We start from the raw sequence: 71,917 nt of genomic DNA, 5'->3' as shown, positions 1-71,917 counted from the left end.
GCTGTTGGTTCAGTCTCTGTGAGCCCCTGTGAGTCCAAGTTAGTTGATTCTGTGAGTTTTCTTGTGGTGTCCTTGACCCTTCTGGCTCCTACAATCCTTCCTCTCTTTCTTCTGCAGGATTCCCTGAACTCAGCCTAATATTTGGCTGTGGGTTTGGATCTGTTTCCATCAGTTACTGGATGAAGCCTCTCTGATGACAATTGGGCTAGGAACCAATCTCTGAGTATAGCAGAATATTGATAGGCATCATTACCATGACATTTTTTTCCTCCAGTTATGTTTGGTTCTATTCTAGGTCTCTGAGCTATCCAGTCTATGGATCCTGGTGCTCCAGGCAGTGTCAGGGGTGGGCTCCCTCTCATGACATGGGTTCAACTACTTTCTTAATGCAAAGTCCCAAAGTCTATATTCTACCCACAAGCAGCATGGTTAGGCCTGACATAGCAATGACCCATTTTCCAGGACCAACTTGTGTTTTAGTCATTGTTCTACTCCTGTGCAGTAATACCATGACCAAGGGAACTCATATAAAAGAAAACATTTAATTGAGGCTTTCTTACAGTTTCAGAGGCTTAGTCCATTATCACCATGGCAGGGAACATGGTGGTAGGCAGGAGTGGTGCTGGGGAAGTAGCTGAGAGCTACATAATGATCTGTAAGCAAAGAGAGGCAGAGACTGGACATGGCATGGGCTTTTGAAACTTCAAAGCCTATCCCCAGTAACACTGCTGCTCCAACAAGGCCATACCTCATAGTCCTTCTAATCCTTTAGATCAGTTCCACTTCCTGGTAACTAAGCATTCAAATATATGAGCCTATGGGAGCCATTCTTATTCAAACCTCCATAGTGAAAAAACATGTAAAATTTTTGTGAGCAGACAGTGAATGTTCAGTTTATTCTGAAACCCCTTCTTTCTACTTTTCATTTTGTTGTCTTTAACAGAACAACGGATACATTTGTTTCTTAAATGCTGTTTGATTCATGGAATGCGGGAATCTCTCCTAGACTTTCCTGGAGGACTTCTTTTCATTGAGCCAGAGTTGGCACAACTAGGGTGGAAGTTTGTCAATCTGATGCATTACAACCAGCATGTATTTAGTCCATACTATGCTGAGATCCTAAAAAATATCTTCTCTCCACCAAATGCGGAAAAAAATGAAGAAAAACCTATCTGATAATGCTGGTCCCGAATCCTGGCATGAGGAATCTGAAGAGAGGACTCTTCATACTCCCAGAATAATATCATCTCTGACTAACAATCACAAGCAGACCTCTTCCTCACTAACAGCCAGGGTGCAACTGCAGGGGCTAACCATAATAACACCCAATGGCCCAACCCCCTCATTAATAAATTCCTGAGCTGCAAGAAAACCTCAGTGTCTTTTATGTTGCAACTAAAGTCATGTCTCTTGCCCTTTTCTCCTATCAGAAAAACCACTGGGATCTCAGGTTCCCTGCAATGACTAAGAAGGTCAGTTATTAGTATGGTAGCTTGGACAGGCAGCAGGGAATGGCATTAATATTATTTTCTTCAGTTGAAAAATGTTTCCTTGATTGGTACAAGAAATCTAAAAATTATCTAGAATTAAGAAATCAGAAACCTATTGAATTATAAAATGAAAAAGAATACAAAGCAACAATTGTGCTATCGAAGTTTCCTATAAACTTAAAGAACATAGTGATAATACTACCACAACCTATTTTGGGATGTATATTGAAGCATCATGAAGCATCATGGAAATGAGAACAAGATGAAAGTTGCTGTTGTCTGCTTATATTCAAATGAGACCAAGATTGATGAAAATTAAACATTTAAACATTAATTAGTTAAGAGAGAACATCTCCCATACAATGAATTACTAATATCTTTGGAAATTCAAATAGCATTGACTTAGTATTTTATGTCCTGACCTCAGTTGTTCTCACTAGAACCTGGGCTTGTTTTAAATCTTCCATTCTCCCATGAAGGGACCATTGACAAGGAGTTATTCCCACTCTGAGGGAAAAACAGTAACAACAAAATTTTAACCAAAGTTAAGCAAACACAACAAAATTCTGCAGACAGGCAGACTGCAGCCAGAGAGAAAGAGAGAGTGCGCTTTGATTTTTAACAATTCTCATTTTTTATATTGGAAAGAGTCTTTTTATTTTCTCTGTATCTGCTGGGATACAGAGAAGCCCCTTTTCCCCATAGGGCTTTTTAATTTCTAGATTTTGATTCAATATTTTCCCTTGTTAGTGGGAAAACCCTTTTTTTATTCATCACTTTTCCTTTTTTTGAGAGATTTCCTTTCCTTCTCTATAGGGAAGATTTTCTTTTTTCTTTATTGGAAAGTCTTCTGTTTTTCATTCTTTGTCTCAGGAGCTCTTATCGTTTTAAATGTGCAGGTAATCGCTCAGCCTTTCTAATTTCTAAATCGGTTTTATCTGATGAAGAAGGAGGACATTCATCTCCAGTGTCCTGTCTTTTTTCACTTTATTGTCCTCCCTGTTCTCAAGAAAAGAGATCATACAGGGAGGCTTTTCAGGAAAACAAATGATTACAACTACAGCTGGATAGTTAGTGATGGAAGAAGAAAAAGGAGGCATTGGGGCAAGAGAAAAATTTCAAATACCCACTCAACCAAGCCCTAAAGTAGATAATTGGGATGCATTAATGTGTGGTAGGCACAGATTCCTACCTGCCTGAAATTTTAAACTTTTGTTTCATGAACGATGGGCAATGAAATACCCAGTAGGATGTGAATAAAGGGTACTGTGTTCGACTGGATGGTACGAAGAAAAAGAAAAAAAATACAATCAGCATTGTGGGATAAAAGTTGAACAATAAACGATTAGCACTTTATCCACTAAGTCTGACACTGGTTATAGATTTATATATTTATTTGCTGGTAACTAACACTTTCCATAACCTAACACTAGCCCTAACCTTAGCTCTAACCATAACCCTACCCTTAGCTGTACTCTAATCCCGAATCCCCAATCCCTAAGGCAGGTGAGTGAGCACATAATCTAAACCTGCTGGTACTGCAGCCTGGTCATTGGTCTCGAGGTGCAGTGGAAGTTAGGAGCCTCGAGGTAGAGCCTGGTGGAAGGGTTCGAGACAAGTCAGCTGACCCTGCATAGCCAATCAGAATAGTGCAGCGGCTGCTTTAAATAGGGGAAGGAACCGTTGAGGGGCGGCCGCCACCAAAGACTATGGCGTGTCCACCACCGGGAACTCCTCTCCAGAAATGAGCGGCTGCCACTGCTGAGGGAGTGGATAAGTCAAGAAAACTTCACGGATCCGCCAAGGTAAGTAAACTATAATAGTCTCTTTTAATTAATTAAACTTGTTTGGGGCTAAATGGCAAGGGTAGAGTGATCACAAGTCTGTGATCTGGACGGATCCCTCAATGGTCCCAGCCCGTGTGAGGGGTCAGTTTCGTCAAGTATGTAACTAATCATCTCCTACTTTCTCTTTAAAGTTCTCCATACATCCTTTCACCCCCTCTTCCAAGATTTATATTCCTGAGCCAGGCGTGGTGGCATTTCCGGAGCCGTAAGAGGATTTTGAAGTCTGCTTCAACTGGGATAGTGAACGTGGTAAGACCTTAAAAGAATCATATTCCGTAGTTACATCTTAGTTTCCTAGGTCATTAGTTTGTATGTGTTGGTCTTTTCCAACAGCAAGGACTGGATTGTATAGGTATTTCTTTCCATTTCTATTGTATTCAATACTGTAAAATCTATGCCCGCCTACCTACTGTAAATAAGTGTGATTTCATTTCCTGTAATGGAGTCTTTAGGACAGATGGTTGCTCCCAGTGTCACTGGGTATCTACTCATTGGCTTTCTGTTTCTTCATACTGGGATTACAGATGTATGCTTCCAGACCTACCATTTTAATCCTGATTTCATGAAATGATTTTAGACTTGTAAGAGAGTGCTCACAAAGATTTGCATAATCTAAATATCTCATAAAAGTGTAAGATTAACCAGCCTAGGATATTAACATGGCTCTTGTGCTGAGAAGTTAACTACAGATTTCATTTGCTTTTAGTGAGTTACTTCAGTAATGTTTTCTTTTTTATTCCAGATACTGCATTGAATTTGACCAGAATTTCTCCATAGTCTCATCTAGATCGGCAGGTCTTCAATCTTCTCTGGATTCACAACTCTGACACATTTGAAGAATACTGGTCAGTCACTTTTTTCTCAAAATTCTGACAGTTTTATTTCACCTCAACTTTTCTTACATAATGTACACAGTGAAAGGTTTTCATATGACATTTACACAAAACACTACACACACATATACTTGTATATATACATAAAGTATATAGATATATGTATATATTATATATGTATTATACACATACATATGGGTATTCTATGTGTATATACTTATATATTATATATATCATATTATACATTAAATATTGCATATTATATTATAATTATGTACCATATATTATGTATTGCATATTACATGTTATATGTATTATATTTATATGTGTTACATATTATATTATATGTATTACATTTTATATTGTATACATGCAAATGTAAAAAGAAGAATGTTTGAGTGGAGCAAGGGGACTTGTAGAAAAGGGCACTGTAATATTAGTCTTCTTAAAACCTCTAATAGTGTGTGTGATTGTTCTTTCTTCCCACGTTCTACCCAGCATTTGGTATTTGTTTTCCTGATGGGAACCATTGTGACTGGGGAAGGTACAGTTTCAGTATGCTTTATCCAAGCATTTATCTGATGGTTATGGGGAGTTACCATTTCTAAATGCATTTATTAGCCATATTCCTTGGAGAACTCTCCACTTCATTCGTTATTTTTTGGTTCCTTTATTTATTAATATTTGTGTTTCTTTATAGATTGTAGTTATTATTCTTGTTAGGTCCATAGCTGGAAAGGATTGTTTCTGTTCTGAGATTTGTCTCTTCACTGTTACTTGTTTCCTCTACAGAAGCTTTTTTTCAAAGAGCTGTCTATTATCTGTGAAGATGAGTATTTTGCCTTTACGTATGTATGTGCACCGTGTGTGTTCTTGAGTCTGTACAGAGCAGAAAAGGGTGTCAGGTCTCCTAGCACTGGAGCTATCGACTGTCGTTAGCTGCCACCAGGGTGCCAGTAGTTAAACCTGGGACCTCTGCAAGAACAGCAAGTATTGTTAACCACCTAGCCATCTCTCCAGCCCTTTCTACAGAATATTTTAAATTTATCACTTTTGATTGTTGTTTCCTAAGATGTTTTCAGAGTCCTCTTTAAAAAGTCTTTGCAGCCAGGCAGTGATGGCGCACGCCTTTAATCCCAGCACTTGGGAGGCAGAGGCAGGCGGATCTCTGTGAGTTCGAGGCCAGCTTGATCTACAAGAGCTAGTTCCAGGACAGACACCAAAGCTACAGAGAAACCCTGTCTTGAAAACCCAAAATAAATAAATAAATAAATAAAAATAAAAAGTCTTTGCTGTGCCTATATATTAAGGCACTCTCCTCATGGTTTGTTAGAGATTTCAGCATGTCCCATCATTCATTAGGATCTTTCTTTATTCTATTTTGAGTTAGTTTTGGAGGAGTGAGGGATCATCCATTAAGATCTAGTTAGCCAACTTTACCAGATTCATTTATTGAAGGAGTTTTCCTCATTTTTTTTTGGTTTCTTGAAAAATATATAAGTGGCTGTGGCTGTATAGTTGCATTTCTGAGTCTTCTGTTCTATTCCAGGGGTCTACATATCTCTTCTTGCAGCAGAATTCGTTTTGTTGTTGTTGTTTTGCTGGCTCCATAGTGTAATCTGAGAGCAGATGTTGTACCACCTCCAGCTTTGCTGTGACTACTTTTGTTTTCATCTCTATATTTTGGGACTATGTTTTCCTTTGAGATAAATAGAATTGGGATTTTGCAAGGCGTTGCATTGCATCTGTATATAACGTTCAGTAACATAGTCATTTTGTTCATCTATGTCAGTGGGAAGCTTTTTACTCTTCTAGCGCCCGCCTCTTTAAATTTCTTCCGTGTTTTAATGTTTTCATTGTTCAAGTACTTCACTCATCAGTTAGGTTTATTCATAGGTAGTTAAAATTTTTGAAACCAATTACTGTGCATGTGTTTCTGTTTTATTTCTCAGTATCAGGGGTTTGGGTCACTATGAAATGGACATTTTTTTATGTTGTTGTGTACCCTGCTTCCATGGTGAAAGGGTTCAGCACATACTAGTGTTTATGTTTGAGTGTTTGTACTCTTTTAATCACATGAACATGTCACTTGTACATAGAGATTATTTAATTTCCTTTTCACTTGCTTTATTTCTCTTTATTGATTCTTTGTGGGTTTCTCATCAGGCATTCCGATCCCACTTATCTCCTTTTCCCCTTGCATCTGCCCTCTGCCCTTGCAACCCACCAATCAAAACTAAATTTAGAAGACAAACCAAGCAGAGCAAAGAAACAAAACAAAACAAAATATAAATAAATAAAAGAGAGAAGACTGTTGTTGTGGAAGCTGTAGTGTGGCCCATTGAGTCACACAGTTTACTCTTTACTTCATTCATCTTTTAAGTGTTCACTGCTATGACTCATTGGTCTGGTTCAAGGTGTCTGGCCTCTGCTAGACCACTGATAATGGGCTCTCATTGGGGCTCCTCTTGAATATCCTGAAGTTGTCCTGGGTTGTGGAGATCCTGCTGTTCTGGATCTGTAGGTTAGTCACTTTTACATGTGTAGTAATATGGAGCGGCCGTGGGGCTGCGTCCCCAAACCCCCAGCCACCTGCCCGGCTAGCTTATGCCCCGAAATAATTACACAGACACTGTATTCATTTAAACACTGCTTTGGCCCATTTCTACCTAGCATCTTCTAGGCTAACTCTCCCACCTGGACTAGCCCATTTCTTATCATCTGTGTAGCACCGGTCTTACCGGGTAGATTCTAGCCTAAGTCCATACTGGGTCGGAGCTTCAGAGCTTCATCGCGTGTGTCTGCCCAGGAGCCGGGAGCATGGCGGACGTCTGCTCCCGAGAGGAGAGCTGTGGAGTCTGACTTCACTTCCTCTTCCTCCCAGCGTTTTGTTCTGTTTACTCCTCTCACCTATCTCCTAACCAATGAGAGCCAAGCAGTATCTTTTTATTTAACCAATGACCTTCCTTCATCACACATGCTCCAGATGTTCATAGATAAGGTGGATGAGTTCCTAAATGAGGTGGGCTAACTCATAGTCCTGGTGCTGGGCCTGGGGGTGGGAAGGGACTGGTATCTGGATTGGTCAGCCCCTCTTCTTTCTCTCATCAACACTATCAGGTGAGCTCTCCAACACTGCCTTGCTTAGCTCAACAGGTGCAGCCTGCAGCAAGGATAGGGGCCACTTTTTCTGCTCTCAGGTCCTCAGATCCGGTCTCCCACACTCACACCACCAAGGCCAGCTCTACTGTTTTGCCCAGGCAAGGTGCAGTGCCCTCTTTCCCATTGCTGTAGGGGGCATACAAGGCCAGACAGGGTCATCTATCCTGCTCTCAGGCCTTCAGGGTTAGCTCACCTTTGCCCCAGACCACGGGGTCAGCTCTAGTGTGCTGCCCAGACAGGGGGCAGAGCCTGCTCTTCCTTGCACTGCGGCTGCTGTGGGTTAGGGCTAGCTCTCCCACTCTTGTGAGCCAGGGCCAGTTCTCTCACCTGCCCCAGGTGGTAATGGGTGAGGGGAGAGGAAACTTTTCTCTCACCCATGCCACCATGTGACAGATGAGAGGAGGCAGGGTCAGGTCTGCTCTCATGCCCTCAGGGTCAGCAAACCTGCAGGTGGTAATGAGTGAGGGGGAGGGCATCTTTCTCTCTCTCACCCATGCCACCATGTGACAGATGAGAGGAGGCAGGGTCAAATCTCCTGCTCTCATGCCCTCAGGGTCAGCTGTAGTGTGTTGCTCAGGTGAGGTGCACACCTGTGGCAGTGGGCGGCATTTTACCTGTATTGGGGTGAGCTCTCCCTGTAGTGGTAGGGGCCAACTCCCCTGCTATAGTATCCAATGAGGGGCAGGGACAGCTATCCCAGGGCCAGTGAAGGGTGGGCCTGGCTCAGCAACAGCATGGTTCCAAAGATCCCTTCTGCTAACATGGGCCATAGGCATCTTCACAAACCTTAGCTGCAGCAAGACCATGGACCCAGACATGGCCCTGGGCAGTGGCCAGTGCTAGACATCTCCATGGCTTCAGGTGGCAGCACCAGCCATCCAGATCAGTAAGGCCCTTACAGCAACGTGTTCCTTAGGCACCAACATTGAATGAGGTAACTGACCAGTGCCCTGGTCATCTACTTGGCCCTCGGTGGTAACAGGAATCCCAGACATCAACCCAGACCCTGGTTGCTATAGGGACAATGACTCAGACATGGCACTTGGAAGCAACCCTGGCCTGGACAATACCATGGCTCTGAGTGCCAGTGCAGCCACTTAGATCAGGATGTCCCTGGTAGCAGAATGGCTCTCAGACACCCTGATGGCCATAAGTTGCAGCCCAGACCCTGGCTGTGATAGGAGCACAGATCCCAACAAGTTCCTAGGCAGCAGCCTGGACCCAGATGTCAGCATCATCTCAGGTGGCAGTACAGGCTACTTGGACCACCATGGCTCCCGTGGCAGCATGGCTCTTGGATACCAGCGTGGCCCCAGGTGGTGGCCCAGACCACATGCCCCTCCCCTGCACAGCCCCCAGCCCCGACAGGAGCCGCAGATTTCAACTCAACCTCCCTTGGCTGCTCCAGGACCCCAGAGCAAGACTTGGCCCTTGGTCATAGCCCAGGCCTGGACATCTCTCTGGACTCAGGTGGCCAACTCACCATTCATGTCAGCTCTCTCTTCAGCACCCTCACCTCTCCAGATCGGCCTTTCTCCCCAGCTCATGAGCCAGTCCATCTCCCTCTCTCCCACCTCCCTACCCTGCACTCTCTCACTACAATAGTGTCTGATCACTCAGGGTTGGGAGTCTTGCTTGGGTCACAGGGGGCACAGGTAGTACTTCCTGCCCTCAGCCAAAAGGCATGGCACGGAGCTGTTGCCTTTACTCTCTCTCGTGCCTAGGCCTAGAAAACTCAGGCAGTGCACCTGATTGATATCCTGGTTGGGTTGATTCTGACCTCCCCAGACCAAAAACTCTGGGGGGGGTACCATCTGTTTCCTCTGCCAATCCAGGCCTGAAATTAGCTTCTTGTTTTATCCTATTTATTTTCTTTTGCATTATTGTTGTGAGCAAACCCTTCAAGCAGCATATTGAGAAGGGTTTTACAGAGCAGATCCTATTGTTTTATTCCTTGGCTTTAGATAAAATGGTTTCTGGTCTTCACAGTTTAGTATAATGTTAGCTATAGGTTTGTTATATAGAACCATTTTATGTTGAGGTGTGTTCTTAGAATCTTCAGGACTTTTGTCATGAACAGGTCTTTGGCTTTTTCAATGTCTTTTCTGCATGTTTTTCCAGTTTTAGCATGTGCCCTGCTTAAGCAAGCACATTTTCCTGCATGTGTTAGACTGCCCTGTGGTCTCAGTTCTGAATGTATTTATGTGCTGTATTGCCTTTATTGATTTTTGTAACTTCAACCACCCCTGACCCTGATAGAAACCAACTTAATTGTGCTTTTTTGGAGGGGGGGGTTGAGACAGGGTTTCTCTGTGGCTTTGGAGCCTGTCCTGGAACTAGCTCTGTAAACCAGGCTGGCCTCGAACTCACAGACATCTGCTTGTCTCTTCCTTCCGAGTGCTGGGATTAAAGGTCCGCGCCACCACTGCCTGGCAATCATGAGGTTTTACTGTGAGCTGGTGAGCATACTGTACGACCCTAGGTGAGCTAGGGCTTCTCAGAGTTCACCTTCGTTATTTATTTATTTTTGTTATTGATGTTTAAATGTAGAATTTGCTTGATTCTTTTGTCCAGTCCTAATGGTCTTTAACTTAGCTGATACTGATACAGTTTGCTGGTGAGCCTTTCTACACGGCTTTTCCTTTGATTGTTTTATTTGTACTTTTAATGTTTCTATTTTTTTGTTTGCTTTCAGTCTCTCAATTTCTTGCTGAAGTTCTCATGTAGTTTTTGGTTTGCATCTCCATGTCCTTAGTTGGATTCCTTCACACGTTACTTGGTATCTTCTTTGAAATCACTGAAACTTTTTCACCCGTAGTTTGCATACTTAGCCCGGACTTTCAACCACTTCATTGCCTTTAGTTTCATCGTTTGAGCGGTTATGATTATTTTCCCTGCTTTTCCTATTACTTGTGCTATGATTTCTACATCAGTTCCTGTTGGTTTCTCTTCAAGTTTCATTGGGTGAGGCGAGCGAGCAGCCTACTGTTCGGAGAGGACAGAAATAACTACTATAACAGCTGTAACACCAATATAGACCGTGACTATAAAGAGACATGAAATTAATTAAATCCCACTACCCACAGCCCAAACAAGAATAGAACAGGATCAAAAGCAGAGAAGTACGGAATGTGGTTCCAGGGGGATATATAGTCAATGAAGTAAATGAACTGAGCAGGATGAGAGGGAGCCTTAAGAAGCAATGTTGAATGACAGAAAGGAAAATGGAGACGGAAAGAAGGGAAGCATGTTAGGAAGAGGAGGGGAAAGAGGAAGAGATAATGATAGGCGTGCCTAGTTACAAACGTGGGAACGAAACAAAGGCAGTGTACCGAAAGGAATAACAGCTACGAGGTTTGAAAATGCTGTAAGGTGTAAGTGATACAGAAGCCTAGCAGAAAAAAAAGAGGAAACACAATGGGCAAGACCAAAACTTTTTTTTAAGTGTCCAAGTCTTAGAGATGCTTATTTCCAGGTCCACTAATATTGGAGCCTGTCAGTTGGACTTGGTGGGGAACTAAAACTGGATTATCTTTCTGGAAATTGTTTATTTTTAATGTGTGTGTGTGTGCCCTTGCATGAGAAATACATGTGCGCCGGGGCCCGTGGAGTTTGGAAGTGGAGTGAGTTCCTACGGTTGCGAGCTGGCAAGTAGGCTTTGTGAACCAAATCTGACCAGTGCTTTTTTTTTTTTGTGAGACGAGTCAATTTTTAAAGGGCTGAGCCCTCTCTTCAGCTCAGAATTTGGATGGTTTTACCCTTGGTAACTGTTAGGCTGGTGCTGAAGCCCCTACCAATCAAACTTCAGTTGTCTAATGTAGCTGTCTTTCTTTTTGAAGTATCCCTTCTTTGTGTCCTAGGGACCTCTGGGCCACACATTGTTTTGATGTCTCTGAGAAGAGTGGGTTCTCCCTCTCTCCAGAGACTCTCTGGTTTATAAATTCTGAGTGTGCTAATGTCCATGTCAGGGTGTCTGTCACAAGTGGCCTTTAAGACTAAGGAAAGGAAATAGAGCCCTGAGGTGTGTGTTGGGATTTTTGTCTTAGCGCACTCACTTCTCACCCAACAGTAGATCATCTGTGAGAGGGAAGAGGCTGCTACAACCTAAGGCCTTCTTGGACTGAAAAATCAGGATTCTCAGTTTCACCAGCTCTGAACCAGAAGGTAAGTGACTTCAGATGTAGGACTGTTCCCCAACCTCACGCATGGGATCATCAGTATCCTCACAAGGTGGCAGAGATTTCTCATTAACATGCAAGTGGTGTGAGCTCAGAGTGGTGGGGCCTTCAGTTCCCGAGGAGCTGCTGCCTGTCTTTTTCAGTGCGTCCTTGCCTGTCATTCACCCAACCCTTCACTGCCTTCTACAGGTGTCTCCCCATAAATCTGGTGTGGGAGCCTCTCTCTAGTTCTTATTCACCAGAGTAGCTTTGTCTTAAATAGTCGGCTGCTCTTGAGATTGCACCTGGAAGGACAGAACTTTGGAACACTAGGAGTAAAAAAAAAATCAGACTTTTTTCTTCATGACCATTTGTCACACATATAGAACCAGTGTCATGCCAGATTTCCCAGCTCAATTTAAACATTGTGAAAATGGTAGGCATGTCCTGTTCATAGAACCCCCAGTCTCAGGGATGAAATACTGGCTCAATGGTTAAAATATGCTCTTCCAGAGGACCTGAGTTCAAATCCAGTACCCACTTGGTGACTTACAACTCCCAGTTCCAGGGGATCCGGTGCCTTCTTCTGGCTACCTCAGGTATTCAGAGACAAGTGCGGTTAGCAATCATATATGCAGGCAAAACATCCACACACAAGACAAAATTAGAATAAAATAAAATAGAAATCTCAGTCTCTTTACCTGGGTTCTCCTCTTTTCCACTAGGATGAGTCTTTTCCTTTACTAGTCGTGACAGGAGGGTGATGTTGAAGTTTTAAGGAGCTACCTGCTTTGGGCTGCCCAGCCTGTTTGTCCAAATTGTTCAGCTGACCTATAACATCTTTGCTGATTTCTGCTGCTTCTTATCATGACTCTTTCTTTTTATGTGTATTTCCTTATTTGTTTAGATACAGGGTCTGATGTAGCGTAGCCCAACTCCAACTCCCTGTGTGGCCAACAATGACCTTGAACTCCTGACCCTCCCATCTCCACCTTCCAGATGCTGGGATCATAAGTGTAGGTCACCATGGCTAGCTTTTATAGTAGCTCTTCAATTCAGGATTTGACACAAAGGCAGTGCTTCACCCTGACTTTCATGACTTGTAATGGTTTGATTGAAACTATTCATTTTTGGCAAAAATTCCCTGTTTTTCTGTCCTCTCATTCATCCTACTTATGCAAGAGGGATTCCTTCCTTTGGGTTGGTAAGTGTATGATACCTGACACGGAACAGATAAATTACACCGATGTTTACTCGTATCATATACAGCCTAAGACTGGTGGATATCACACGGTAAGAAAACCCACAAAGTGGAAGAAAGTAAGCAAGCGATCACCGTGTGGACACTCTTAGTACTAACGAGGCAACAGAATAACCTGGCTAATACAAAGATGATTTGCCCGCTTGAACAATACCGTGGATTCGTGGGGAACTGAAATCTGCTACTCAGGCATAAACAGACAGTGTGTTGTGGTGTACATTATAAGGAAAGAGGCTATCTTAGCTTGGGATCATCTTTCCATGGCGAACGGTGCGGAGGACAACTCATTCTGCAGAAATCCACTTTGTTTTTCCTTCTGATGGCAAACCAGGCATATTTTTGGTATTTCATTTTAAATCTCGTATCACATTGCCACAAAAATGATTCCGTTCCTTGTCTTGCTTCCAAAATCTGGGCAGTAACATTGCATACATATGTTGCATTACTGATAAAGTTTACTTTATCCCCATCATTAAATGTAACATTTATGTTGCGTCAGTGTGATGCTACTATTATCTTTTTTTAAAAAAAATAATAACCTGGCAAAGGAAACAGTTTCAGATATAAAATACCCTTTGTCTTCTCAGACTCTGACTCACTGCATTTAGATGTTTTTAGGGACCTAACCTGAAACAAATGTCACCTGACGGTGGTCTTCAGCTTTTCTCATTCTTACCAGATATGTTGATTGGAATTCCTTTAAAGAAGGACCTATCTTTTCTTCACCCACTTCATTTAGTTGTTCAATTTATTTCTATTGATATATGGTTATGAGTAATTAATATACCTTACATTATAATCATATTAAAATATATTTTTGTTTCTTAAACTGTTCTAGCTTTGGCCATTGGGATTGCCTTTTAGTTAGTTTTATACCCACATCTCTTTCTTTTTTTTTGTCTCTTAAGAATGATTCTTTTTTAAATTTATTTATTTATTAAAAATTTCTGTCTCTTCCCCGCCACCGCCTCCCATTTCCCTCCCTCTCCCCCAAATAAGTCCCCCCCAGCCCGAAAAGCAATCAGGGTTCCCTGTCCTGTGGGAAGTCCAAGGAACCCCCACCTCCATCCAGGTCTAGTAAGTTGAGCATCCAAACTGCCTAGGCTCCCACGCACAGGAGACCACTTCTTACTTATAACCCCAGCAGCACAGACATTAAGGACCTCATTGAATAAATGGGACCTCCTGAGACTGAGAAGCTTCTGTAAAGCAAAGGACACTGTCGCTAAGACACAAAGGCAACCCACTAACTGGGAGAAGATCTTCACCAACCCCGCAACTGACAAAGGTCTGATCTCCAAAATATATAAAGAACTCAAGAAACTAGACCCACATCTCTTTCTTACACTCATTTTCTGTCACTATAAAGATTTCAAGGCCATCTTGAAATTTTTCCCACCATGATCTTAGATTAAGTCTATTTTCTGAAGGAGTCTTTTTCCCCCTCTAAGAATGATAAAAACTAATGTCTTTGTGTGTGCTCATTTTAAATTGGGTTTCACTTGTGCTAGGTCCTGTCCATAGAGAGAGGTGGGATGCATATTGTGTTTACCTACCCATGTTTATATTAACACATGCTTATGTATTTCTGCATTTAGCTGTATGTGTTGATACTAAAACTTAGGACTCAAATACATGAGATACCAATCTATTCTAGCCTTATCTGTAAGTTACTTTTTCTGATCTGTTTTGGATCATCTGTGACATATTTCTTAATTTTTTTCATTCCTAGTCTGTATATACAGGGTAGTTTCATAATTACTAGCCAACACCCCTGTTAGAAATGACTTATTGATAGATGTTTTTGTACACTTCTTTCAGTCTTTATCCTTTTAAAAATATACACACAATAGAATGTTATCCAACTATAGGAAGGAATGAAGTATTGATACATGCTATCGCTTGGCTAAATCTCTGAAACGTTATTAAGCAAAAGCAAGTCAAATACAAAGACAAGACATTTTATGCTACCACTCAGATAAAATATCCAGAAGAGATAAGCCCATAGAAACAGAGAACAGGGCATGAGGAAGGGATAAATAAAGAGAAACCGCTTATACCATGTTCATCACTTCCAAGAGGAGCTCAGTCTTTATCTTGAAGAATAAAGTTAACTCAGTGCTTTCCAAAGTTTCTTCCCAAACCATTGTCTTAGTCATTCCTCTATTGTGTTTATATTCATTAACTATCTGGTTAGTTTAAGGACACAAGCACGAGGGGTCCTAAGTTTATCTCTAGCACTAATGTAAAATTTAGGCATAGCTGAAAACATCCATAATCCCCTATGCTGGGGGAAATGATGGAAAGACAGAGCCAAGTGCTCATTGGTCAGTCATCCTGGTTAAATCAATGAGCTCCAGTCTCAGTGAGAAACCTTATAGCCAAACATAAGGAGGAATGAGACAGAGGAAGACAACTGATGTCAATGTGTGTCTGCCACATGCATGCATGCACCCCCAAACTATAGTTAAATTCGTTAATGCTTCAGTTACCCCATATTCTGTTCTCTAAAATTGTTTTACCTGTTCCTTGCTATCAACAGTGTACTGGTTCCAGAAATCTGTCAGTGAGTTTTCACTGAAATTCTGTAGAGGCTCGTGATCTTTGTATCATATGGTATAGTATTGGCATATAAGGTACTGTGTTCTTCATTGTACATTAATTCATCTATAAATTACTTATAGTTTCCAATTCAATGTAAATGCTATGTGAATTATTGTGCTCTATTACTTAGGGAATAGAGGCAAGAAGACATCCTGTCCATATCCACTGCAGACAGGTTTTTCAGAATATTTTCTATCAGTGGTGACTTGGATCTGTTAATAGAGTAGTAAAGGTGCAAGAGGGCAATTGTGTTTGTGTTTTGGCTATGTGAAGATTACTATTATTCCTAAATCTCTGTTACAGAAGTCTGTATACTGGGGGAAGTGCCACTCCTCTCTTCTACCCTCTTCTTATTTCCCGTTTCCTTCCTGTCCTCCCCCTGTAGGGATAGCTAGTGCATTCAGTCTGGACTTTTTCCTGTACTCTGCAAAAAGGAGAAAATACATGTTATGTTATATTGCCTTCTTAATTAAAGGTAACGTAAAATACATCATCCTTCTAGTTTGCATCTAACCGCATTTGTAGAAATGATGCCCTGCCACTTCATAGAAATTTCCGTTATTCTTTTTCACATTTGTTTATGGTATGTGTGTATGACCATACTGTATTTTTATTTAAATATTCACCTATTATGTTTTGAATTGTGTTTAACAGTTTGAAATTATAAATAACACTCCTATGAATATCTTTAGGCATGTGTATTTTTGTATTTAGGAAAACAGATCTTCATAGGCCCAGGAGTAGGGTTATTGGGTCAAATTTAATATCATATGTAGTTTTGTTAGGCAGTTTGAATTTTTTTTCTGGAAGACTTTTCTTAGTTTTCACTTCCACTAGCAATGTGTGAGAATCACTGTTTTCTCACAGCCCCATGAACAGAATTATGCTGCTTTACTTTAAACATTTGTTCCGGTAGGTGACCTGACACTAACTGATAATCCTATAATTGTTTTTATATATGCATGCCTAATTGTCATTAAAATTAAGCTTTTTATCACTTGTGAACTGAATTTTTACATTATCGTGTGATTATTATTTCATACCTTTTCCTCATTTTTATACCAAATTTCTGGTCCATTGTCTTTCAGTTTTAAATATGTGTTGATAATTAGCATATCTTTCAGTTGTCTGATATGTCTACTGATATCTGAAATTTTTTAATTGCCTTTTGATTTAATTGTGACTATTATTCTTTGAAATACTTTCATTTTTATGTGACCAAATTGCTTCTTTCTTTGCCTCCAGAATTTGTGTGCTATTTAGAAAGCCCTTTCCTATAGTGAGGTTAAAGAAGAGCTACCATATTTTCTTCAAGAAGGTGTGTGGTTTAACTTCTTTTAAAATTATTTTTATTTTATGTTTATGAGTGTTTTGCCTGTATGTATGCATGTACATTATGTGTTGGCCTGGTGCCATTGGCATCCAGAAGAGTATGTTGGAATCCGTGGAACTGGTGTTATACAGGCAGTTGTGAGCTTCTATGTGGGTGTCAGGAGCTGAACTCAGTCCTCTGAATGAGCAGCCCGTACTCTTAACCACTGTTGAACCATCTCTAGCTCTTGGTTTAACTTTTTGCTTACTTCTTTAATCTATGTTAATATTATGGATGTAAATGGCAATTTTAGATCTGTTTTAAATTTTGTTCTAATTGTCTCATGCTCCCCACTGCTCCAGTGGTTTTGCATACCACCATATTTATGCACTAATTTCCATTTGTGTTGACTTTATTTCTAGGCTGTTTAGGCTATTCCATTGGACTGTCTATACTTTTAGTTTTTTTTTTAATTTCACTGTATGTGACTGGGTATTTTGCCTGCATGCATGTCTGTGCACTTGTACATATCTTTTCCCACAGACGTCATAAAGGGTAATGTATCCCCTAAAATTAAAGTCACATATGGTTGTGAGCTATCATGTGGATTCTGGGAATCAAACCTGAGTTTGATTCAAACTTTCAAACTCTCTTACTTAAATGCTGAGCCATCTCTTCAGCTCTTATTTTTCTGTTCATATAGAAGTAATGTGATGTTATCAATACAGTTTTCTAGAAAGATTTTGTTGCTGTTTTTGTTTGTTTAGTCAAAGTCCTTTCTCGTCTTCCTTCTCACTTATTACCTCTCCTCATGTATTCTTTCATGTATGAGTTTTACCATCAAGTTGCTTAATTCCAAAAAATATCTGAGGATATTTTTGCAATGGAATTAAATGTATATATCAGCTCAGGGAGAACAGACATATTTTTGATACTGAGCTTGTCAGGGAAAATAAAATCACACCAGTAGCATTGCTCTGGCACCCTAAAAATGGGATCCAGAACCCCTGTTTAACCAGACTTCAGGCACGTCTGCAATTAATATTTTGAACTACACTGTCTGAGTACTGACATATTCACCCACAAACAGGCTGACCTTGGGTACTAGCATGCACTTCAACTTTTGAAACAAATTTCACTAGTGTTTGTAACAGTTTGTAACATTATCACCCTTGCTTTGTGAGTCTGCCCAGTTCCTTTCTTCCAAGCAGGTTTGACTTTTACTTTAGACAAAAGAATTACAGTTCTTGACAAAGGGGATCGATTAAACTCTCTTGCCCCTCATGCTGTAAAAGAAGCCCATTTTTCAGAACCTCAGAACATAGTTTTCAGGATTACTTGAATGTTGTCTCCTGAGATTGCAGTCCTAAAAAGTCTCAAGTTGATGTAATTCTTCTTTGCCTTTGACCAGGGTGAATTTTATCTCAGTTGGCAAGTTATACTTTCCAAGGACTGTGCTTGAGTGTGTACGGGCTCATAGGAAAGTGCCCTAGACTAGGTATGTGACAAGAAACAGAATTTTGTTTTCTCATTTTTTAATGTTTTTGCTTCGAATTTTACTCGTTTGTATGATGTTGCATTGTTTTAGATATCTATTTTTATCATCCTGTGTTCTGGCGCTTAGCACCATCTAGTACATTTTGCCTTTTTTTGTGGTAGAAAATGTCTGACTACTCTGATTTTGCTTCTTATGTATTACAAGAGTCTTACTGCCTGCTTTTGTTTCTTTTCTCATTGTTACTAAAGTTCCTGGCAATGCCTCTCTCATCTCTGTGTTTCCGTTCTTCCCCATAAGCTCTGTGCTTCAAACACTGAGGCTTCAAATGATTCATATCCCTTATTAATGCCATTCATTTAGTTGTTAACACATATGAGTTAACAACTCATATACATCTGAGTGGGAGTCACTGTGGTATTTGCACAACTGTTTCTAACTTACTTTCATCATATACAAATATACTTTCTCACCGTCAGTCCACAACTTGGCACTCTTTCCAGACCCAAGGAATCACCATTCTATTTTCAGTTTGACTGCTTTTTGGTTTTGAAATACAAGAAAAAAAACATTAAGGATTTAAATTGGACTCTTAAATGGAGTCCAATCTCAAAATGGTAGCTGTTTCCTTTAGCACTGGAAAATAGTTTTTATATTTTAGGGTTATTTGAGACCTACTTTTTCTCTGAGGTTTTCTGGCGAGTTGATGCCCCTAATTAGATTTCTTCATTTCTGTCTCTTGCAGTTTTTGTTTGTCTGCTTCATCCCACATGTTGTATGGTGATGGAGTAGGACCGGCTGCAATTGCAGTCTTTTTCTCTCCGATAATTGTCATTTTGATGTTTGGTTATTTCCAAGATAATGATGATTATGTCAATATTATGTGTATTTACAATTTCTTTCATAATGCTTTGTATCTTTTGAGAGGAAATACACAGTGCCAGGTGGATAGGTAACTCACATTGGCTTCTATTAACTGATTATTTCTAATGCTAGCCTTTCATGTACACACATACACATTTGTACACACACATACGCATGCACACACACACATTTACACACACACACATGTACACTCGGAACAATCAGTTTTTAATCTAAGCCCATAGTAGACATCTCTAGAAATAGTTATACATTTCATAAAAAACTTATTCTGCATGCAACTAATATATTTTCTACATTGCTCTTATTTGTTTTAAAGAAGAGTCTGAGGGTGTCCTCTCAGGACTTCTTAGTATCTCTCATCCTGATGCAGGAATATGATGATGGAAGAAAAGGACCCGTCCTCACTATTGGATCTTGCTATACAGAGTTTACTGAGCAATGAACTGGTTGCAATTCATTCCCTGGAGGAGATCCCAAGGGAGCTTTTTATTCCACTGTTCTCTGCTGCCTTCATGGGAGGATATAGGAAGACACTGACAGCCATGGTGAAAATTTGGCCTTTTGCCTGTCTCCACATTGGAACACTGAGTGTGCAGGAACCCCAGCGTGAACTCCTGAAAGCCATGGTAGAAAGTTTTCAGTTCCTACCTGTCCAGAATTCAGCTTCTAGGTAAGAGCCTGGATAATAGAGACATGGTGAGACCCAGGAGGTTCCACCACAGCCTACTGCTCTTTCAAAGGTAGTAAACAGTGAATGCTGAAGATTTATGTGTGAGGCTGTTGGCACAATACTTGGTAAAACACTAAAGGCTGATAATATAGTCAATGTTCATTATGAAATTCATGTTATTGAGGGTACTATTGATGGATTTACATAGCAGGTGTTCTACATAGGAGAATAACACCAACTTTAAGATCGGAGAGGATTTAAGGATAATAAACGATGGGGAAACTAATTAAAGGGTGTTGAATTTTCATGATATCGAACTTGTTGGCATTTGGCATCAAGAATGCAGACTAAGTCCCTACATGTCATTGTCGACCCTGTAGGTTTACATTAAAATTTGCATGCCTCTTAGATGTTCTATCTCCTCTTTTCCCTACAGGAGCCCTAAACTGAGGATCCTAGATGTAAGGCAGGGTATTGACTGCAGGACAACATGCCCCGAATTTGGTATCAGATCGCCTACTTGCTTTCATGGCTGTACTCACTCTGTACACTCTATTCTGAAGTTAGAAAGCCAGTGCACCATTGTAGATTCAAGCCCTGAGAGTCAGCCCTCAAGGCAGCCTATGGAATTACTAGTGGACCTATCCCTTGATGGCACCTCGAGAGAAAGGGAATTTTTTGCTTTGCTTCTGAATAAAGTTGAGCAGAGCTCAGGGTCCTTGCACCTCTGCTGTCGAGATTTGCAGATTGATAAATTTTCATATGCCAGAAACACTGTGAAGTTTCTAGATCTGGCATGCATTCACAACCTGGCAGTTGATCAGGCTTCACTGAGTGAAGTCACTACCCTTTTGTCTCACATGATCTATCTGGACAGCCTTAGTCTGTCTAAAATCACTTCTAGGTCTTTGCACGGGAAAGTCTTCAGAGTGTTTCTCAGCTATCTTGGGCGCATGACCTGCCTGAAAGAGCTCAACTTGTCGTCCTTCAGCCTCACAGATCATCTGGCCAGCCTACTCAGGTGAGGACGTGGGGTATGCACCTAGGTCTCCTGAACCTCCTGTCTCTTAACACAGGGGAGAAAGGATTCCTGGGAAGACCCGAGATTCTTAAAACTCTTTATGCCTTTTGTCTCTGGCCTCCTGTGAATTTGAAAGTAGTTGTGCTGAAAAGTCTCTTTCATAGTCTGAGGGGTGCTGTTCCAGAAACGTCAAGGTGAAAAAAAGAATGCAGCCCTCCTCTGGCCATCAAGAGATGAAGAGGGGGAACTGAGAGAAAGATTTTATGTTGTGGTAAAGGTGCACATATTCATATAACTATAGACAGTAATGTCCGATCATTAGGGAATTCTCCAAGCTTCAGACCATGATTGGAGAGGCTGTCATTTATGGTCTAGCCAAAGGGAGCTTCCACTAGGTTGCTCCTTCTGTCCTACCTCTTTCTGAGCAGGTGAACTAGCCCCCCCTTTGATTATATTGTAATTACTAAGTAGATAATATTTTCCACTAAATCTTTGGCACAAATTTCTTTATTAACATGCTGTAAAAATTTTCAAGGATACACGTTTCATGTGAGAATAGAAAAGTGACTTTTCAGGGTCACAAATCTGTTGACTGAATTCAAGCTCGTATTGTTAGCTGCTGCTACGTATTGTGTGCAAAACAGTTTATTCTAGATTCCTCAGACCATTTCCCATCAGACATCTGAGAGCCGTTCTATCTTTGTTTTCTCTCCACAGAGCCTTGCCACCTAACTTGGATTTCTTGTATCTGCCGTTCTGTGATATTTCTTACCGAGATCTCAAATTTCTGTCCCAGAGCCCCCAGGCCACCCACCTAAAACTGTTGAATCTTAGTAACAACGCAATGTATTGGGATGACTGTGGGCCCCTTCAGATTCTTTTGCAGAAGCTCTCAGATACCTTGCAGCACTTGGCTATAAATCATTGCCATTTAACAGATGCTGCGCTCGCGGCTATCCTTCCAGCACTAACTAAATGTTTCCATCTCCGTGTGATTAGCTTTGTCTCTAATCCCATTTCGATGCCGATGCTTATGAAAGTCCTTCATTACTTAACACCCTTGATGGAGCTGAAGTATGTGATTTATCCTATCCCTTTACATTGCTATGAACAATGGCACGTTCATGGCAGCTTAGATCGACAGAAGCTTGCCGATGTCCAAGCACAACTGAAGGCGATGCTACAAGCAGCAAAGCGGAGTGACATGAACTGGATTACTTATTCTCAGTGAATCTCCAAGTTCACCCCAGTTTCAACCCTAATATGTGACCTGTTAAACATTCAGTGTTCTTTTCTGGAGCTCCCAGAATCATATGTGAGATTCCTACGTTATAGAAACCTATAGTTAAGAAATAAGGGCATGTAACTAATAGTTATAATGCATTAATGCTAAGAAGAAAATGGAGAACTTTGAGAGTCCCTGTGTGTGTCTTTTTTTTTGTTCTTGATCTTACTTCATCTTACTACTTAAGTATTGGGTATACAATATGCCATGGCTACATCATGGTATGCTGTCTAATTTCATTCACTTGTAGATATCTAACACAGTGTAATACCATTGCAACTTTTCCTGAATTTGTTTGTATACTGGGAGGTGTCCTTGAAGACAAAGCCTTTGCCCTCTCAACAAGTTACTTTTGATTTCTCATATGTAAGATTCTCCTGGGATCTTCTATATGTTAATATCCAGTTATGCTAGCACATTTGTTAAATATGTTTTTTCCATTTTATATGTTCTACTTCTTTGTCAGAAATCAGGTGTTCGAAGGTGTGTGGATTAATAACATCCGGGTCTTCAATTCGGTTCCATTGGTCCTCCTGTCTGTTTTTATGACAATACTGGGCTGTTTTCAGTACTGTAGCTCTGTAGTAGAATTTGAAGTCAGGGATTGTGATGCCTCCAGAAGTTCTTTTGCTGTACAGGATTTTTTGGCTATCCTGGGTTTTTTGCTTTTCCATATGAAGTTGAGCATTGTTCTTTAAAGGTCTGTGAAGAATTCTGCTGGGATTTTGATGGACATTGCATTGAATCTGTAGTTTGCTTTTGGTAAGATTGCTCTTTTTACTATGTTAATTCTACCAACCCAAGAGCATGGGAGATCTTTCCACTTTCTGGTGTCTTCTTCAATTTCTTTGTTCAAAGATTTAAAGTTCATGTCATACAAGTTTTCCCCTTGTTTGGTTAGAGTTACTCAGAGATATTTTCTACTATTTGTGGCTATTGTAAAAGATGATGTTTCTCTGATTTCTTTCTGTGTAAAGGAGGGCTACTGAATTTTTAGGGAAAATCTTGTATCCTGTTACATTATTGAAAGTGTTTATGAGTTGTAGAAGTTCCTTGGCAGAATTTTTGGTGTCACTTGTGTAAACTATCATATCATCGGCTAATAGTGAGAGTTTGACTTCTTCTTTTCTGATTTGTATCCCCTTGATCTCCTTTTGTTGTCTTATTGCTCTACCTAGGCCCTCAAGACCTATATTGAATAGATATGGAGAGAGTGGACAACCTTGTTTTGTTCCTGATTTCAGTGGGATTACTATGAGTTTCTCCCCATTTAGTTTGGTGTTGGCTGTTGGCTTGGTGTCTGTTTCCTTTATTGCATTTATTATGTTCTTTGTATCCCTGCTCTCTCCAAGACCTTTATCACAAAGGGATGTTGTATTTTGTTGAAGGATTTTTCAGCATCTAATGAGATGATCATGTGGTTTTTATTTTTCAGTTTGTTTATATGGTGGATTATGTTGACAGATTTTCATATGTTGAACCATCCCTGCATCTCTGAGATGAAGCTGGCTTGATCATGGTGGATGATGGTTCTGATGTGTTTTTGGATTAGATTTGCTAGTATTTGATTAAGTATTTTTGCACCAATGTTCATGAGTGAGATTGGTCTGTAATTCTCTTTCTTAGTAATGTCTTTCTGTGGTTTGGGTATCAGGATGATTGTAGCTTCATATAAAGAGTTTGGCACTGTTCCTTCTGTTTCTATTGTGTGGAACAATTTGAGAATTATTGGTATTAGTTTTTCTTTGAAAATCTTGTAGAATTCTGTGCTGAAACCATCTGTTCCTGGGCTTTTTTTTGGTTGCGAGACTTTTGATGACTGTTTCTACTTTTTTAGCAGTTACAGGTCTATTTAATTTGCTTATATTGTCTTGATTTAATTTTGGTAAATGGTATTTATCCAGAAAGTTGTCCATTTCCTTTAAGTTTTCCAATTTTTTTGGAGTACAGGTTTTCAAACTATGACCTAATAATTCTCTAGATTTCCTCCATGTCTGTTCTTATGTCCCCATTTTCATTTCTGATTTTGTTAATTTGGATATTCTCTTTCTGCCTTTGGGTTATTTTAGATAAAGATTTGTCTATTTTGTTGATTTTCTCAAAGAACAAACTTTTTCTCATTGTTTGTATTGTTTTCTTAGTTTCTATTTTGTTGATTTCGGCTCTCAATTTGATTATTTCCTGCCTTCTAGTTCTCCTGGGTGAGTTTGCTTCTTTTTGGTCTAGAGCTTTCAAATGTTCTGTTAATTCACTAGTGTGGGATTTTTCAGCTTCTTTATGTGGGCATTTAGTGTTATGAACTTTCCTCTTAGCACTGTTTTTATTATGTCCCATAAGTTTGGGTATGTTGTGTGGTCATTTTCATTGAATTCTCGGAAGTCTTTGATTTCTTCCTTGACCCATTTATGATACAGGTGAGCACTGTTTAATTTCCATGTGTTTGTGGCCTTCTGGAATTAGTGTTGCTGTTGAATTCTAATGTAAAGCCATGGTCGTCTGATAAGGTACATAGGGTTATTCCAATTTTTTGTATTTGTTGAGATTTTTTTTTCTTAGTATGTGATCAGTTTTTGAGAAGGTTCCATGAGGTGCTGAGAAGAAGGTATATTCTTTATGTTTGGATGGAATGTTCTATAGATGTCTGTTAAGTCAATTTGAGTCATAACATCTGTTAGTTCCCTTATTTCTCTGTTAATTTTTTTGTCTGACTGACCTGTCCAGTGGTGAGAGTGGAGTGTTGAAGTCTCCCACTATTAGTGTGTGGGGTTCAATGTATGGTTCAAGCTTTAGAGGTTTTTTTTTTTAACATATGAGGCTGTAATTGTATTCTTTATATTTGGGGCTTAGATGCTCAGTATTGAGATTTCCTCTTGATGGATTTTTCCTGTGACTAATATGAAATGTCCTTCTTTGTCTCTCTCAATTGATTTTAGTTTGAAGTCTATTTTTGTTAGATATTAGGATTGCTACACCAGTTTGATTCTTAGGTCCATTTGATTGGAAAAAATTTTCCCAACCCTTTACTCTGAGGTGATGTCTGTCTTTGAGGTTGAGGTGTGTAATATCTTATATGCAGCAGAAGGATGGATTCTGTTTTCATATCCAATCTGTTAGCCTGTGTCTTTTTGTAGGTGAGTTGATTCCTTTCATATTAAGGAGTATTAATGACAAGTGATTGCTAATTCCTGTTATGTTAGGGTTTTGTTTGTTTTGTTGGTGATGTTAATTTGTGTGTTTTTCCATTCTTTGGGATTTGCTGCTGTAAGATTATCTATTATTTGTGTTTTTGTGGATGTAGCCGACTTCCTTGGGTTGGAGTTTTCTTTCTAGTACTTTGTGTAGGGCTGGGTTTGTGGTTAGGTATTGGTTAAATCTGGTTCTGTCATGGAATATTTTGTTTTGTCCTTCTATGGTGATTGAAAGTTTTGCTGGGTATAGTAGTCCTGGCTAGCAATTGTGGTCTCTTAATGTCTGCAGTTCTTAATAGTCTTTCTTTATTCTGTATGTTTAGTGTTTTGATTATTATGTGGTGAGGGGACTTTTTTTATCCATTCTATTTGGTGTCTGTAAGCTTCTTGTATCTTCATAGACATATCTTTCTTTAGGTTGGGAAAGTTTTCTTCCATGATTTTGTTAAATATATTTTCTGTGCTTTTGAGTTGAACTTCTTCTATACCTATTATTTTTAGGTTTGGTCTTTTCATGGTGTCCCATATTTCCTGGATATTTTGTATTAAGCTTTTGTTAGATTTAATGTTTTCTGTGGCCCATAAATCTATTTCCTCTATTGTATCTTCATCACTTGAGATTCTCTCTTCCATCTCTTGTATTCTGTTGTTTATTCTTGCATTTCTTGTTTCTGATCATTTTCTCATTATTTCTGTTTTTATAATTCTCTTGGTTTGTGTTTTCTTTATTGTATTTAATTCAGATTTCAAGTCTTGAATAGTTTCTTTCATTTGTTTGATTGATTTTTCTTGGTTTTCTTTAAGAGAATTGTTGATATCTTCCAATTTTTTGTTTGCCTTTTCCTCCATTTCTTTGAGGGATTTTTTTTTATTTCCTCTTTACAAGCCTCAAACATTCTCCTAAAGTTATATTTTAGGTCATTTTCTTCTCCTTCATCTATATTTGGTTGTTCAAGATTTGCTGTTGTAGGGCCACTAGTGTTTATTGTTGTTGTGTTGCTCTTTGTGGTGTTGCATGTGTTCTTACCTTGTCTACCCATCTTTTCCTCTGATTGGTGTAACTGTGGCTGTCTGTGACTCTGGTGATCAGTCTTCCAGGTGCCAGTTGATCCAAGGCTCAGAGGGTTGCTCTTTGTGGTGCAATAAGGACCACGGTTCCAGACACCGCATTGGTCACTTTGTGTTCCTGGAGGTGGCTTGGTGTTCCCAGGGTTCACTCTGGGCTCCTGGGGTACACTCTGCAATACCAGGGGTCATTCGGGCCTGCTCCCACAGAGATTGCTCACTTAGGGCTCTTTCTGCTGAGGTTGCTGCATTGTTGCATTGGGCCTGCTCTGGCAGAGGTCCTGGCTCAGGCCTACTCTGTCAGAGTTTCCAGATCTGTGCCCATACCTGCAGAGGTCTCTGGTTCCTGCCTACTCCCTTGGAGGTCCCAGACTCATGCCTGGATCTGCAGAGGTCTCTGGTTGCATCCTACTCCTTCAGTGTTTGCTCCCTTGTACCTGCTTCTGTGGAGTTTGCTGTCTCAGGCCTGCTTCACTGATATAATATTTCAAATATTTAAAAAATAAATGAAAAGTTAGTGAATTATTCATGATTTTCATATTGATTGTATTATGATACTATGATGCACACAATTTTTAAAAGCTACAAAAATGTTCATATAATGAACAATTGCTTTATATTGCTTGTGATAGTAACATCTTTTGTTTTTTATCATTTGGTCCCCCCTGTTTCTTAACACTTATTTTGGTTTATACTTTTTCTGATATTGCTCTTACTAGCCTGTCTACATACACTCCCATTCTGATCAATGTAACAGTAGGATGATACTAGTGAGTGAGCAATTGGAGCAAGATTTGAGTCTTTTCTTTTATGTTATAGTTCTGACTCTGTCACCACATTGTGAGATGAAAATGAGAACACACAATGAACAGATAATTAGGAATACCATTCTTATACTGACAATGTGAATTATTTATTCCTTTTGCAAGAAGGTGGCTTTCAATTATTTGCTTCTAACCAATTTGAAAAATTACCTAAGTGATTTTTTTTAGATAAGGAATGGTTAAAAGCAATTGTTAAGGATACCATATCCCAAGACTTGACTGATAATCTATAAAAAAAAAACCCTCTATTACTATTTGTTGGGGCAAAAAACACAAATTGACAGAGACTATGGGAGGTAATGAAGAACTGCTGCAGGAAAAACTCCAGCAAGTTCTGATCCCCCATGTGCATAGTTTTCAGAAAAGGATAAAAAAAAGGATCTTTTTTGTTCAAAGTCATGTGTAAGAATACATAGGATGGAAAAGTTAGAAGATAAAAGACACCACAATAAAGAAAGGAATAAGATGGAGCCATACCTTTAGCAGTAGCATTAAGGATTTACACTACTGCAGACATAGAGACCCAAAATTCACGTACAATTACAAATAAAGGCCTAGTTTGGATGCCTCATATAAGTGAGGGAAGTGAGCTAAGATCACTCACTCCTCAGAAACACACACACTCATGCACACACATGGAAACAGAATGGAGAAATGTTCTGCTCACCAATAACAGGCCAGTACAAATGCTCTAAAATTTAGAAGTTTGCTAATGGTAGAGATGTGGATGTGCAATAACAGACACTGTCTGTTGTAGAGATACGCAGGGATGGCTCAAATGGGAGGATATAGCAGGAACATTCAATGGAGAAAGCTTTTAGGCTGGGCATGATGTCAAACACCTGTTATCCTGGGACTATGTAGGTCGAGACAAGAGGATCAAGAGTTGTAAGTCATTTTACCATGTTCCTAGTATTGCAAATTTTTGCTACATGAAACCTCACAGGGAGTCTGCAAAGTAAACAATGCTGAATGATGCAACATTTTTTAATCTAATGAACTTTTATTATATCTTGTTTTTTAATGTGTGCTATAGTTTATTTTTGTCTCTTTAAAAAGTTTTAACATTTTAGTTTTTATTTATTCTTTTAAAATTTCGCACATGTGTATACTGTATTTTGAACATAGCCACACCTAATTTCCCTCTCCCTTCTAACTTTGGTCCTCTTATAATTATGTATTTTTTTTTATTCACCGAGTTCAATTAATTCTGCATATACATATACATGGCTATGGGGGTCATCTACTAGGGCATGAGGAACCTACTAGTTCTGAAGAACATTGCCTTTTGCTTCTTTAACAGTCATCGACTGCAGATAGTTCACGAAGCCCACCTCCTCTCTGTTGAAATTTTTAAGTGGCTCAGTCCTGTGGAGGTCTTGCACAGGACTCCTGTGGGAGCATGAGCAGAGCACATTTCACACTCGGCCCCATCTTTCAGCTCTTACATTTGTCTTTCTAGCTCTAGTCCATGTTGTTCCTTGAGCCACTGGAGTGCAGTTTGGTATGGATAGCCCAACAATAGCTGACCATTTACAGTCAATTATTACCATGACTGAGATTTTTTAAAGTAACCCATGTCTTCTGGGAGCAGCACTATTCACTAATGTGGTGTACTTCTGCTCAAATGCCCTAAAAACTACATTGTTAAATTAGCTTACAAATTAGTTAGGCAAGGGTTCTATATCTATCCTTTGTTTTGGTTAACCCACAATTCACCCCTCATTTTTCTCCATTCCTATCTCCATCTCCCTCTTGAACTTTTTAGCTCCCTACATCATCCTCCTGTTCTGTCATTTCTATGTATATTTGTTTTTGTTTTACTTCGTGCCCAAGTTTGTTTTCTATTGCTGTGATAAAACACCATGACCAAAAGCAGCTTGGGGAGGAAAGGGTTATTTGGCTCACAAGTTTCAATCACAGTCCATCACTCAGGGTAGTCAGGGCAGGACCTCAAAGCAGGAAACTGGAAACAGGAATTGGAGTAGAGGCCATGGAGGAATGATGCCTATCGGTTTGCTCATTATGGCTTGCTCAGTTTCTTTCCTTATACAACTCAGGACCATGTGTACAGGTGTGGAGTGGTTCCTCCAACATTAATCATGAATCAAGGAAATGTCCCACAGGCTTGCCTATTGACCAATCTGATGGGACTCTTTCTCAGATGAGCTTTCCTCTTTCCAGACGACCTTAGCAATGTCAAGTTGACAAAACTTAACCAGCACAATTGACTCTTGGTTAACTTGGCACAAGAATACCTCACTGTTAAACCATAACTTCCCATTTTATACCCAAAATTTTATGTTAATTTCACAATTTATAGCAGTATAGTTTTTAAAATCCCATAGTGTTTAAAAAACTTAAACCCAGCTGGGTGGCTATAATGGTATATTATTTGTGTTTTAATAAATAAAACTTACCTGAAGATCAGAGGGCAAAGCAGCCATACTAGTCAGCTATACTGGCCAGGGAGTGGTGGCACACACCTTTAATTCAAGGACTCGGGAGAGACAGAGGCAGTGTGAATTCAAGGCCACCCTGGGCTATACAAGATTGAATCTGTCTAAAAGAGAAACAGATCTTACACAAAGGTGATCCAAACACTTGGGATCACATGCATTTAATTCCAGCACTAGGGACATTGGAGACAGGAGCAACATGGGTGGGCAGAGAGAGGAATATAAAAGGGGAGAGACAGGAACTCAGTGGAGTGTGGAGTCTGAGAATTCCTGGAGACAGGATTTCACCCTTCAGTCTGATGATTTGGTAGAGATAAAAGGTCTTTCTAGTGCTTGACTGCTTTCTTCTTCAGATCTTCAGGTTGAACCCCAATACCTGTCTCTAGGTTTTTATTTTTTATGGTATAGGCGGCAGTAGTGTTTGCGTTTAATCCCAGCACATGGGAGCAGAGGCAAATGGTGGGTCCCTGTGAGTTCAAGGCCAGACTGGTTCATACATAGTGGGTCCCATGACAGCCAAGGCTACACAGAAAAATCCTGTATTTTAGTTAGGGTTTCTATTGCTGTGATGAAACAATATGATCAAAAAGTAAACTGGGAAGAAAGGGGATTATTTGGCTTACACATTGCCTTGCTGTTCATCACTGAAGGTGTTGTGCCTGAGTTCAAGGACCCCCAAGAAGATCACCACGGAGCCACACAGAATGCAAAAGCAAGGTTTTGTTTATTAATTTCGGGTGGTCCTCTGCCTTACAGTCTGACACAGAAGATGGAGGGAGAAGGACCCTGTCTATTTTTTTAAGGGGTTTATAAAGACAAAAACCACAAAATAACAGTCACAAGGTTACAGTTTCAAAATACAAGATTACTGATCCTATATCACAATTGGCTAAAGGTGGGGTAAATCTCAGCTGTTAGTTCCTGATAGGCTATGAGTATCTAAGGGGGATAGCAAAAGCCCCCTGGTTATGTCCTCTAGACATCTGCTGACCCTGTGCTAACCACAGGGGCAAAACAGTTGGTTAATCAAGTACCTACAAGGACGTTTGAAAGAAAGCAGATGTGAACAGATGTTGTTTGAGTACCTGGTGGGTCACTTTGACCAGGGCAGACACAGTTTCTTGGGAACGTTTATGACTTTGCTGGACTGCATTCAGCCCCCTCGTTTGGTTCTGTCTGAAATGGAGTTCTTTTTCAAAATGGAGTTTGTTTTGCTCCTTCAAAGGAAGTCAGCATAGAAACTCAAATGGGGCAGGATCCTGGAAGCAGGAGCTGATGCAGAGGACATGGCGGGGGGCTGGTTACTGGCTTACTATCTATGGTTGCTCAGCCCACCTTCTTATAGAACCCAGGACCAACAGCCCAAGGCTGGCACCTCCCACCATGGGTTGGGCCCTCCTCCCCCCATTGAGGGCTGAGAAAATGCTTTACAGCTGAATCTCATGGAGGCAGTTCCTCAACCTAGGCTCCTTCCTTTTGGATGACTCTAATGTGATTAAGTTGACACACAAAACCATACACCCTGTCTTGAAACAAACAAAACCAAAAAATCCAGACTAAAAGTTCATTCTCTTTCAAATAGCTATCAACACATTTTCAAAAGTATAGAAGTTTCTCAACTGTAAAACCCTATTAAAAATAAGTTGCAGGCTTTATTCTAAAAGAGAAGAATATAGGCATAGTTACATCAAATTAAAGCAAATTTAAATTCCAACCATGTAAACATTTCAATGTCCTGTGTCTGTGATTCCCTCACAAACTTTGGGTTTCTAAAGCTCTAGGAAGCTTCATTTCTCTGCTATCCACAGCACACACAGCATGTCTAATGGGCTCAGGTTGGCTCCACCGCACGACTACTGCTGTCCCTGGTGAGCTTCCCACAGTCCTGGCATTTCCAGTGTCCTCTGCAGCTGAGCCTATATTTTCCCAAATATCCTCTCCTGGTCTCTCCTCAGTGACTGGAATCTCACCACAGGGTGCCGAGTCTTAGCTTCTAAAACCTGACCCCTTCAATATTGGGGCATCCATTGCAACTGAGGCTGCAATGTTGCAGGAATTTAGCAAAGTCCCTGTATCTGGGGTAAACTTTTGAATGAATAGTTGTTTTCTAGAAAAACTTTGACCTTGAAAAATTGTTGTGATAAACAGTAAGGAATCTGTGGGAAACAATGATTGTTTTCCTTGGTTTGTAGAATCATTTTACTGAAGGGACATTGCAGCCTTCACATGACTTTGGTCACCAAAGTCATGGAACACCTGAGGCTCTTGGATTATTGTGTATTCCAGATGATACACAGCAAAGGACTAAAGTCCTGAGGGCATGTGATGCTTTCCTTTAGAGAGACATAGAGATTGAATTAGGGACCTTGATATGAGGAAATATTTTACCCCTAAAACCAACTTTGTGTAACAAACAAACAAGAAATAATTTGTATGGCTGTTCAGGGTTCAGGCCATTGGAGAGGCTGGACCTTCCTGCTGCCACATCTTGGAGTGCCTTCTTTCTTCAACTGACCCACACTACATAGAACACCCCCCCACTGCACCTTCATCAATTGCCTCTACTGACCTCTCAATATGCTAAGCTCTTCATGACCCCTTCAATCTTGTAACTTTTATGTTACCAAAAAAAAAATACTACATGGGAGACTGTTACACATTATCAAGTCTGGCTTCCAGCTTGGGATGCAGCTTAGGAGCCCCACTGGGTCACAGCTTCTATGGGCTAACACTGACAAAATAGTCTCAGAATAGTTCACTCCAATAATGCTGCTCTCTGATTTTTCATCTCCAGATAACTAGGATCTATTGTCCCAGTAAAGCAAAATATTCATTGCAGTGATGCTGGTCTCTGGTTAATAACAGCTGAGTCTGAGTCTTTGTCCCAAGCTGACCAGAGAAACTACAGAATATTAATACAAAGTGTCACAGGATTAAAGACTTTGAGAGACTCTCAAGTGTCCCTCTGAAATGCCTCAACTCAGGACTACATTGACTGCATTGTTGTCAGGATTCTTCTATTTCAAGCTTCCAAACATGACATTAATCTCTGAGCACTAATGAATCTTCTAGCTCAAATTAGAACCCCTTCTGTAATTCTGCCCGAAACACCATGGGCAGGTTTGTCCCAGAAATAATGCAGTCTCTGGCACAAATTTAGGTATTCATTTGCTTTCGATTTGTGTGATTATAACATTATGACCAAAAGAAACTTGAGGAGAAAAGAGTTATTTGTCTTACAAATTCCAGTCACAATTCATCAAGAAGGAAATTCAGGACAGGAAGTCAAAGCAGGAACCTGAAGATTGAAGACTGGAGACAGAAACTGAAGCAGAGGCTACAGATAAACACTGCTTAGTGGTTTACTCTCCATTTCTTGTCCAGTTTGCTTTCTTATATACTACAGAACTGCTTGCCCACAAGTGGCACTGACCACAGTGGGGTTGTCCCTTTCATTTCAATATTTTTTTTTAATTTAAAAGATACTTAACTTTAATAGACATTAAGTAAATGCAGACTAAAACTACAGCAAGATATTTACCATTTCAAGCACTACATTCAACAAAGAACTGTGTTGGGGATGGTATTATTTCAATCTTTAATCCAGAAAATGTTCCACAATTTTCCCTAAGTCTAATCTGATGGAGGTTACTCTTTCAACTTGATTCTATCTGTGTTAAATTAATAAAAACATAGCCACATGATATGGGAAGTCCTGTCTATGTGTTGCTTTTGTTGGTTAATGAATAAAGAAACTGCCTTGGCCTGTTGATAGGGCAGAATTTATGTAGGCAGGGAAGATGGAACAGAATTCTGGGAGGAAGAAGGCAGAGGGGGAGAAGCCATGGAGCAGCAAGTGACAGATGTTGGGAATTTTACTCGGTAAGCCACAGCCTTGTGGTGATACACAGATTAATAGAAATGGGTTAAACTAATCTCTAAGAGTTACCCAATAAGAAGCTAGAGCTAATGGGCCAAGTGGTGATTTACTGAATACAGTTTCTGTGTGATTGTTTTGGATCTAAGTTAGCCGGGAGGCCAGGAAGAACAAGCAGCCTGCTCCAACAGCCACACATTTGGTTTGTATCTTCCCTTGGTCCTATATTTACCTATTACCATCATCCCACGATCCACTCAAACCTTTCTGTTCCCAGTATTCATGTTCTGTACTTTAACTTCACCTATATTTGATTATCTGTATCATTAACAACATCACTCTTGCCAATGACCCATTTCCATTTTGTTAGTTTCCACATGTATACTCACTAACTTGAAGATAAGTCCCATAAATGAGAAAGAATATGAGCTCTTTGTTATTTGTGGCTTAAGTAACCATGCTTAGTATAGTTTTTCCAGTTACATTCATTTAAGTACAAATTTTAGTTCACTTACCTTTAGAGCTTAGACATTTTCATTATATATTCATCAGTTGATAGATATCCATGTTTATTCCATTTCCTAACTATTGGGACTAGAGCAGCAAGGAATGTGGATTTGCAAGTGTCTCTATAGTACGATATAAAGGTCTTTGTGCATATACCTAAGAGTGGGTACATCCAGTTCATATGATAGATCGATTCCAAGGTTGTTGAAGACCTTCAAACAGATTTCCATAGAGAATTCAGTAGTACGTACTCCCAGAAACAGTATGTGATGGTGTGAATAAGAACATCCCCACCCCCCATAGTCCCATATATTTGAATGCTTAGTCATCAGAGAGAAGTACTATTTGAAAAGAAGTAAGAGGTATGAATTCTTTAGAGGAAGTGTGGCACTGGGGGTGAACTTTTAGGTTTCAAATCTCACACGAGGCCCAGTGTTGTTCTCTGCCCATGAACCAATATGTAACTCTCAGCTACTGCTCCAGTGTCTGTTTGCATGCTGCCATGCTTGCTTTTTGACATGATGATAATGGATGAAGCTTCTACAGCTGTAAGCAAGACCTCAATGAAATGTTTTCTTTTATAAGGTTTGCCTTGTTCATGGTGCTTTTCCTCACAATAGGACAGCAACAAGACAGAAGTGGAACCAGGGACTAGGGCATTGCTGTGGCAGGTCTGATCATGGTAATTCTTGGAGGAATATGAAAGACTTTGAGACTTTGGACTAGAAAAACAGTTGAACACTTAAAACAGGGCTTACAGGGCCATCTTAGTAGGAGCATAGGAGAGTACTGAAGGTGACTGTGGGGGCTCAGTTCAAGATGTTAGTAAGTAGCCTCGGTACCATTCTTGTGAGAGTTTTGACAAAGAATGGCTGTCTTTGTCTTAAAACTTGCCTTAAAACTCTGCCTGAGGCTAAATCGTAGACTTTTGAATTAATGGTCTCGGCAGAGAAGATTTCAGGACAGCCTTGTATTGACTTTGTTCTGTGGTTATTACTGGCCTATAGGTATACAGATCTGTATGAACAGGAGTGAGCTTAGCAAAGGAAACAGAAGAAAAGGAAGTTTAACAGAGCTAAGTCCAGAGGTCAAGAAGATAAAAGAAAGTGTTTAAAGAAAAGCCTGATGCTCAATGGAATAAAGGGAGTGGTAACCTCAGGTCAAGACCCAACCCAGCTAAGCTTCCAATCTGTGTAAAGGATTGAAGAAAAGCTGAGCTGAACAGTAAAGGAAAACAGAAAACTGACATGGATGAATTAACTTAGGGGGCCAAGTTCCAGACCCAGCAATCAGCAGAACTCAGTAGATTTAGCCACTTGGTTCTGGATTTAGAGTCAAAGATACAAGAAAGAGGCTGTGGTATCTCCATCCAAGGCTAAGGAAAGCCACTGAGGCCAGGTGTGTGCCAAGGGTGTTCCATCATGGAGGCCCAGAGAGGTCATTTTGTAAAAACGGAAGATACAGCGCGGATTTCATTTGAGATCCCAAGATGTTGCAGATGCCAGAGTTGTGGGATACCTGCCAAAGAAAGCTGTAGACCTGGGTGTGAAAGCAGCAAAAGAGAGAGAATTTTGTTAAAATCAACAAAGCTGAAAGGAGTTCGAGATCAAAGGAGTGTTTTGACACCAGACATGGAGATGCCAAGTTTGGAGTTTTCCCAGCTGGTTTTAGATCTCTCATTGGTCCAGTATTTTCTCTCTATGCTAGTTTCCCCAACTTTGAATTGTAATGTATATTCTGTGCCAGTATATGATAGAAGTCTGTGATTTGCTTTCTAATTTTGATTCAGACAGGGTTTAAGAGATTGCCTCAAATCACAGAAGAGACTGTGAACTTTGGATTTTTAAACAGTGTTAAGACTATGAAAGACTATGTACTTTTGAAGTAGGACTAAATGCATTTTGCATTATGATATAGCTATACGCATGTGGGGACCAAGTACTGGATAAGGTAAGATTTGAAAAAGAAAGGCCCCCATGGGCCCACATATTTGAATGCTTAGTCATCAAAGAGCAGCACTATTTGAGAAGGATGAGGAAGTGTGTCCTTGTGGGAGGAAGTGTGTCACTGTTGCGAGGCCCAGTGTTGTTCTCTGACTATCGACCAAGATAAAGCTGTCAGCTACTGCTCCAGTGACCTGCCCGCATGCTGCCCTGCTCACCACCATGCTAATGACCAAACTGAATTGTAAACAAGTCCACAATGAAATGCTTTGTTTCAGAAGAGTTGCTGTGATCATAGTGTCTCTTCACAGCAATAGATTCTGACTAAAGCACTTAGTAACCATGCCCAAGGGGCAGCACCATCTCCACAAGCTGATCCTCTAAGTGTAAACCTTGGGGAGCCCCAAGCAGTTAAATGGAGAGTTGTTTATGGTTTCAGAGGCTGAGTCAAGGGCCATCATGGTGGGAGCATGGCATCAAGCAGACAGCTATGGGGCTAGAGCAGAAGCTGAGGGCTTCCTTCTTTTCCATAAGCAGCAGGCAGAGAGGGAAGCTGGGAAAGGCATTGGCTTTTGAAATCTCAAAGTTCTCGCCCAGTGACACACTTCCTTAAACAAGGTCGCGCCTCCTAATCCTTTGTAGGAGACAGTCCATCCACTAGGGACCAAGCATTCAAATATATGAGCCTATGGGAACATTCTCATTCAAACCACCACAGGACAGCTACTCAGATATCTTCTTCAGGTAACTAAGGTAGAATAAGACCATGGGAGCTTTGTCAAGTAGGGAACCAAACCCAGGCTGAGATGCCATGGAGCCAGTTCTGGCAATCTGTCTGTACACACAACTATCACCAACACTGGTTTTTGTTATAATGCATTTCCAATCTACCAGTGTGGATTTGTCTCTGGGAATCAAGTGTAAAACTCAGAGCTCTCCCAACCACTGTCCCTGGAGGTAATTATTAGACATTTATCAGGCCATCACTGGCAGGGACTAAGACAGAAACAAAGCAAGAAGTCCTAGACATGAAGTGTGGTGGGGAAAAACACAAACAGATACGTGCAGATGCTCAGACATATAGCCAAACACTCTCATAATAGCATTCAGACAGGCAAGCAAAGGAACTTCCCCACACAGTTCAGACATAGAGACACCCCAAAGTTCATAAACCAGCTTTTATTCCAACACATCCATGTACAGACACAGTCTTAAACGTGCACAAACTCTCTCTCTCTCTCTCTCTCTCTCTCTCTCTCTCTCTCTCTCTCTCTCTCTCTCTCTTTCGTATAACTACGTGTGTGAACATGAACAGGTGAGTTTATCCCACTCTGTTTTTCTTCTTTCTGCTGTCTGTCTCTAGCAGGGTGTGCTCTGACAGTCAGCCATTGAACCCTGGCTACATAAACTGGTTCCTGTTCATTGTCCACACTGTTATGATGGAGAAATGGATGTTTGCCCCAGTTTAGTCCACTGATGGACTCTTTATTAAGCATCTCCTTACACATGAAACACTTATCTTTGATGCCCCAGACATCCTGCCCTCCCACACACTCACAGCTTCCTTAAACATCTTCCCACTTACCCATTCATCAAACTATCCACACAGCTACCCACACCTACTTCCAGTCATCCATCCAGTACCTTTCCATGCACACATTAATCCATCTCTCTACCTCTTTACCACTCATCCACGTCTAAACGTGTATTTATTTTTCCATCATTCTTTTTTTTTATTGTTCGAGACAGGGTCCTCCATCATTCTTACTCTTCCGCCAGACCATCTGTCCCCGTCCTACAAACTCCCCAGGGAAAATACTGTGTAGTGTCTGGAGAAAGCCTGTACTCTGCTTGCTTGTCTGTAAGAGCTCCCAAGTGAGTGTAGGCAGCAGCTCGTATCTGCAGCCTTCTCGGGTGAAGCATCTTCTGGAGGTCTGTGCATCACCACTGTCTCCACACCAAGAGCTCTGCCTACATATGTGTGTTCTGAGGTGGATGGAATTTGGTTTGTGCCCATCGTCTGTATCTGTGTTGTGCTTGTCATATTTGTGTATGAAGTGCATTGTGTGTGTGGACACATATATTATCAATCATGCTGTGTGTTGTGAGAATGCTATTTGTTGAGCAATGTATACAATATGTGTGGATACGATGATGTCTGCTGTGTTCAATGGTATATTGTGGTTTCAATCTGAAGGGTATGTGGGTTGTAATACAGATGCTGAGTGTTGTATACTGTATGTGTGTTGAATCTACAGGCTTTGAGTGACGGGAAAATGCAGACTCTTATCCCTGTTACCTGGTATCTAGGCATAAAAGTCACTCCCTTGGACTACCTGGCATTCAGGTTGCCATGGAAACCACGTGGAATGTGGGTAGACAAGCACATAGGCAAGTCCTAGGCATTAGCAGGAGGGTTTCTTCTGCCCCCATGAGGCTTTTCTGCCACCTCTGTACAGAGATTTGTGACTCACCAGCCCGTGCTCCAGCAAAGAAAGCCGTGGAGCTGCCTCAGGTTCCCCCTCCAATAGCACCAGGTCTCCCCACCGTGTCAGCCCTGGACAGTCCCCACGGGGATGGCTCTGCTTGAGAGGCAGTGTACACCGTTTGTTTGTACAGCAGGGATGCCCATATAGGCTCGCACCCCACAGCTCTCTAGGCCTCGGCTCTTCAGGCTGTCTGTCCTTCCCAGCCAGGGCAGACTGCCTCTTACCCAGGTGTCTGCCCAAAGCACTGGTCCTGCAGGGGTCTAGACTGAATGGCTCCTGGCTCTCTACCTCACTGCCCCTGCCAGGGGCTGTGTGGCCAGAACTCCCACTGTGTGGAGGCAGGAAGGGAGCCTGCACAGCTGCAGTTGGCCAGATGTTGCCAGAGGCCTGGAAGGGTCTGGGCTCTGGGTAAAAGGTTTACTCTCCTCTCACCTGACCCCATCTTAGGAACTGACTGCAAGAGTCGATAGAAAAGCCTGAGTTTTGCTGGAACCGGCAAACTGCAGCTGTGGCCAGAAGCTCTCAAAAGTCTGTGAACCTAACACCAAGCTTACTGGCTACATCTCCTTTGGGTGTAAGGCTCCTGCTAGTGTTTCCTCCCTCCTCCAGGAATAGGCCCACAGGCTGGGAAGGTGGTTCAGAGGATAAGAAAGAACACTTGCTGCTATAACATGAGAACCTGAATTTGAGCCACTAGAAGCCATGATAAAAGCCAGGAGTGGCTGCATCCACCCTTCTAATTCTAGCTCTGGCCATGCCAGAGGTTAGATACAGGAGGATGTGTTGGATTTTCTGGATCCCAGCGAGGCTTTATTTCAGTGAGAGGACCCTACCTCAAGAGAGTAAGCTGTAGAGTGATTGAGCATGACACCCACTGACGTCCTCTGAGCCCCGCATATGGGCATCCTCTGAAGAAATGGTGGTGTAGACCTAGGTCCCTGGCTGTAATGTCCTAAGTGCCATTTTCCTAGGCATGAGGGAAGAAGTAGAGAATTCTGTCAAGGATGCTATATAGCCTTCCCAGACATCTGAATACTATGGGATGCTATGGCTGTAGCTCACAGGGATGCTGCCATCGGGGAGAAAATAAACTTCTGTGGCCGACCTAGACCTATGGTCTCTGTTGAGAACACGAGTGCCTTTGCTAAGTTCTTCTTTTATCTATTTTTTTCAATGTATGTTCTGTGGGTAGAATTTGGGGTCTTTTGCTTCTGCCCTTCCTGCTGAGACCTCCGAACCAGGACTGAGCATGGCCAACACCCACGCCAAGCCTCCTCACTGGGTTCTGGTCGTCAAGTGGCCCTTCAGTCCTGGTCCCTCTGACTCATATCCGACACAGGCGAAAAAGAATCCAGGACACAATGTGCAAAGTAACTCTTTATTATAGAAATAAACAGGCATATTTGGGGTTAATACACAGAGCAATTGACTCCTGGGGTGGCTATATTATCTGGCCTACATGTTAATTTTGGCCTTGTGGACAGCCACGTTTATAGCTGGAGTCATGGCTAAGGCTTTAGAAACACACAAAGAAAGGAGATGTGTATATAAGAGGAAGATGACATCCGGGGGCTCCTTTTATGCCATCTATTTGAAGAATTCCTTTGGGATCTTGTTTTCAGCCTGGAGCAATTGAGATAGGATGTCAGAAGAGCCCAATGCCCTGAGTTCCATTCCCTGGTCACCTAGACTCCGTCTTGATGAAGGCATCAGAGACAACCATATTGCTACCCAGACCTCACCTGGAGCACAGTGAAGACCTCCGCAGCTCTGTTGTAGTCCCACTCGTTGTCCTCAAGGCACCTGAGGCAGGAGAAGGACAGAGGACTTCCATCTGTGACTATCACAGGACAGATCCCCTGGCCACGAATGCTACCACTTAACTTATGTTACTCATTTGTTGGGACAAATAGTAATAGTGGAGAAGAACCCGGCAGAACTCACAATGTCTGTTACCATTCACGCTCAGCAGAATTGAAAGCAGAAACACACGGTTATCCCGAAGAACAGTACAGCTCAATACCAATACCCCACACCCTACACCCCATCTAAAAGAGAAACTCAAAAAAAGGAAGTGGAAATTCAAAAACAATTTATCTTTAATTTTTAAAGGAAGATGTATGTATGGCACATCTCAGGGTGCTTACCATTTCAAGTGCACATTGTTCAGTCATTTTCTAGCACACTCACAAGACTCTAGCAATCCCAACTAATTCCAAAACAGCCCTCTTGCTGTACACGAAAACTCCTGAACTACTGGAGCTCAGACCCTACTCTCCCATGTGTCCCAGAACTTGGCAAGCTCTATTGTGCTTTCAATCTCTACCAATTTCCCCATCCTAAATCGTTTAAATAAATGTTCCGTAAAGAATAAAATGCAGTGTAAAAAAATCCTATTGTAATATATACCACATCACATAATTACATATAAATATCCATCCATGAGCAAGAAGACAATGGAGTTGCTCTGCCCACTATAAATAATATAACATTGTTATCAGCATACAAGTTTTGGATGAAACATGGTTTTGATGATTGTAGTTTGTACTTTGTAGTGGATTATTGGGCCATGTGGCAACTCGATGTTTAACATTTTGAGGAATGGTGTGACAGATCCTATACCCTGCACCCACGCCCCTCTCCCTCTCTGTTTATGTCTCTCTGTCTCTCCTTCCTTCCCAGTGTGGTTTAGTAATCTCCTAGGCACTTCTCCATCCAACATGAAGACACTGAAGACAAACCATGACAGTTTAAGTTACATTTCTCCAATAACTAAGAGTAATGAGAAAAAAAAAATGTATGTGCTTGTAGGCCATCTGCACATCTGTTTTGTTCCAATCCTTTCCCCAATCTCAGCTGTGCTGTTTGCCTTTTTACTGTGGTCTACTAAGGGTATTCTTTCTGTATTCTTATTAGATATGTGGTCTGCCTGTCTTTCTCTCATTCTGTCTGGTGCCTTTGCACTTCCCCGCTGACAACTGCTGTTGCACTGATTTGTGATGGAGTCCAATTTGCCATCATCTCTTTGGCTGCTTTGGCTTTTGGTGTCACAGCCAATACTTGGCAACCTAATTCAAGGCCATGAAGATTTATGTCTATGTTTTGTTCCTTGGGTACTGTAGTTGGAGTCACACTTAATCTTGGATCCTCTCTATGCATGGCTGCTCTTTGCACAGGGTGTGCAGGTATTGTTGAGGGTGTGTGTCGAAGTTCACTATTTCTTGAAGTGAACACCCAGTTCTCTCAGTGTCATGTGTTGAAAAGATACCATTACCTTAGTCTGCAGTAATGACAATGTGATAGTCTTGGTTATATACTATCTACCGACCATCAGAGTGGGAGGTTTTTCTGTACATGCCAAACCAATGCCACTCATGCAAGCACCATTATAGCCTCATTCGATGTAGCTTTGCAGCTGGCTTTTCATCTGGGAGCTGTGCCTCTTTTAACTTTGTTCTTTTTACTCCAAGCTGTCTGGGGGTAGTTCAGGCCCACTGCATTTCCTCAAGAACATCGGGATCACCATGTCAATTTGAAAATGTCTAAAGTTGATGTTGTTTTATGTGTCTGGGTGTTTTGCCGGCGTGTATATCTGTGCACCACCAGCCTACAAGGGCCCACTGAAGCCATAAAATGGTGTTGGATTCCCTGGAACTGGAGGGACAGATAGTTACAAGCAGCCATGTAGGTGGTGGGAACTGAACCTGGGTCCTCAGGAAAAGTAGCCAGCACTCTTAAGTGCTAGGCTAACTCAACAGCCCCTCTATGCCAATTTTTGCAAAGAAACCATTTGGTACTTAGAGGGAGATTTCAAGGAAACGGAAGAATCCTCTGGATGGTACTGGCATTGCCATGTCCTCACAAATATGGATATTCTTTTTCTGTTATTTGGGGCATCTTTCCTTTTTTAGTTTTAGACATATTTTTCAGACATCAGAGTATGAGCTGTGTCCATCTGTGTACGTGCTTTCGAGTGTGTGTGTGTAGGGAGAGATGAGCACACATAGACAGGTGTTCCGCTGAGTGTAGTGTATAAGCACAATGGTGCATGTGTGGAGGTCACAGGACCATGTGGGGTGTGGTCCTGACACTTGCACAAAAAGCCATTTTACCCACCAACACTTCTCCCATGCCCTCTTTTGTTATGTTAGTGCCTAAGCATTTTATTCTTTTGGATGCTGTTCTAAATGGATTTGCTTCCCTTTGGGTATTTATTGCAAGTATACAGAAATACAATTGATTTCTTAAATCTTTACACCCTGGTGTTTAATGTAATGAATTCCTTTGGATTTTCCAAGTGGAATGGGAGGACATTTAAAAAATGGACTATCCTTAATTTTTTTTTCACACACCCTACTCGAAAATGATGCCACTTTTTCAGGGTGCTCCTATTTTAATTTTTGTTTGAGAGGCATTTGCAAAATATAGGCAGTTTCTTTTTTCATATGCTGCCTGAGATTCTACTACTCACTCTTATGCATTTCCATCCTCTGCCCCAGACCCATCCTGCCCACATTTATAGCAAGTACTCACTTCTGAGACCACTCGAGTTTCATCCCCGACTGGACGGAGAAAGCCTGTGCCATTCTTTGCTGCTCTTGAGAGGGGGCGAGCTTGAAGCTGGCGCATGATGTAGGCAAGAGTATTTCAGAGGCACCCTGGGCCTCATCAGGGCTTGGATTCCTCACAAGAAGTTGGTCATTCACAATGCACAGGCTGGAGGAGAGTCAGTCCCTGAGACGCCTGGACTGGTGGACAATCTCTCCACTGCCCCAGCCAGGACCCTCTTTAACCACTGCAACTCAGCAACTGCATTCCTCACCCCCATGTGCCTGTTTGATTTGCCTAGTCAAATTCTTAGCTGCTTCCCAGAGAACACCGCCACCGACCCCTGTGAAAGATTGTCCGCTAGTGCCATTGAATTTGGAGAGATTTAACCACCATGCAGTTACCCTACACAACAGGAAAAGAACCTGGTTCCCCTCATTTCCATTTTCAGAGGAAGAATCAAAGCCTCCTGGATAGTTCAGTTAATGGTGTCAAGGTGACTGTTACTGACTGTTAGGATCAGAAAGAAAACTGGTATTCCAACACTGGTGCCCAAGCTCTTAATTGCTAGGCTATGCTGATCCTTTGATCGATCTACCTCTTGACCTTCCAATACTGTGAGATTACCCCCAGAGAATGGTACCACTGAACTGTCTTGCTTCTGGCCCCAAGCTGGGGTGGGAGTTCCACCCACAACACTGCACTTACTTTGAATTCCTCCTGTCAAAGGTAGCAATGAAGGTACGCATGAAGGCATGAATGCATCCCTGAGAGCTCTCCTCCACTTCGAGGACAAGAAACAATAAAACATCTTTAGAGTTATGCATGTTTTGCACCCTCACAGGACAGTCCCCAATCAGGATCTTATGCTAAAAGGGCTCAGGACTGGTCAACTATTGGCTTGGAGTCAGGGCTCCGTGCTGAGAATGGGGAGGGGGTGGGTAACATGGGGAATGATCCACTCCCATTGATGAGTCCCCTACCCCATGCTGGACCCTGTAAACATCACTTTCGGTGTTCACTTGGTCTCCTTACGGGGCTGGGAGGGCAGTTTAATAGGCGCCATTTGCCCAAAGTCAAAGTAAGGATCTGGAATGAGAGCCACCAACCCCACACCTCCCTCACCCAGGAGCTGTGGGGTAGACAGGCACAGCCCTCGGTCAGACCAGGATGGTCTATGGGCAGGGTGCTGTGGGCAGAAGAGCACAAGGGACGTCAGGAAGGAAAGGCACACAATGAGGGCACCTGGGGGAGTCAGGGATCCATATCCAGGACAGGGAGTGGGATAGGGTCTGGAGAGGGGATTCTGCAGACACTCACCCTCCTTGAATAACCCTTTGACAGAAAAACAGAGCATCGTCTCCTGAAAGGGAAGAAGGCTTGGGCTCAGGATGTTGCTAAACTATCTAACCACATAGGGATCTGCACCAAGGCAGAAGCTGGTGCTTACCGTCTGGAAGCACATGTCCACCTGGAAAGCACTGAAAGCATGCAGGGTTTGGGGTAACGCCCTGAGAAAGTCCACAATGTCTTGTTTTCTGTACTTCAGCACCTGCCTCTGATGGTCTATAGAGGTGTGAAGAAGCAAAGGTCAGGGATTTGTCTATTATACCCTGGTCCATGGCCTCTATAATTACCTCCTTTACATGCCCAGTTTCTCCACTCTACCGGGTCTCCTCATCACACACTTACGGAACTCCTTGGGATTCTTCATGTCCACTTCATTCTTCAAGTATTTACACATGCCACTCCTAGGAGGAAAGAGGAACAAGAGGTGGGGGGTCCAGCCAGTGCAGACACTTCCTGGGGGTCAGTTGTGTCTACTTGGTGTGGGAGTGGGAGGTGGAGTCACACTGTTCCAGAACAGAGCATGCACTGTGATACTCACAGAATGGTCAGGGAGAAACAGGCCTGTTCATCGTAAACGTTGAGGAGATTCTGGCGGTTTCCATAGTCATAGATCAAGTAATACCTGTGGTGTGTGGAGATGGGTGGAACGGGCTATATCTTTGGCCAGGTCAAAGGTGACCCGAAAAGATCTCCAAGCAGCCCTGTGCTAAGATGCCTCAGCTTAGCCAACTCCTTGCCTTCCATCTTTCAGGTTCCACCTGTACTTACTCCCGCAGGAATTGCTGTACTTGATTCTTTATGGCCTCAGAACCATTAAAGCTCTCCTAAAATACAAAGCCATTTCAGATGCAGAGTCTACCAAGAGCATTGCTGGCAATATCATAAATCTCTCTTCATCCTTCTTCCTCACCTTGCAGGGCCTTATTAACTGAGGTTCTTCAGTGTCCATTACACTTGAAAGTGGTAACTTCTTGCCATCCTGAGAAGAGAAGGAGGAGGCTGGGAATGCATGCCAGAGAGGTAGCACTGAATGTCAATGGAACGAAGAGACCCAAGGGGAACCTTGACTCAGAGACTAGGTATAAAGTGGTCAGGAAATCCTTGGGTTGTGAGACCATAGCAGGTACTGTAAGTCCCTATCATATGTGCTTTGTAGGAGTGTTTGGTGACTGGGGATGCTTTGTTTGTGTGTATAATTATAAAACAGAATTCAGATTATTTTTTTGGAATCTATGCCATTGAAAATGTATGACTGTCTTAGGCAAACACATTATGTAGGCAAGACGCAAAGGGGCTGGGATTAAAAGTGGAGGTCGATTACATGAGGAAGAGGAGGCAATGGTGAAGGTAGGAACATACCAGGCGAGACAACTGTGGGAAACAGTCCAGGACAGCACTGTTCAAAAAGAAAAGGCCACAGAAGTGACTGACAGTTCTGGCTTAGGCAGAATTTCTCCCCTGCCCCCACCTTACCATCCATTTTCTGATTCTTCATCCAGTTCTCCTCTTTACCTTTCCCTGCTGCCAACCATTGGTTGGCTCCCACCCATATGGCACTGGCCCCCTTTTCTAGGGTCACAAGGAGCCATACTGGAAGTCCAGTATTCAGGGATCCTTTCTTCTCCCTGCTTTCTTTCCCAGTCTCAGGAAGGTCCCCAGAAGACCATTAAAGGAACAGGATCTCAGGCCCTACCACTTTGAATGGTGTCCAGCATTCTCTGGGATGCTGAGGGATGAAGGTGTTTGAGGCAGGGCTCAGAATACACAAAAAAGACAGTGGGTAGGGGGTGGTAGATAGAGACAGAAAGGGAATCAGGGGAGCAAGGAATATATGGTAGAGATATGGGAGAAGAGAGGCAACGAAGCCAGAGGAAACAATGCAAAGGTGATAACAAAAGATGCCTGGTGTAGTGGGCCCGCGGAACAGAGGAAAAGGGGGCTCCCCCTGTTGCTGCCATTTCTTTCCCTTTTGCTTGGCTAGCCCAGGGATCCCAAGCAGGACTGGAAACATGCACCGTACTATTTCCTCAGTGAGCTGAGGACTAAAAGCCTCCTTGGAGGCAGAAACCATTTTCCAAAAGAGGAAGAAGTGATATGTGAGTCCTTACCTCAGCATGGGATGGAGGGGCTACAGTCTTATCTAAGGAATCAAGTTGCTTGTCTCAGGCTACCCAAGGCTACTCTTATAGACTAGGAAGAATGATGAGCCAGGAAGGTTGGTCCATAGGTATAGACAGGGAAGGAAGGGGGGAGGAAGGCATCAAGGAGGCCAGTCATTCTGCCTCCTAAACCTCTGCTGCATTCTGCCTTTTCTTCCTGACCCAGGAAGTCTTCAGCTCCCCAGTCATGGCCCACTCCTGGATCCCTTATCCATAGAGCCCAGGTTTCCCCCCAAGGAAGACAGAGATGCCAGAAGTAGTCCAGAGAAAGCAAGGACCATGTCAGCATCACCCAGGACCTCAGCCCTCAGCCTGGAACAGGGCAACCTCCAGGGCAGCCTGGGACAAATGAGGGAACATTCAGGAACAAGATCTGGTGCCTCCTCTTAGGAGCAGGAAAGAGATCTGCTGTTGAGATGAGGCATGGCAGGGCCTGCTGGAAGACGCTGAAAACTCACTCAAGGGAAACACTGCCCACACTAGGTGAGGTGGATCAGGCAGGGCAGAAGCAAAGGAGGCCTGTGGGCATTTCCAAGTACAGAGAAGGGAGAGGGGGGGCATGATGCCTTCCCTGAGGGCCAGGCCTGACTCCTCCCATAAAGAGTTTCTCAGGCCATCAGGAGGCAATGGTATCCCTGAAGCGGAAGTTGAAGCTGGCATGACGTACCTGACATAGGCAGAATGGTCTGGAAAGGTGCTGCACAAGGGGTTCCCTTCCAGCCACAGCTCTTCCAGCTTCAGCCCCTTCACCTTCTCCAGCTCCCACACTGTCTTTAGCTGAGAAAGAATGGGAGCTGGTAAAGGTGTCCCAGGCAAAGGCAGCCATCATCTGCCGTTCAGGACCCATGTCTGTCTGCTTCCACTCACGGGCCACTTTGTCTGCCTCGTCCTCAACCCCAGTGGACTCTGCTCACCTTGTTTTCGGAGAGGTTCAGGGTCTTGACTTGAGGTGCCTTCTCTCCCACATCAAACAGGCTGTCTAACCGAAACAGTCTGTTGCAGCTCAAGTTCAAGGAGAGCAGCTTTGGGAAACAAGAGTTACCGAGAGAGCGTTACTGTCAAGAGCCTCAGAGACACTTCTGCCCTCCACCACATCATTTCTGGCCCTCCACCCAAACATCAACACCTCAGGGAAATCCTCTTGGATGATCTGAAGGGCAGCAGTCATGCAGCTTCTTCGGCTCAGAACCATATCTATTTTCTGATCCAACAAGTCTGCAGGAGAAGGAGAAGGAGGAATCAGAAAGCAGAGAGGGGTCTGTCTGAATCAGCCCCAGAATAGACCCCATCACAAACTACCACATGTATGCCTTCTTCCTAGGCAGACCTGGAACATACAGTGATTGCTGCCAGCAATACCTGGGTCAAAGTAGAGATTTTGGAGGTCCAGAGCATGCTGGGAAACATCATATCTTTTCTTTAGGGCCAGCTGCAGAGACACAGATGGAAAGGGCGGCTCTGTGGTATTGTGGGTCATGATGTTGGGAACTTCGGGGACTGAGGGGAAGGAGAGCTGGGTCTGGGAAGTGAATACATACACTGCCTTCAGACTGATTTACCTTTAGCTGCTCCATTTGTACTTGCGTGAGCCTATTTTGCACAGAGTAGGGCACTTCTGAGGGATTGACAAAAATAGGTATCTGTGGGGAGGAGAGAAAGAGTGAGCACCGGGAACTCTAATCCCAAAGATGGCACTCCCAGCACTGGGCCTGTGCCAGGGCCAGTTACAGAGAATGCCTCCAGCACACACCTTGTAACTGTCCTCATCACATATCTTGTAGCTGACATCCTTCAAGGCACAGGCAGTGCTAGCATCCTGGACAAAGAACCGGATCTGGTGTCTCTCACACTGGAACTTGCGAGGGGAGAAAGAAGGGAAAGTGGTCCTGAAGAGGCCCTTGCTCCCTGCTGAGCCTGGCCTGTTCCACCTCCCAAGCCATTCTAGCTAGCTTCCCCATCTTCTCTTACATCCACCGCGGTGAAGGGCACGCTGCAGAGGCTGTGGACGGATTTCATTAGCTGTGTCTTGTCAGCCTTTCTGCCACATGGAATCTAAATTTACAAACAAGGAACAAGACAGAAGAGAGACAGCATTGACTCCCGGAGGAGAGCAAACATACTGCTGACTTCTTTCCTGACCTAGCTAGCTACAAAGAACGGCCACGGGGCCTCTGGCACTGCGCTTTGTTTCGGTGCCCAACACAGATCTAGACCCACACTCTGTCCACGCAGTCACTCTCCTCCCTCCAGGCAACTGATTTGTCTTGTTTATTGTGAGTTTCCTTCTGTTGGGTTTCAGAATAGTCTAATGCAGTGGGCACCAAGCCACTCACCGTGACCTTGAACCAGCTCCCCAGTGTTCCATCTTCTTGGTGCTGCCCCACTTCTCTCTTTTGAGATTTGCCATCTTTCCACACTGTGATCTGGATTTGGTTCTCCCTATGCTGGTCCTCTCTATTCTTAGGTCGCACAGCATAAGGTGTGCTACGGAAGAGTTAGGGAGTGCCGATAAACGCTAAGAAATTCTTGCATGCACCCTCACTTCCCTCATGGATAGCAAGCGCACAATTAGGATTGCTCAGCCACCATCCCTCATCTATGGAGCACTGGATCTCCAGTTTCCCAGGGAGAGAAGACCACAGAGAAAGAGCAGATAAAAGAGCTGCACAGTCCAAGGGGCTGCTACCCACTAACCAGGCTGCCTGGTCACTTACTATCTTACTGAGGGGTCCCAGAGAACATCTCTTATCTCCACATTTCTACCATCACCTCAGGATTTTGAAGGCTGGAGCACGTACCCCATGTGTTCATAATGACCTTTCCTTTTGTCAGTATGACCCAGTGAAGATATGTAGTCTCTCTTTCTTCCCAGAAGAACACGGTTTTTACCACGGTAGGATTCTGAAATGGGAAAGGATGAAAGTTAGAAAACACATCAGTGGTCCAGTTATCACATGCTGCACTGTGGGAACGGCACCATGGGAGGGCAAGGAATGTGCCAATTGTCCCCAAAGGACAAATCAAAAACACCCAGTGGACAAACTCCTAGAACAGTCACAGCAGTCAGGCTGCAAGAGGAAGGGGCCTGTTGGACAATTTTTAAACAGTAGGGCAGAGTTTGTGATGAACACAAGTGGAGTGTACTTGACCCATGGTGTGGATCAGACACAAATCACATATCAGGAAGCTAAGCTAACCTGGCCCCATCCAGGGATTCTCTAATGTAACAGCCACACAAAGTCCAGGGAACCTTCCCTTCTCACCACAGCAATCCAGTCACTCACTTAACTGGCCCTGCCACACTCACCAAGCTGTACACTCCCTTGATATCAGTGGAGGCTGAGGCAGTAGCCTCTTATACTGTCACCAGCTAACCTGTGTGCCCTCCCAGAGTCTCAGCTTGAGCTATCCATAAGTTTGTTGAAAGTTGATGCTGGATATCGGACAGGCATATTGGGAAATTCAATGGAAAACTCAAAAGTGCCTCACAAAACATGTTTATATACACTTTACAGCATTCTAAAGCATTTAGTAGAAAAATAGTCACTGCAATAAATCACGCTGGAACTATAATTCTAATTGTTACAAATGCCCTATGAAAACGTGCAGCCCGATTCTTCTGTTCAAGCTTTCTAAAGCTTGTTTTGGCTTTTCTTTTACTCTACTTTCCCTTATTTGTAAACAACATGAAATAAAAATAACACTTGTGATCCACATCAGTGTAATTAGCACGGATGTAAATTCAAAATAGAATCAGACAAACGTTCTAGGAGAAGAAGGACAGGAGGAGTATAGAGAACTTCTCTCTATTCCATAGACTACATCTAACTGCTAAGAAAATTCTCCTGGCTCCACCTTGAAAACACTGCCGGAGACTACCTCCTTTCATCTTTGCCATGGGTGTTACCCTGACCAGGTCTCTCAAGCTGTTCCCTGGGTTATTCCAAGGCTGCCTTTGCATTTTCCCATGCTGTCTCAGTCTCTGTCTTCCATGCAGCAGTAAGAGTGCTTGATTTTGTTGTGAGGCAAGCATCAAATCTTGCCTGTCCCTTCTTCAAAGTTCTGCAACTGGGTTTTGAACTTTGAAGCCCATTGTGTTAAAGATCTTTGAGTCTATGATGTGTGTGTGTGTGTGTGTGTGTGTGTGTATAAAACAGTTGACTACAAACAACTTGATTGGTGGCATTAGGTGAATGTTAGCCAATTAGATCCTTTTCATGGAAGTTCAATTGGCAAAGAAACATGAAACATTTATGTTGGAAGTGGGGCTAGGACAAGAGGTGGGCTCAGTAGAGACAAAAGCCATGCTCTCCTATTGATGAGAACCTGAAGTTACACATCTCACCTGCGGCTCCAGAATGTTAAAAACTGGTGGACTGAAGGAAATAGCAGACTGTGAGAACCCGGAGAAAAGTCCAGATGTTCTGGATGCATTGTGCCCCACATAATGAGTAGGGTGATTCCCAACCATTGTGTGGGACCCAAGACTGCTTCAAAAACACTTCTACTGAGGAGCATGGTTAAAGTTGATCTTTCCAAAGGCCACAGTTCCAGATACCATCCTCAGCAAGGGCCTCTACTGTGAATCACCGAACACAGAGAATATAAAGCTAGCAGTCATAGAGGAATTCTATGGGGAGGGACACTGTAGACAAAAACACATTAGTGCCCGTCCACTTCCTGAATGCTCTGGTTATATTGCTATACCTGGATAGTGGTGGTGATGCCAGAATCAAAGTGATAGACAGCAAGAATATAAAAGAAAAACCATTTAGGTGCCAGAGAGAGAGTTCAGTGGTTAGGACCACTTGCTTTTCTTGCAGAGAATGGGTTCAGTTCCTAGCAGCCATATCAGGCAGCTCGGAGCCATCTGGAAGCTCCAGCTCCAGAGAGACTGGCCCCCTCTTCTGGCTTCCAATGCCACCTGCAGGCACAAGGGGCACACACACAGGCAGACACACACCCAGGCACGCAACAAAAAGTAAATTAAAAAATTAAAAATATTTGACACACCAGCTAGTCCACCTGCACCCTGACAACTATAGTTTGCCATGAGCATACTACATAAGCACAAAGAGCATTGAGGACTTGTCTTTACCTGTGTATCTGTAGGTCCTCTGCTTCCTTTCAATGGAGTCCATCTCTCTTGTCTCTTGGCCTTTGTGGTCTGAAGAAGCTTAGGAAGGAGAAGTGGTAGGAAAAATGGGTTACTTCAGCTCTATGTCATACAAACTAGGGCAACATTCTTCAGGCACCTGGAAATCATGTTTTTCACCCTCATGCACAAAGGCACCATGTTGCTGCCTACTCAGCTGGACTCGTCTGCTACGCCCTTCACAATGGACCCAAGGCATCCCTTAGATTTCATCCGTATGTCTCTTCACACTACCACTTTCTGTCTGGAGGATGAAACGGGACCTCTTCTGAGACCAGGGTCAGAGGAAGGCTCCACACGCCCCTTGTTCTGGGTCAGGCTTGTAAACATTTTAAACATCAGAAAGTCCTCCCACCAGCACTACAGAAAGCCCTCTCTTAGGACTGTGTAGCATCTACTTTAAGCCCTCCCCAGAGTAAATCCCAGAGAACAGCTGGTGGGCCTCCTACCATGAAAGAGGGCTTAGACAGTCAGGCTGAAGTACCTTAATGTGTCGTGGACACATAGGGAGTTTAAGCTACAGCCTGACCAAGCCTTTTCCTTAGCAAGGGCAACGGCAAGGCAAGAGCTCTGAAGGTTTTCCGTGGCTGGAGGTACGAATCCACCGCAAACACAGAAAGGGCCTAGCTGAATTCTTGACGCAAAAAGGAGGGGGCGTAGTCACATGACCACCTGAACCCAGTGAGCAGGCTTGGCGTGGGTGTTGGACATGCTCAGTCCGGGTTCGGAGGTCTCCGGCTCTTTGGGGGAGAAATTGCACCTGCGCCCACTGGCGGCGTGCCACGTGACCACGTGAAGAGCCGCAGCAGGGTAGCTGAGGTAGTCCTGTGATTGCAAGGCGTTTGCCGCGTGTAGTAATTTCAACCACTCCTAATCTTTTGACCTATGATGCTGATATGGTACCTAGCAGGGAGGGCAGAAGCAAAAGGCCCCAAATTCTACCCACAGAACATACATTGAAAAAAATAGATAAAAGAAGAACTTAGCAAAGGTACTCGTGTTCTCAACAGAGACCATAGGTCTGGGTCGGCCACAGAAGTTTATTTTCTCCCCGATGGCAGCATCCCTGTGAGCTACAGCCATAGCATCCCATAGTATTCAGATGTCTGGGAAGGCTATATAGCATCCTTGACAGAATTCTCTACTTCTTCCCTCATGCCTAGGAAAATGGCACTTAGGAAATTACAGCCAGGGACCTAGGTCTACACCACCATTTCTGCAGAGGATGCCCATATGCGGGGCTCAGAGGACGTCAGTGGGCGTTGCGCTCAATCACTCTACAGCTTACTCTCTTGAGGTAGGGTCCTCTCACTGAAATAAAGCCTCGCTGGGATCCAGAAAATCCAACACATCCTCCTGTATCTAACCTCTGGCATGGCCAGAGCTAGAATTAGAAGGGTGGATGCAGCCACTCCTGGCTTTTATCATGGCTTCTAGTGGCTCAAATCCAGGTTCTCATGTTATAGCAGCAAGTGTTCTTTCTTATCCTCTGAACCACCTTCCCAGCCTGTGGGCCTATTCCTGGAGGAGGGAGGAAACACTAGCAGGAGCCTTACACCCAAAGGAGATGTAGCCAGTAAGCTTGGTGTTAGGTTCACAGCCTTTTGAGAGCTTCTGGCCACAGCTGCAGTTTGCCGGTTCCAGCAAAACTCAGGCTTTTCTATCGACTCTTGCAGTCAGTTCCTAAGATGGGGTCAGGTAGAGGAGAGTAAACCTTTTACCCAGAGCCCAGACCCTTCCAGGCCTCTGGCAACATCTGGACAACTGCAGCTGTGCAGGCTCCCTTCCTGCCTCCACACAGTGGGAGTTCTGGCCACACAGCCCCTGGCAGGGGCAGTGAGGTAGAGAGCCAGGAGCCATTCAGTCTAGACCCCTGCAGGACCAGTGCTTTGGGCAGACACCTGGGTAAGAGGCAGTCTGCCCTGGCTGGGAAGGACAGACAGCCTGAAGAGCCGAGGCCTAGAGAGCTGTGGGGTGCGAGCCTATATGGGCATCCCTGCTGTACAAACAAACGGTGTACACTGCCTCTCAAGCAGAGCCATCCCCGTGGGGACTGTCCAGGGCTGACACGGTGGGGAGACCTGGTGCTATTGCAGGGGGAACCTGAGGCAGCTCCACGGCTTTCTTTGCTGGAGCACGGGCTGGTGAGTCACAAATCTCTGTACAGAGGTGGCAGAAAAGCCTCATGGGGGCAGAAGAAACCCTCCTGCTAATGCCTAGGACTTGCCTATGTGCTTGTCTACCCACATTCCACGTGGTTTCCATGGCAACCTGAATGCCAGGTAGTCCAAGGGAGTGACTTTTATGCCTAGATACCAGGTGACAGGGATAGGAGTCTGCATTTTCCCGTCACTCAGAGCCTGTAGATTCAACACACATACAGTATACAACACTCAGCATCTGTATTACAACCCACTTATCCTTCAGAAAACATTGAAACCACAATATACCATTGAACACAGCAGACATCATCGTATCCACATATATTGTATACATTGGTCAACAAATAGCCTTCTCACAACACACATTGATAATATATGTGTCCACACACACAATGCACTTCATACACAAATATGACAAGCACAACACAGATACAGGCGATGGGCACAAACCAAATTCCATTCACCACAGAACACACATATGTAGGCAGAGCTCTTGGTGTGGAGACAGTGGTGATGCACAGACCTCCAGAGGATGCTTCACCCGAGAAGGCTGCAGATACGAGCTGCTGCCTACACTCACTTGGGAGCTCTTACAGACAAGCAAGCAGAGTACAGGCTTTCTCCAGACACTACACAGTATTTTCCCTGGGGAGTTTGTAGGACGGGGACAGATGGTCTGGCGGAAGAGTAAGAATGATGGAGGACCCTGTCTCGAACAGTAAAAAAAAGAATGATGGAAAAATAAATACACATTTAGACGTGGATGAGTGGTAAAGAGGTAGAGAGATGGATTAATGTGTGCATGGAAAGGTACTGGATGGATGACTGGAAGTAGGTGTGGGTAGCTGTGTGGATAGTTTGATGAATGGGTAAGTGGGAAGATGTTTAAGGAAGCTGTGAGTGTGTGGGAGGGCAGAATGTCTGGGGCATCAAAGATAAGTGTTTCACGTGTAAGGAGATGCTTAATAAAGAGTCCATCAGTGGACTAAACTGGGGAAGACATCCATTTCTCCATCCTAACAGTGTGGACAATGAACAGGAACCAGTTTATGTAGCCAGGGTTTAATGGCTGACTGTCAGAGCACACCCTGCTAGAGACAGACAGCAGAAAGAAGAAAACAGAGTGGGCTAAACTCACCTTTCATGTTCACACACGTAGTTATACGAGAGAGAGAGAGGGGGGGGGGTTGTGCATGTTTAAGACTGTGTCTGTACATGGATGTGTTGGAATAAAAGCTGGTTTATGAACTTTGGGGTGTCTCTATGTCTGAACTGTGTGGGGAAGTTCCCTTGCTTGCCTGTCTGGATGCTATTATGAGAGTGTTTGGCTATATGTCTGAGCATCTGCACGTATCTGTTTGTGTTTTTCCCCACCACACTTCATGTCTAGGACTTCTTGCTTTGTTTCTGTCTTAGTCCCTGCCAGTGATGGCCTGCTAAACGTCTAATAATTACCTCCAGGGACAGTGGTTGGGAGAGCTCTGAGTTATACACTTGATTCCCAGAGGACAAATCCACACTGGTAGATTGGAAATGCATTATAACTAAAACCAGTGTTGGTGATAGTTGTGTGTACAGACAGATTGCCAGAACTGGCTCCATGGCACCTCAGCCTGGGTTTGGTTCCCTACTTGACAAAGCTCCCATGGTCTTATTCTACCTTAGTTACCTGAAGGAGCTATCTGAGTGACCTGTGGGTAGCTGTCCTGTGGTGGTTTGAACGAGAATGTTCCCATAGGCTCATATATTTGAATGCTTGGTCCCTAGTGGATGGACTGTCTCCTACAAAGGATTAGGAGGCGCGACCTTGTTTAAGGAAGTGTGTCACTGGGTGAGAACTTTGAGATTTCAAAAGCCAATGCCTTTTCCAGCTTCCCTCTCTGCCTGCTGCTTATGGAAAAGAAGGAAGCCCTCAGCTTCTGCTCTAGCCCCATAGCTGTCTGCTTGATGCCATGCTCCCACCATGATGGCCCTTGACTCAGCCTCTGAAACCATAAACAACTCTCCAATTAACTGCTTCCTTTTATAAATTGCCTTGCTCATGGTGTCTCTTCACAGCAATAGAAAAGTAACTAAGGTCCTTGCCCCTGCCTGTGTAGTAAAGACTGGCCTAGAGATTCCTTCCTAGCCCTTCTGACTAAGTGATCTGCAAAATTCTGAGGTGGAGATCACAGAGCAAGGCAAGACTCAGCATGAAGCTAAATGACCTGGGGCTTCCCAAGGTCTAAGGTTACAGATCCAAGTCCTGGAGGGGACCCTGCCCCTTGGGCATGGTGACCAGGTGTCTTCGTTTCTCTTCCTGTACTGTGATAATACACCCTGACAAAGCAGTTAGTGCAGGAAGGGTTTCTTTTGGCTCAGCACTCCAGGCTACAGTTCATCACAGTGGGGCAGCAGAGCTGCAGGAACCTGAGGGAGTGGCTCACACATCAAGTCCTTCATCAGGAGCAGGGAGCAAGGAGCACAGCTACTGCTTAGTTCCTTTTTCACATATACAACCCGGATCCCTTGTCTAAAGAATGGTACTACCTCCAATTAAGATGATTCTTCGCCTATCAATTAATATAATGAAGATAATACTTCACAGACATTTTCAGAGGCCCATTTTTCAAGTGATTCAAGGTGACAATTAGCACTACGCAGAACATCAAGCCATATGCCACCTTCAGGAAGCACTCTCGACTGAACTGGCCCCTCACAGAGAGTATCACAATTGCTGTGGAGATTCCCACTCATTCCAGAAAATATGGACTCAGCAATGGAGACAGAATTGATTCATCCATTCTAAAAACCGAATCTCTTCTTCCCCTCTGTGTCCATGTATTGTGCTAGAAGCTGAGAACCCAGAGTATAACTTTGCTTTTCTGGACATTTCCTCAATGCACCTCCACCTCTACAAACTGTGCTTCCCTCTGCTTGGCCCTGTTAGTAGATATCGTCACATAGGTGCATGTTAGAACACCCCTCCCAGAAAGAGCTGAGCTCTCTGCCACCACAGCCCAAATCAACTGGGCTCAAGCTCCCCCTGTGTCTCCGGTTGGTGAGTGCACTCATCTTGCCAGGGATTTCATCCACCAAGGAGAACCACTGTGTCCATCCATCTCCCTCTGGCTCTCTTGCCCTCTCACACACAGGGACACAGAGCAAGGACCTCAGGTCCTCTTTCTGGTTCTGTCATCAGATATCTGTCTTCTGCAGGGAAGCAGAGAGAGTCATGCCTGAATCATATGGGCCTAGGACGTGGTGGCCCCAGGGACTGTCCAGAGTAAAGCAAAGAGACCTACTTCATGTCTTATGTCCAGCAGGGTCAGTGTGCTATGCCTATGGCCTTCCTTTCCCAGTGAGCAAGCATCTCAACATGTGAACACGCTTCGCTGCAGGCTCTGCTCTGGCCAATCTCTTAGAGCCAACTCCTTGTCATCTCCCGTATCCAAGACTAACACCCTAGGTAGCCATCCTATCCTGAGAAGGTATGGTCTCAAAATGGCTCTTCATCAGACCTTCATGGCTCCCTGCTGTCTTCAGAACAATGCCCAGAACACTAAATTTCTATCCTGGGCCTACTCTTCTGGCTGCCCAGACCCGTCACCTCCCTCCCAGCAAAGCTCTATAACTGCAGGGAGCTTCCTGTCCCTTGGAACTCCAGACTGGCCATCTTGACCCATTAGTTCATTCCTCAGTAAAATAACTTCAGTCCTGTTTCTTTTCCTTTATCCCTCACATATTATGTGCCCTGAGTGAGTAAGAAGTGTTAAAATACCAGACAGCAACCACTGTGATCAGGCAGAGTATCCAGTGACAGAGACACCCAAAGGAGAGAAAGGACAGGCCATGTACAGACAAGATGGTGAGGGACATAGGGTTGGAACAGGCCATTCTGCCTGGTGGCTAGTAGTTCCAGGGGACAATTGTGTCAGTTCAACAGTACAGCTGAAGGGACCCTACTGAGAAGATTATGAGCCCAGTAGCAGGAACAAAGGCCCAGAGGCAACACTTTACTGCAAGGTCTCAGAAGAGTCAGTGAAGCTAATGGGGGAGGGAGGGGTGCCGCTGAAGTCATGCTCAGAACATGACAGGCTGCCTGCCCACAGCCTTCCAGAATGATTGAGAGAACTCTGATGTTTCAAGAAGCTGCTAGTGGTGCCTGGCACAGAGAATCCTTCACGTACACACTTGCAAAAATGCCAGGAATTCTCCCTCCATACTTCAAACAACACACAGTATCAAATCCTACTGAAACTTTCCTCCCTGAGCCCATTTTACAGACACAGAGGTGAATCACAGGGAGGTGAAGTAACCTGCCTAGGACACCATAGCAGGTCAAAGGCAGAGCGGGTGACTGGCTCTATAGCCACCTGTCTCCCTAGTACCATCTATGCCTGTATTCCCCTTGAACGGCAACGTTCTTCTATAGCAGGGACTTGGTTTGTGTGAGACCACAACATCCCCAAAAGGCTCAGAGCCTGCCAGGGCATGTCTGTACAGAGGAGCTCAATGTGCCCTGTCCTTATAAGCTTCACTTGCCTATCCAGACACCCACCCTCCTATCCAGGCACCAACGCTCCTATCCAGGCACCCACCCTCCTATCCAGGCACCCACCCTCCTATCCAGGCACCCACCCGCCTATCCAGGCACCCACCCTCCTATCCAGGCACCCACTCTCCTATCCAGGCACCCACCCGCATGTCCAGGCACCAACCCTCCTATCCAGGCACCCACTTGCCTGTCCAGGCACCACCCTCCTATCCAGGCACCCACCCTCCTATCCAGGCACCCACCCGCCTGTCCAGGCACCCACCCTCCTATCCAGGCACCCACTTGCCTGTCCAGGCACCCACCCTCCTATCCAGGCACCCACCCTCCTATCCAGGCACCCACTTGCCTGTCCAGGCACCCACCCTTCTATCCAGGCACCCACCCTCCTATCCAGGCACCCACCCTCCTATCCAGGCACCCACCCTCCTATCCAGCCACCCACCCTCCTATCCAGGCACCCACCCTCCTGTCCAGGCATCCACCCTCCTATCGAGGCACCCACCCTCCTGTCCAGGCACCCACCCTCCTATCCAGGCACCTACCCGCCTGTCCAGGCACCCACCCTCCTATCCAGGTACCCACTCTCCTATCCAGGCACCCACGCACCTATCCAGGTACCCATCCTCCTATCCAGGCACCCACCCTCCTATCCAGGTACCCACCCTCCTATCCAGGTACCCACCCACCTATCCAGGTACCCACCCTCCTATCCAGGCACCCACCCTCCTATCCAGGTACCCACCCTCCTATCCAGGCACCCACTCTCCTATCCAGGCACCCACCCTCCTATCCAGGCACCCACTCTCCTATCCAGGCACCCACCCGCCTGTCCAGGCACCCACTCTCCTGTCCAGGCACCCACCCTTCTATCCAGGCACCCACCCTCCTATCCAGGCACCCACTCTCCTATCCAGGCATCCACCCTCCTGTCCAGGCACCCACTCTCCTGTCCAGGCACCCACCCTCCTATCCAGGCACCCATTCTCCTATCCAGGCATCCATCCTCCTATCCAGGCACCCACTCTCCTGTCCAGGCACCCACCCTCCTATCCAGGCACCCACCCTCCTGTCCAGGCACCCACCCTCCTATCCAGGCACCCACCCGCCTGTCCAGGCACCCACCCTCCTATCCAGGTCCCCACCCACCTATCCAGGTACCCATCCTCCTATCCAGGCACCCACCCGCATGTCCAGGCACCCACTCTCCTGTCCAGGCACCCACTTGCCTGTCCAGGCACCCACCTCCTATCCAGGCACCCACCCTTCTATCCAGGCACCCACTCTCCTATCCAGGCAGCCACCCGCCTGTCCAGGCCCCAACCCTCCTATCCAGGCACCCACTTGCCTGTCCAGGCACCCACCCTCCTGTCCGGGCACCCACCCTCCTGTCCGGGCACTCACCCTCCTATCCAGGCACCCACCCTCCTATCCAGCCACCCACTCTCCTGTCCAGGCACCCACCCTCCTATCCAGGCACCCACCCTCCTATCCAGGCATCCACCCTCCTATCCAGGCACTCACCCTCCTATCCAGGCACCCACTCTCCTATCCAGGCACCCACCCTCCTATCCAGGCACCCACCCTCCTATCCAGGCACCCACCCTCCTATCCAGGCACCCACCCTCCTATCCAGGCACCCACCCTCCTATCCAGGCACCCACCCGCCTATCCAGGCACCCACCCTCCTATCCAGGCACCCACCCTCCTATCCAGGCACCCACCCTCCTATCCAGGCACCCACCCGCCTATCCAGGCACCCACCCTCCTATCCAGGCACCCACCCTCCTGTCCGGGCACTCACCCTCCTATCCAGGCACCCACCCTCCTATCCAGCCACCCACTCTCCTGTCCAGGCACCCACCCTCCTATCCAGGCACCCACCCTCCTATCCAGGCATCAACCCTCCTATCCAGGCACCCACCCTCCTATCCAGGCACCCACTTGCCTGTCCAGTCACCCACTTGCCTGTCCAGGCACCCACCCTCCTATCCAGGCACCCACCCTCCTATCCAGGCACCCACCCTCCTATCGAGGCACCCACTTGCCTGTCCAGGCACCCACTTGCCTGTCCAGGCACCCACCCTCCTATCCAGGCACCCACCCGCCTATCCAGGCACCCACCCTCCTATCCAGGCACCCACCCTCCTATCCAGCCACCCACTCTCCTGTCCAGGCACCCACCCTCCTATCCAGGCACCCACCCTCCTATCCAGGCACCCACCCTCCTATCCAGGCACCCACCCTCCTATCCAGGCACCCACCCTCCTATCCAGGCACCCACCCGCCTATCCAGGCACCCACCCTCCTATCCAGGCACCCACCCTCCTATCCAGGCACCCACCCTCCTATCCAGGCACCCACTTGCCTGTCCAGGCACCCACTTGCCTGTCCAGGCACTCACCCTCCTATCCAGGCACCCACCCTCCTATCCAGGCACCCACCCTCCTATCCAGGTACCCACCCTCCTATCCAGGCACCCACCCTCCTATCCAGGCACCCACCCTCCTATCCAGGCACCCACTCTCCTATCCAGGCACCCACTCTCCTATCCAGGCACTCACCCATTACTTATTCGTACCCACCCATTCACACAATAACTCACTCATTCGTTCAATAAGTTCAGTGTAGCCAGACTTATTTCTTGACCTTAGCCAAAGATGCTGGAATGTATCACTCATGTCCTCAAGCAGGAGCTTTCAGACAAAGACAATGGAGAGAATCTGGGGCTGGCCTAAATCAGAGGAGGGGCATCTTTTCTGGGCATGGCTCACAGGGCACTCCACTCCTGGGTGGGGTGACCCCTCTCTTTTTCACGCCACTGATCCCATTCCTCTCCCAGGTGTCTCAAAGATACCGCAGACCCTGTAATCACCCCTTCCCATGCATCCTATTTTTGACTAAAAAGGGAAGAAGTGGCTGGCCTGACATGTCATCACAAATTCATGTACATTGACGTCAAGAATCCAACCGGATTGCCTGCCTCACCTAGAACCTGGAGCTCTGCTGGACACTGTACCCCAGGGGTCATCAGACAGGAAGGAACCAGTCAAAGTGCCTGCAGCCTCTGCTGGAGTCAAGGAAACCAGGGAATGGGAAAGGACCACGTATCTTGACCGTGTCCCACAGATAGATAAGAGCAGTCAAGAAGACTGGAGCCAAGTTCATCTGAGAAACAGAGTTCCAGGCACTGGATGTATCAGAAAGTCAAAGGGAACTCCACCCCACTGAATTTGTAGACATATCAGGGACCTGCCCGACCGTTCCTTCCCTCCCAAAATGTGCCAGCATTAATGGTAATTAGGCAATGTCTGGAGTAGTGACTGAACCCAATGGACGCTTGGCCCTTCTATCCTAGAAGTCTCTTGACTTTGTATCACTCTGGAAGATCTGTACGGTTCACACACTACTTAAAGAGGTTTCTGTCCTGCCCTGTCCCACAGCCGTTCAGTCCCAAAAAAACACACAGAGCCCCACAGTAATTATAAACTAGTCGGCCTATTAGCTCAGGGTTTCTTGTTAACTAATTGTTACATCTTACATTAACCCATAATTCTTGTCTGTGTTAGCCATATGGCTTGGTACCTTTTATAAATGAGGCATTCTCTTCTTGCTTCCTCTGTGTCTGGGTTACAGCTGCAGACTGAGCCTTTCCTCTTCCCAGAATTCTCCTGTTCTGGTTGCTCCACCTACACTTCCTGCCTGCCTACTGACGGATCAGCATTTAAAAAAAACAGTACAAGAAATCTTTACAGTGTACATGACCATTGTCCCACAGCTCTTCCCCCTTTTTTTTCCAAAACAAGAACTCTGAATCTAATCTCCTTTGTTTAGCTTTCTTCCTGACCATTATCCATAACAACTTGTAACTAACACTCTAAACAAAGGAAAACATCCATAATCCATTTTTTTGGGAATGTGGTCATAGATTTCTAGGCTACTTTCTGCTGACTGTGGGTGCTGATAATCTTAAAGGGACCTAAGGAAAATTTATAGCCAAGTTCTGACTGCAATGTTCTGTGAGGCTTGGACATCTCAGCCAATAGTCTTGAGGCTGCTCTGGATGTAGAACTCAGAGAAAAATCCAACAGAGGTCCTCTGAAATGTTGGATAATCTGGGCCATCTACTCGTACTGGAGATTTTGCAGGGGGTCTTCCTTGATCAAGCCTAATTTTTCTTAAGCTAGAATGAACCCACAGCCCTTCATTTCCTATGGAAACAAAAGCAAAACCTCTTATCCAAAGTAACATATATTGTGACTTGAATTTTAAAGTCAAGGCATTTTCAAAATATAGATTAAACCAGCAGCATTTATAATTGAATGTCTTTTAGCAGCTGTTGCTCCTTTCTCAGCCATCAAACAATTCAAAGACAACATAATAACATACAGTATCCAGATTCTCTGTGTATTTTCTATCTTCACGTGGCTATATTTTAAATTCTTTCTTTAATTTTAATTTTTAATTTTTGGCTTTTTGAGATAGGGTTTCTCTGTGTATCTTTTGCTGTCCTGGAACTCCCTCTGTAGACCAGGCTGCCCTTGAACTCACCGAGATCCACCTGCCTCTGCTTTTCAAATGCCAGAATTAAAGGTGTATGCCATCACACCCAACTACTCTCTTTCTTTTTTTAAGGACTTTATCCTATTTTTTCTCTCTCAAGCCTACATATATTTTTAAACATACTGTAAACTGTTTAGAGGTTTTCTTTGTCTGAATCTATCTTTACTGTATATCTATCCTTTTGTGATCACATGAGTCTTTAATTTCCTAAGTGATATGGATAGGATTAAAACCGTGGCTTTGACAACTGGATCCACCCCATTCCTTAGCTTTCCGAGAGTCTTGCTTCATGGCAGAGGTACTGATGGGAGCCATGTTTATTGCCACAACTCTATGGTGTTTCAAGGTCCTGTCACCACCAAGAAGCATGCTGTCAGCAATTCATAAACACCATTTAAGTGTTTGGTGACATGGCCTCTTAAAAGAGCTGCAATGTTTTTTGCAGCTAAAGCTGAGTCAGGAAGCCTCTCCTAATGACAGCTGCTTGTCTCAAGCAAACAGAGCCCACCTGAGCAAATGCTGCTACCAAGAAGCCATGCTTCTAGAATGCCTTGCCAAACTCTCTCAGGTTTTAAGTGGATTTAGTTGTCTATGTTGACACCATTTGTTGGCTGAGGTTTCTGTCCTTCCAGGTCCACAGTCATTCAGTCCCAAAGAAACACACAGAGCCCCACATTAATTATAAACTGGTTGGCCTATTAGCTCAGGTTTTCTTATTAACTAACTCTTACATCTTACATTAACTCATAATTCTTGTCTGTTTTAGCCATGTGGCTTGGTACCGTTTATCATCAAGGCATTCTCATCTTGCTCCCTCTGGGTTACAACTACAGACTGGGCCTTTCTTCTTCCCAGAATTCTCCTGTTCTGGTTGCCCTGCCTATACTTCCTGCCTGGCTACTGGCCATTCAGCATTTTATTAAACCAGTACAACTGACAAAACTTTACAATGTACAAGATCATTGTCCCACAGCAACATAGCACACCCATGGTGGATAGACCTGGAGTCCAATTTAAATGAGACTTCAAGATTCACGTGTCTAGAAAACTAAGAGCTCCTGACTCCTGTCCAGGGATAGAAATGGAGAATGGAGGCCCAGAAGTAAGTGACACACTGTGTGGAAGAAGGGAATGCCGGGGGGTATGGCAAGGTTGGACCCTGAGCCATTTGTCTCATAACCTAGGAATGCTAAGCCTGACCCCCCCCAAACAAGGGTGCAGAGCAGAGGATATAGCTTGAATGTGGGTATAAATCCACCAGAGATCCCTTAATCCTGTCAATTTCTACAGACCAATTTTTGCATTCCTCAGACATGATCTGCTGGCCTAGGCCTCCAACCAGAAAGGAGTCAAAGAAATGAAGTTAGGACCTCATTTTGGACTTCTGAGTCCTCATCATGCACAGGAATCTAGATTTGTGTCCCCATGTACATAGAACGTTCTTCCAGGTAGCTAGTGAGTGATGGACTATAGATCTGGGTGCTTGGAAAACCATCCTGTTTGGTAGGAGTAGCTACTTCACAAGTCTTCTGCTCACAAAGAAGAGCATCTTAACAAAACACAGCCCCAGTACACGTGGCATGATTACTGTGGGTGAGGAACAGGGCAAGTGAAGGGACAGAATCTTGGAGATCACATATGGAGCAGATTCTGCAAATTGCACTGTCCCCGCAGAGTCCCAGTGATGACTCTTCTTGGCATGGTCCAAACATGCCATCCCAATTCATATGCTGTATCTTCTTTTCAAGGCTCCCAATCACGTCCCATGATAACTTCCTACATGCAGGTCCAACGTAGATATCTTGATCAGAGATATCTGAGATTAAGTGGCAAACAGAAAAACTCACACGAATACCACGGTTCTGTTGCCATGTGTCCTTGAGATGAAAATTCAAGCTCTCTAGTGGTTTACCAGGGATGAAAATTCCATCTGATTCCCAGAGTTGTTTGAGAATCACTGGAGATAAAAATCACCTGGTCAAAAGGAAAATCAGAACTGGCTAAGAGCATCTTCAGGACTGAGATACAAGCCAGTCTTCTGAGAAGGAACCACTGTACATTGGCCCCATTAGTTGCTAGTGGGTACCATTCACCTTAATCTACATACATTTTTTAAAAACTATTTTACATTTTTTTAAATTTTATGCATATATGTGTTTTGCCAGTGGTTTCAGACTGGGTTTACAGTACCACACATGAAGTGGTTCACGGAATGTTTATACCACAGCTGCTAAGGCTCAGGGAACACTGCAGAGGGAGAGGAAAGTATGTCAGAGATGTGAAATACTATCTTCAGGCCGTCACACAGCCATTTTTAACATGATCTCACAGCAGCTGTGGTTCCCTCGTGCATTGGTCCTGCATAAGGCTGGGCCATTCAAGAGCAAATCACAGACTGATCTCATGGGAGATCTACCCTTCACTGGTGAACTTTGGTCAGGTGAAAGATTCTGGGAATGGGCAGGGATTGAGTAGAGTTGTGTTCCAAAAAGGGAGCCCACCAGCTATTGATGAATCATTCCAAAACTCGTGAGCACACAGACTGTCCTGGTCAAAACCAGAGGGTTTGTCCCAAAACAAAAGTGTACAAATATGTGAAAGAGACCTTTAAAGAGGAATTCCCCAATAAAATGGGTGGGGGTTAAAAGTAAAAAGAATGTACTATAAACCTGAATGAAATTCTTGAAGAACAAATTTATGCACTGAAAATTTGCATTTATAAATTCTAGAGTGAGAGCTAGAAAGAGCTGTTCTAACCCCGTTTGAACAGAAACTTCCCGGAGAGGACATCTGTCATGGAAGGCTTAGTCTGCAAAGGGACTGGGAAAGAACCACACATGCCCAGGCTACCCACATATCCCATCCACCTTCCTAGAGCTTGCCTTCCACCAGTGGAAGTGGTTCTACTTCACACAGGCAGTGGACTTTTCTACAGCTTTTTACTCTCAGCAAACATTCCTCAGAGGACATGTGCATGTTTCCCCGAGGCTGCATAGACAATAGCCACAAAGCTGCTCATTGCTCAGCTAAGAAACTTCCATTTCAAAGGAGCAGGAACACACAGCATTTGTTGAAGACCCGTATGCCAAAGACTGAGCCAACACTGGCTCCTTTTTCTTGGAGGGGCATCTCAGTTTCCTGGGGGGCACTTAGGGAGCAGGAGGGCAGCTCCTTCCTTATCTATGCTCTGCCAGAGGTGCAGCTGTAGCTGCCACAAGCACTCTAGTCTGGGGCTTGATCTTGAGGGAGGAAAGAGATGGCAGCAGACCCCAAAGTCAGGTAGGATACTGCCAGGGATCTTCTAGGACCTCTCTCCAAAACAATGGCCTTCTACAAAGATCATTCTACAGAGAAAAACAATTCAAAGGAGACAGTCAAAGAACTTTGAACAACTGAAACACTATCCTACCTCCTGAACACAACCAAAGGGAATAACATGCAAATGGTCCACAATTCAACATACAGTTTCAGGATGGTTGCAATTTCACTTGCAATGGAACTTTAAGGATGAGTTTATTGCTCTTCTGGTTTGGAGAAATGAAGAATATACTAAAAACCCTGCTGCAGAAGGTCAGAGCAGGGTGCTCCTGTGATTACATGCTAGACATAAAGTACATCGATTCAGATATGAGAACAAAGCCTGGGGCATGAGAATGACATACAAACTGAGGAGGGCATCTTGGGTCCCTGCGGAATAAATGACACCACTATCAAATAAAACTATCTGGACTACATCAGTAGGGAATCTGAAAGGATTATTTGAATGGCACAAGGAGGGATTGTTGCAGTGGAAAGAACCAGTTGCTTATTGAAGGGGAAAGAGTGAGGTGAGAAGACACTGCTGTAGCAGAAAGAAGTCATTGTCGTGGGACGTTACAGATGTGTGTGTACTGTGGTGTCAGTGGCCGAGGCAGTGCTGTGACCCTACATTCCCGGAGCTGCTCAGGTTTAGACAGTTTTTTCATGAGAGACAGGAGCCAGGGTAGTTTAAAAGAGAAGTGTGTGGACATTGGCAGCAGGGATTTCGGGACAGCATGGAAGCAGGAAATGCTTTCAAGCCTCAGTCCTCTGGAAGAGCAGATGATGCTGTTGACCACTAAGCCTTGTCTTCAGCCCACACCTTATTACATTTTTAAACATTTTAATTGTTTTTTTGGGAATGTCAGAACACGCACCCCAATCCCTCTCATTTTCCAGTTCTTCCATATTTATCCTTTGCCCTTGAAGCATCCCTCCCTTGAAACGGAGACCTTAAAAAGGAATAATAAAAGTCCATAAATAAAGATAAAAAATTAAAGCTCACATTTCTGAAGCTCACATCACTCAGAAATTATTCTGACTGGCCTATTCAAATTATTCCTGCCATACCTAATCAAAATAAACGGGAGGTGGATTTCTAGGGTTGCCGCTAGTCTGGTTGTTATGTATTCCCTCTTTCCAAGGTCCTTCTCTATCTGTCAGGCCCAAGTGCAATGTGAATACTGCAGTGTTGACTGTGAGCCCCCTGGTGGTCTACTCGGGACTCAGCACTTTCAAAGCTTAATTCAGGACGTTAAGGAATCCAACCCAGCATTACTTCAGGTTGACTAAGCATGCATGACCTATAACACATGAAAACATAAGTCGATTATCTACCGATTCACAAACCGGATAGGTCTGTACTGTCTTACAAATGACGGCATTCTTAACTTCTTAGAACCTATTAGAGAGTGGCAAGATTTGTCTCCATGTATAAAGTCAGCTCCGCCCAGCCTGGTAACCTGAGCCCAAGTCCCTGAATCCCTATGTTATAGTGAGAGAACCAACTCGTGCAAGTTATTCTAAGGCTGACACAAGTGTGTGCATGTGGCACAAGAACAACTAAAATAATGTAAGAAAAAAATAACCTAAAATAAAAGATGTTCAGTGTAAGTTTGGTGTGTGTGTGTGTCCACTTGGCATGAGCTATATTTATCTGTGAGGTGGACTTCAGTTGAAGAAATTCCTCCGTCTGAACGTAGGCTAGTCTGTGGAGGCATTTTCTCGGTTACTGATTGATGTAGAAGTGCCCTGCTCACTCTGGGGGATGCGATCCCTGGGTAAGTGGTTCTGTTTGCTACAAGAAAGTTGAACAAGCAAACCAGGAGGAGCAATGGAATAAGCTAGCTTCTGCCACGGTCTGCTTCAGTGTCCGCTTCCAGGTTCCTGTCCTGCTGGAGTTCCTGCCCTGACTTCCATCAGGTTCCTGTCCTGCTGGAGTTCCTGCCCTACTGGAGTTCCTGCCATGACTTCCATGAGGTTCCTTCCCTACTGGAGTTCCTGCCGTGACTTCCATCAGGTTCCTGTCCTGCTGGAGTTCCTGCCCTGACTTCCATCAGGTTCCTGTCCTGCTGGAGTTCCTGCCCTACTGGAGTTCCTGCCCTGACTTCCATCAAGTTCCTGTCCTGCTGGAGTTCCTGCCCTACTGGAGTTCCTGCCCTGACTTCCATCAGGTTCCTGTCCTGCTGGAGTTCCTGTCCTACTGGAGTTCCTGCCCTGACTTCCATCAGGTTCCTTCCCTACTGGAGTTCCTGCCCTACTGGAGTTCCTGCCCTGACTTCCATCAGGTTCCTGTCCTGCTGGAGTTCCTGTCCTACTGGAGTTCCTGCCCTGACTTCCATCAGGTTCCTTCCCTACTGGAGTTCCTGCCCTGACTTCCATCTCTGATGCAGCATGACTTGAGACTTGAAAGAGGAAATAAACTAATTCCTCTTTGAATTGCTTTAAGTTATAGTGTTTTCCACAGCAATAGAAACCCAACTAAACAAAAGGATATACTTGGGTCTACTGTGTATTTAATAAAATAATTAGATGTGTGTATAGAGACTGTTTAATATATGTATCTATGTGTTAGATCTCAAACTCAGCACAAATGGCTAAGTAAAGTGCCTATTTAACACATCAAAGTAAGCTCTGGCTGCCAGTTTCCCTCGGCCCCTCCCTGTTAAAGGATCATCCTGGCTGGCATATACTTTCCCCTACCCTAAATGCTCCTACTCAATTCCTAGGCTGGGCTTCCCCTCACAAGCTTCTCAGATTCCTATATAACCCAGTCATATTGGGCATACCTGTCTCTTGGTCTCCTGACTCACTCCTGACCTCATGGCTCCTGTTCCTCTTTCTTCCTCTCTTTTCTTCCTCCACTCTCCTCTCATGACCCAACTGTCACTTGGCACAGGTGGGTGAGAGACAATGATGGGCCAAGTTGGGTCCTCGCGGGCGGTCCGGGCTGGCTGAAGACATCCACATTCCTATTTTAGCAGCACCTGTTGAGTAGGTGCCCTTATGATGAGCTAATATATGGTGGAGAGCTGGGAGAGAACGAGAAGCAGACAGAATCACTTGCTGTGGAAAGAGGCAGAACTGAAGAAGCAAAGGCCATAGGAACAGGCTGATGTGGTATCCTGTTTGCCAGCCCAGACCAAGGTGACTTCTGTACCTAGGCTGCCGCCAAGGGCCATGTCGCTCTGTGGCCCTACAGCAGCCAGGGTCTGAGTTGATGCCCATGGCTCCTGTTACCACTGAGAGCTGTGCGGATACCTGCCATCTGGTCAGTCACCTGAGACCATGTTGGTGTCTGAAGAACATGCTGCCACCTGGGTCATACTGATATGGGTGCCCTGTGCTGCCACCGGGGCCACGGTGACGTCCCAGCCTGAGCTCCCACTAAGGTTCATGTCTGCATGAGTGAATTGAGATTTTCCGCTACAGTTGAGATCTGTGTTGATGTCCATGGCCTGTGATACCACAGGGGCCCTGGGAACTATGTCTGTTGAAAGTCCAGGGCATGCTGTGATAGCCCCACCCTTCACTGGTCCTGGGAGATGGCTGTGTGGTGGATACTGCAGAAGGAGAGCTGGCCTCACTCCTCATGGCAGAGATGTTCCCTCACAACTGCTGTGGGAGAGCTGGCTCTGACCCTTGCCTGAGGCCAGGCTGTTCCTGCTACCTGAACTGACCGACCCAGCTGTCACCCAGGCCCACATCCTGGGCCTTGGTTTGGATGACCCTAAATCTACCTCATCTATGACCTGCTGGAAGTGTGAAGGGACTGGTCCTGTGGAACCATAGCCACAGGATCTCCATGACTCGGGACCACAGCACCTTATCGAAGAGGACTTCCAAGAGGGTCCAGTGATGATGGTGTGCCAGAGTCTAGAGTTAGACCAATGACTCATTGCAATGCACATTTTCTGGGTGGCACGGATTGGACAAAAGAGTAGACTGTGTCACACACTGCAGTTTTCAGTGCCTCTAGGATGAATGTAGCAGTGTTGGGGGGTGGGACAGAATGAGGAGCGAGGTTTTTCTTTTGCTTGTTTTGTTTGGATTGTAATAAATTTGGGGCGTTATGCACAAAGCCTGGATCCCAAAAACCACCATGAGACAGAATCTGATGCAAAATCAAATAGTCTTTATTGTGGGTTAACGTGGGTCTCTCTGTCCATCCAAAGCAACAGCAGTAGCAGAGCAGGAGAGACATAGAGCAGCAAACAGGGAGGAGGTTTTTATAGTGGCCAGGCCCAAAGGGGAGGGCTTGGCTCATTCCAAACCTGCATGGCTGCAGAGTCAGGATTGGCTCAAGTCCTCCAAACATACATAGTTACAGACTTGGGATTGTCTCAAACACTGAGTAGGGGTATCTGGACTGAGCTGATTGGCTGCTACAGGTCTGGGGCAATTGCAACAATGTTCTCTCAGCATGAGGACACCTCGAGTTGTTTCTGATTGGCCTCTCCCTGTGCAGTGAGGTGTTGCCTGTTCCTAATTGGTCTCTCTTGGTGTGTGAACTAAGGGCAGAGAAAGGTCAGGGGCAGTCACACCTGGAGAAGAAGGGGCTGCTTCCTGTTAAGGACAGGGTGAGGTCACACCTTTAGACCTGAGGCAGCTACTTCCCTACTCAGGGATTGGTTGGGTTTTCCTGCTCAGAGGTTGGTTGGTTTTGTGTCTCAGTTGGTCCAGGTCAGGGTCTGATTTCAGGGCCAAATTGTGTCTCTTCCACTGGTCCTTTTTAGCCTTTTGGCTCTAATTTTAGGGTCAGAGCATATTATTTTTTAACTGGCTCTGATTCTAGGGGTGTTCTTGTGTTTCTTTGGCTCTGGATTAAGGGTCAGGGTGTTTTTCTCTGGCTCTGGGTTCAGGGATAAGACGTTTCTCTCACTGGCTCACATTCCAGATCCTGGATGTGTTTCTTTCACTGGCTCTGGGTTCAGAGTCAGGGTGCTCAGGGATTGTGCTATGGCTACAGGTCTGCTGGGGTCTGGGTCTCTCATGGGGGAGTTCTTTTAGGGCAATACTGCAGGGCTGATGGGCAGATGTGGAGGGCCTGGGAGGTGAGCAAGATTGGGGTGCATAATGTGAAATTCCCAGAGAATCAATAAAGAATTGTTTTTTAAAAATTAACACATGAAATAGTCAGTGTCACTCTGATGTTTTAATAGAGCTTTATTTTTTGATCCTCTATACACCATGCCCCTCCATTCCCTCTCCAATTCCTACTTGTGCCTTTTTTCTCATAGAAGTGTAGACCTGGTTTTCATGTCACATGTATTATAGTGTTATGCCCAAATCTGCGAAGTCTCCACAAAAGCCAAAAAGGATACCAAGTCCCATATGTAAAAGCAAAGAGACTTTATTTTAATCAAGCTTGCAAACTCCGTCTCTCCACATATCCAACGTATTGGAATGGATGGAGAGCCCCGAGCTCAATTAGAATTGGGTTTTTATAGTAGTAAATGTGGGGGTGATGGGTTTTTGAGGTTCAGAACCCGCGATTGGATGACATTTGTCTAAGTGTGTCCTGGTAAATGTGCCCTGGCAGGTGATCCTATCTACAGCATTCGAATGTTAGGAATTTCCTTTGAATGGTCTGTTTTGGGGCAGTAGTCTGGTAATCTCAGTTTGTGGTTCCCACTGCAACCAGGTATTGCCTCAGGGTAAACTACTGAGACTCAGGCCTCTTATTAAATTTATGGATGGTCAGTTCTACTCTGGTAGGTGATAATGGTAGGAACTAAAGAACTTCTTTGGGTGACCGGCCCATACTTAGCTTAT

General features: G+C 44.2%; 3 protein-coding genes across 4 annotated transcripts in view; 2 read left to right on the top strand and 1 right to left on the bottom strand.

Moving 5' to 3' along the window:
• The window catches only part of LOC142840858 (T-complex protein 11-like X-linked protein 2), an 11,231-nt gene extending 9,943 nt beyond the window's left edge, over positions 1-1,288 (top strand). For both annotated transcript variants that reach the window (XM_075957499.1, XM_075957498.1), the window contains exon 7: positions 944-1,288. In XM_075957499.1, coding sequence (XP_075813614.1) covers positions 944-1,176 — 233 coding nt within the window. In that variant the 3' untranslated portion in view covers positions 1,177-1,288. The remainder of the gene's footprint in view (positions 1-943) is intronic.
• Positions 1,289-19,420: 18,132 nt separating this feature from the next.
• LOC142841503 (melanoma antigen preferentially expressed in tumors-like) lies at positions 19,421-21,968 on the top strand. The gene is made up of 3 exons (XM_075958429.1): positions 19,421-19,716; positions 20,153-20,737; positions 21,455-21,968. The coding sequence occupies exons 1-3, from the start codon at positions 19,421-19,423 to the stop codon at positions 21,966-21,968; spliced, it is 1,395 nt and encodes a 464-aa protein (XP_075814544.1).
• A 17,993-nt stretch (positions 21,969-39,961) lies between these two features.
• On the bottom strand, positions 39,962-51,572 carry LOC142840809 (nuclear RNA export factor 2-like). Its single transcript, XM_075957401.1, is given in 21 exon segments — positions 39,962-39,997; positions 40,117-40,177; positions 42,908-43,090; positions 43,631-43,696; positions 44,239-44,285; positions 44,373-44,488; positions 44,615-44,673; positions 44,811-44,894; positions 45,041-45,096; positions 45,183-45,251; positions 45,632-45,668; positions 47,099-47,208; positions 47,346-47,453; positions 47,558-47,646; positions 47,791-47,860; positions 47,991-48,071; positions 48,182-48,286; positions 48,400-48,483; positions 48,765-48,915; positions 49,146-49,289; positions 51,520-51,572. Coding segments are annotated over 21 exon segments (1,809 nt in total).
• Positions 51,573-71,917: the final 20,345 nt, after the last annotated feature.

Source organism: Microtus pennsylvanicus, chromosome X (genome assembly GCF_037038515.1).
Source record: "Microtus pennsylvanicus isolate mMicPen1 chromosome X, mMicPen1.hap1, whole genome shotgun sequence".
In the NCBI taxonomy this organism is placed as follows: Eukaryota; Metazoa; Chordata; class Mammalia; order Rodentia; family Cricetidae; genus Microtus; species Microtus pennsylvanicus.
This window is presented reverse-complemented; position numbering and strand designations above follow the sequence as displayed.

Coding starts and splice junctions, on each gene's coding strand:
- LOC142841503 (XM_075958429.1), top strand. CDS start 19,421: ATGATGATGGAAGAAAAGGACCCGTCCTCACTATTGGATCTTGCTATA. Junction 19,717..20,152: donor GTCCAGAATTCAGCTTCTAG/GTAAGAGCCTGG, acceptor TTTTCCCTACAG/GAGCCCTAAACTGAGGATCC. Junction 20,738..21,454: donor CATCTGGCCAGCCTACTCAG/GTGAGGACGTGG, acceptor TTCTCTCCACAG/AGCCTTGCCACCTAACTTGG.